The 69,893-nt window shown below is 48.2% G+C and overlaps 3 protein-coding genes across 6 annotated transcripts; 2 read left to right on the top strand and 1 right to left on the bottom strand.

Moving 5' to 3' along the window:
* Nucleotides 1-14,663: 14,663 nt before the first annotated feature.
* Nucleotides 14,664-27,879, bottom strand: LDB1 (LIM domain binding 1). Of its 3 annotated transcripts, none has more exons than XM_036265130.1 (11): nt 27,795-27,879; nt 19,508-19,610; nt 19,341-19,385; nt 19,154-19,229; nt 18,959-19,061; nt 18,613-18,785; nt 18,030-18,152; nt 17,726-17,809; nt 17,513-17,636; nt 17,166-17,308; nt 14,664-16,440 (listed from the first exon to the last, which is right to left on the bottom strand). In XM_036265130.1, exons 1-11 carry the CDS (start codon nt 27,817-27,819, stop codon nt 16,210-16,212), a joined length of 1,230 nt encoding a protein of 409 aa, XP_036121023.1. In that variant the 5' UTR covers nt 27,820-27,879; the 3' UTR covers nt 14,664-16,209. The 3 variants fall into 3 exon arrangements, with proteins under 3 accessions (XP_036121023.1, XP_036121022.1, XP_036121024.1); XM_036265129.1 differs by having other exon boundaries at nt 17,160-17,308; nt 27,795-27,877; XM_036265131.1 differs by lacking the exon at nt 27,795-27,879 and adding an exon at nt 22,365-22,436 and having other exon boundaries at nt 17,160-17,308.
* Nucleotides 27,880-50,365: 22,486 nt separating this feature from the next.
* Nucleotides 50,366-51,723, top strand: LOC118632375 (U5 small nuclear ribonucleoprotein 40 kDa protein). Its single transcript, XM_036265432.1, has one exon. It carries the CDS (start codon nt 50,375-50,377, stop codon nt 51,449-51,451), a length of 1,077 nt encoding a protein of 358 aa, XP_036121325.1. The 5' UTR covers nt 50,366-50,374; the 3' UTR covers nt 51,452-51,723.
* A 981-nt stretch (nt 51,724-52,704) lies between these two features.
* On the top strand, nt 52,705-69,175 carry PPRC1 (PPARG related coactivator 1). Of its 2 annotated transcripts, XM_036265486.1 has the most exons (14): nt 52,705-52,857; nt 57,813-58,001; nt 58,818-58,967; nt 59,088-59,189; nt 59,304-62,145; nt 62,440-62,493; nt 63,846-63,903; nt 64,638-64,708; nt 65,679-66,393; nt 67,192-67,338; nt 67,450-67,516; nt 67,635-67,756; nt 68,696-68,847; nt 69,072-69,175. In XM_036265486.1, the coding sequence occupies exons 1-14, from the start codon at nt 52,705-52,707 to the stop codon at nt 69,173-69,175; spliced, it is 4,926 nt and encodes a 1,641-aa protein (XP_036121379.1). The 2 variants fall into 2 exon arrangements, with proteins under 2 accessions (XP_036121379.1, XP_036121380.1); XM_036265487.1 differs by lacking the exon at nt 52,705-52,857 and having other exon boundaries at nt 57,919-58,001; nt 58,919-58,967; nt 67,456-67,516.
* The last annotated feature ends 718 nt before the right edge of the window (nt 69,176-69,893 follow it).

The following is a 69,893-nucleotide window of genomic DNA, read 5'->3' as shown; positions in this document are numbered from 1 at the left end:
GGACTGAGAGGTCCCAGTTTGATTCCCTGTCAGGGCACATCCCAGATTTCAGGCTTAATCCCCAGTATGGGGTGTTAGGAGGCAGCTGATTGATGTTTCTCTCTCTCTCTCCTTTCCTCTCTTTCTAAAAACTCAATAAAAACATATTAAACAAACAAACAAACAAACAAACAAAGATTATTTCAAGCAAGGTCACCTTCCTTTGGGGGAAGGTGGGTGTCTATCATGCAGATTACCTCACTAGTCCTGATTAGGTTATTGCAAACTGACTAATTAAAAGTCACATTCCTGCCCTGGCTGGTTTGGCTCAGTGGTTAGAGCATCGGCCCGTGGACTGGAGAGTCCCGGGTTCGGTTCTTGCTAAGGGCACGTACCTCAGTTGCAGTTTGTCCCCGGCTCCAGAAGAGGTTGAAACTGCAATTAAGTTTGCTGGTGTGGGACTTAGCACAAGTGACTCCATTTTGGGCCTGTTGTTTCTTTCTAACAGTATCCTTTAATAGCTTTTGTAATAAACTGGTAATCTAGTAAGTAAACTGGTTTCCTGAGTTTTGTGAGCTGTCCTAGCAAATTAATCAAATGATAGGGACATCTCTCCCTGTCATGGGAATGTCCAATTTACATCCAGTCAGTTAGAAGCACAGGTAACAACCTGGACCTATGATTCATGTCTGAAGTACAGGTCAGTCTTGCAGGATAGAACCCTTAACCTGTGGGATCTGACATTATTCTCCAGGTAGATAGTGTCAGAATTGAGTTGAATTGTAGGACACCCAGCTGGTGTCAGAGAATTGCTTGGTGGTGTGGAAAACAATGCAATGGAGATGGAGGGCAATACACATGTTGATTCCCAGCAAGAGCCTAAAGTCTGGGGGAAACAGGATAATAAACCGCCAGAGCTCCCCACCTCTCCCACTGCAGGCTGTTTCCACCTCATCCAGCAGTTTGGATTGGATTTTTCTCATGAGCTTCTATCCATAGATAGTGTTTATATCCATGTCCTGGGAAGTAGAGGATGCAGGATCAGGATACTAGGAGTGAGGGAAAGTTTGAGCGAAGGGGGCTTTTTGGCCCAGAAATGATCCATAGGGAGAAGGGACAGAGAAATGAGATTGGGTAGACTGGGGTCAATCGTCTGATATTGTGATGCCCTGGCTGTTTTGACTCAGTGGTTATTAGAGTGTTGGCCTGCAGACTGAAGGGTCACAGGTTTGATTCCCAGTCAAGAGCACTTTGTGTCTCTCTCACATCAACAGCAAAAAGAAAGAGATTATGATGCCTGGAATCTGACACTCCTGTGGGTCTGACCCAGGCTCTCTGGGAAGTTGGGATTCTGGAGTGGGAATGGGATCTGAGTCTGGCTCAGAGGGAAATTACCAGGGTGGAGGGAAAGTTAAGTTCTCTCGGTACCTGGAGGATGAACTTAAGGGAGGAGAGAAGGTTGTACTTGTTATTTCTTTTTTTTTTTATCCTCACCTGAGGACATTTTTCGATATTTTGTTCGATAGAGTGGGAGGGAGAGAGAGAAACATCAATGTGAAAGGGACACATCGAGTGGTCGCCACCCACACAACCCAACCAGGGCCGGGGACAAATTGCAACCGAGGTACGTGCCCTTAGCGGGAACCAAACCCAGGTCTCTCCAGACCACAGGCTGATGCTCTAACCGCTGAGCCAAACCGGCCAGGGCTGTACTTGTTATTTCTGAGGCAGTAGCTGCTGTAGCAAATGGCCTCATACAGCTGCTTATTTATGAAACTGTAGATGTTCCAGCTCCTGGGGAGACAAGGCAGGAGGGAAAAGGGTAGGGAATCAAGGCCAGGTCAGAATGTGGAGAGAGGTCAAGAGAGTCAGGAAAGGAGAATGGGGTAGAGAAGAGGTGGAGGTGTGGAAGTTAGGAGGGGATGGATGGAAGTGTGTGGGGAGTAGTCAGGAGTGAGAGAGGAAAATGGAAGAGCTGTCAGGGGCAGATGAGAGGAGCCAGGGCATGAACAGGGATTGGGTTTGGGAAATTATGGGTAATGAAAGGGGATGGTTCTTGGAGGCATGGGGCCCAGACAGTCAAAGTGGGGAGCAAGTTACACCAGGTGAGAGGGGGCACAGGTTAGGATGGGATCTTCCTGATGACACCAGAGATGGTTCCCAGCCTGAGGGACCAGCTTTCAGACATGAGGGGTGGGCACTGGGTAGAGGAAGGTCAACATACAGGAGGAGTATGGCCGTGGCTAGCAGGAAGCAGGTAGGCGGGTGCTGGGAACTGGGCTGATGGAACTAATAGCTTCTGAAGAACTCACACAGGCAGTTGTACAGGCTGAGGCCAGACAGGAAGAGCACCTGATAAAAAATGAGGCACACTAGGCACCATTTTGTAGCCTGCCTCATATTTCAAGACCTGGGAGTGGGGCAGGAGGCAATATGGTCTGAGGCTTCAGCCAAACATCAGTTAACTACTCACACGTCCTATCCCCTTATGTATGTAGGACAGGCAGGGGCAGTAATAGAGGTGGCTTCTGGAGGCCAGACCAGCAAACAGAATTTCCCTTATCTTCTTGCAGCTGTCCCACTAGCTGTCCTTATTTTTTATGCTCTCAGCAAGTTTAGATTAAGGTGGGGCAGGAGGCAGAGTGGTAAGGCAGAATAGACCCAATTCAGCACCTGCTGAGCAGAGGCAGTCTCCCACCCTACACCATCCAGAAAGCATCCTGATATACCTACATGGATAGGGTGCTCCAGAGCCTCTCTGCTTTGCTGCTAGACTACCCTATTTGTTTTGCAATTTCCTAGTTCCTAACCCTCCATTCCTCTACTCCAATTCTCCCACACATTCCACTTTAGGGTTCCATCCATTCCCACTCCTGTGGGCCTCGGGGAATCCCCTGGCGTGACCTCCTGGCAGTGAGCTGGTTGGAAGGGAAAGGTAGAGGGACTATTTCTGGACTTTCTAAACTCTATATTGTCAATTCATCCTCCTAACAACCCTGTAAGACAGGTGCTGTTATTATCCCATTTTAGAGATGAGAAACAAGCTCAAAGAGGTTAAATAAGTTGTTCAGGGTTACCCAACTGTGAAAGGTTGAGCCAGGATTCAAAACAAGGGTGTACCTAGCAACAGCCCATGCTCTGAACCATTGTGCTGTGATTACTCCAGGGATCCCCATTTTAGTTCACAGCACCAGTGCCCTCTCAGTTCCTCCAAATCTCAACATTGCCTTTTATCCTTCCCACCCACTCACTCTCCAGATTCAGTAAGCTGCCAAATTGTATCTATTCTCCTCCTTCTTTCCCCAGACCCACCACAAAGGCCTTGTTACTTTCCACCAGGATTCTCTAATTTTTATGCTTAGTGTTTGTTGTTATAAAGGTAGCATGAGTACATTAAAGAAAATTTGGAAAAGGGCAAAGAAAAATCTACCTAGAATTCAATCATCTTATTACCACCATTGTCCTTTCTTCCTATGTATTTTTTTCCTATGAATAGACTCCTTTACATAATTGCAGCCATTTCATATAACTTATCATACTTTTTCAGTTAACATATATCTTAAGTGTTTTTTCACATTCTTTTTTTTTTCTTTTAAATCCTCACCTGAGGACATTGTTTCTATTTTTTGTTCAGATAGAATGGGAAGGAGAGTGAGGAAGAGAGAGAGAGAAACATCGATGTGAAAGGGACACATCGAGTGGCTGCCACCCTCACGACCCAACCAGGGCCGGGGACAAACTGCAACCAAGGTATGTGCCCTTAGCGGGAACCGAACCCAGGTCTCTCTGGACCACAAACCGACGCTCTAACCGCTGAGCCAAACCAGCCAGGGCTTTTCACATTCTTTTAACCTCTTGGCAAACATCATGTTGATGGCTGCGTAGCATTCCATTGTTAGGATGCCCCATAGTTAACCAAGCCATTCTCCTATTCATCACATTCTGGAGTTTCCAAATTTTCTGTAGTATAAATAATGCTGTGATTCCCAGAAATGAAATTGGTGGGTCAATTAGTGTGCACATTAATACAAGTTGCTTTTCTGAGAGATTACCTTACTCAAAGTGTAAGAGATTCTAGTCACATTCTTCCCAGAATTGGGTAGGATCATTGACAATCCTTGCATCTTGGGAGGTGAGGAGAGGTAGAAGAAGGTATAGGGGGGTAAATGGTAATGGAAGGAAGCTTGACTTAGGAGTGGTGAACACACAATACAATATACAGATGATGTATTATAGAATTGTACACCTGAAAACTATATAGTTTTATTAACCAATGTCACCCAAAAAAATTCAAGAAAAAAGAAAAAAGAATCTTTGCCTCTTTAGTATGATTCTGTTTACATAAAAAACAGGCAAAACTAATTGTGGTATTAAAAATCTGGACCGTGGTACCCTGGCTGGGTAGCTCATTTGGTTAGAGTGTCATCTCGATACCCAAAGGTTGCAGGTTCTATCCCTGGGCAGGGCACATACAAGAATCAACCAGTGAAAGCATAAATAAGTAGAACAACAAATCTTTCTGTTTCTCTCTCAAATCAATCAATAAATTTGAAAAATAAAAATCAGGCCCTGGTGATGTGGTTCAGTTGGTTGGTGCATCCTCTCATACACTGAAAGGTCATGGGTTCAATTGCCAGTCAGGGCACATACCCAGGTTTTGGGTTTGATCCCTCGTTGGGCACGTGAGTGAGGCAACTGATTAATGTTTCACTCTTGCATTGATGTCTCTCTCTCTCTCTCTCTCTCTCTCTCTCTCTCTCCCCCTCCCACTCCCCCTCTCTGTCTCTCCCTCTCCCTTCCTCTCTCTCTAAAATCAATTTTTACAAAAGCATGTCCTCTGGTGAGAATTAAAAAGTAATACTAAAAAGTTAAAAATAAAATAAAAATCAGGACAGCGGTTACCCTGGGAGGAAAAAAAAATGAATGGGAAGGGTCATGAAGAAGACTTCTGGGGTGCTAGTAATGTTCTACTTCTTGATCTTAATATTGGTGTCAGAGTATGTTTAGTTTTAGAAAATTTGTCCAGCTGTACCCTGGTTGGGTGGCTCAGTTGGTTGGAGCATTGTCCCGTACACCAAAAGTTTTCGGGTTTGATTCGCCATCAGGGTGCATACCTAGGTTGCAGGTTCAATCCATGGTTGGGTGTGTGTAGGAGGCAACCAATCAGTATTTCTCTCTTGTATCAATGTTTCTTTCTCTCTTTCCCTTCTTCTCTCTCTCTAAAAAGCAATACAAAAGAAAACATATTCTTGCCCGGCTGGTGTGGCTCAGTGGTTGAGCATCGACCCACGCACCAAGAGGTCACCAGTTCGATTCCCAGTCAGGGCACATGCCCAGGTTGTAGGCCCAATACCCAGTGTGGGGCATGCAGGAGGCGGTCAATCGATGTTCTCTCTCATTGATGTTTCTCTCTCTCTCCCTCTCCCTTTCTCTCTCAAATCAATAAAGACATTTGAAAAAAAAAGAAAGAAACATATTCTTGGGTGAGGATTGAAAAAAAATTGTCAACTTGTACATTTATTATATGTCTACTTTTCTGTATGTTTTTAGAATTATTTATTGATTTTAGAGAGAGAGAAAAAAACATCAATTTGTTGTTCCACTTATTTCTGCATTTATTAGTTGATTCCTGTGTGTGCCCTGACAGGGCATAGAACCTGCAACATTGGCATACAGGGTTGATGCTCTAAACAACTGAGCTACCAGGCCAGGGCACTTTTCTGTATGTTATACTTCAATACAAAGTTTACTAAGCATACCAAAAGCACAAGTGACAAAAGAAAAACTAGATAATTTGGACTTCTTCAAAGTTTTAAACTTTTGTGTCCCAAAAGGCCCCCTCAAAAAAGTTAAAATACAACCCACAGAGTGAAAAAATACTTGCAAATCATATATCTGATAAAAGACTTACAAGAATCAACCATGGCCCTGGCTGGTTTTGCTCAGCGGTTAGAGCATCAGCCCAATGACTGAAGGGTTATGGGTTTGATTCTTGGCCAGGGGCACATACCTGGGTTGCAGGTTCAATCCCCAGCCCTGGTCCAGGTTGTGGGGAAGGCAACTGATCAACTTGTCTCTCTTGAGTCAATGTTTCTCTCTCTCTCTCTCTCTCTCTCTCTCTCTCTCTCCCTTCCTCTCTCAATTCAATAAATAAAATTTTTTAAAAAAATGTTCCAACTGGAGTGGCTCAGTTGGTTGAGCATTGTCTTGTACACTGAAAGGTTGCCAGTTGATTCCTGGTCAAGGCACATACCTTGGGTGTGGGTTCAATTCCCAATCAAGGCATGTCACCCTGGCTGGTTTGGCTCAGCGGTTGGAGCATCATCCTGCGGACCAGAGAGACCCGGATTTGGTTCCCGCTAGGGGCACGTACCAAAAATAATAAAATAAAATAAAATAAAATAAAATAAAATAAAAGGCACGTGGGGAGGGCAACCAATCTCACATTGATGTTTCTCTTTTTCTTTCTCTCTCCCCCACTCCCTTCCTCTCCTTCTCTGAAATCAATAAAAACATTTTATTTTATTTATTTTTTAAAAAATACATTTTTTATTTATTTTTTAGAGAGAAAAGAAGGGAGAGATTGAACCATCAATGGGCTGCCTCCTGCACACTCCCTACTGGGGATCAAGCCCAAAACCCTGGCATGTGCCCTGACCAAGAATCAAACCAGGACCTCTCAATCCCTGGGACAATGCTCAATTTACTGAACCATGCCAGCCGAGCAGCAATAAAAACATATTCAATAAAATAAAGTAAAAATGGACAAAGGACCTGAAACAGACATTTCTCCAAAGATATACAAATGGCTAATAAGGATATAAAAAGATACTCAACATTATTAGTCATCAGGGAAATGCAAATCAAAACCACAGTGAGATACCACTTTCAATACTCCAGGGTGGCTATAATAAAAAAGGCAGACAATAACAAGTGTTGGGGAGGATATAGAGAAATTAGTCTTCATACATTGCTGATGGGAATACGAAATTGTGCAGCCACTTTGGAAAACAGTCTGGCAGTTACTCAAAATGTTAAACATAGAATTACCATATGACCCAGTAATTCCACTCTTGGGTATATATTCATGAAAAATAAAAATATGTATCTAGCCTGGCTAATGTGGCTCAGTGGTTGAGCGTCGACCCATGCACCAAGAGGTCACCAGTTCAATTCTGGTCAGGACACATGCCCAGGTTGTGGGCCTGATCCCCAGTGGGGGACATGCAGGAGGTGGCCAATTGATGTTCTCTCTCATCAATGTTTCTATCTCTCTCTCTCACTTCCTCTCTCTCTAAAATCAATAAAGGAAAAGAAAAAAAAAATTTTAAATTGTTTTAGCCTAACTGGTGTGGCTCATTAGATTGAGCGTTGTTCCATGGACTGGGAGGTCCTGGTTCCATTCCTGTTTGGGGCACATGCCCAGGTTTCGGGCTCAATGCTCAATGGGGAGTGTGCAGGAGGCAGCTGATTTATGTTTCTCTCTCATATTGATGTTTCTGTCTCTCTCTCCCCCTTCCTCTATAAAAAACAATAAAAACAGCTCTGGCCAGTTTCACTCAGGGGTTGGAGCGTCAGCCCATGGACCCAAGAGTCCCAGCGGATCCCGCTAGGGGCACGTACCTCAATTACCCTGGTTGGGTCATGTGGGTGGCAATCACTAAGTGTGTCTCTCTAACGTAGATGTTTCTCTCTCTCTCTCTTCCTCCCTCTCTCCCTCCCACTCTGTCTGAACATGGATGCAAAAATGTCCTCAGGTGAGGATAAAATATACACACACACACACACACACACACACACATTGCTGATGGGAATACAAAATATATATATATGTGAGAGAGACACATTGAGTGGCTGCCACCCACACAGCCCAGAACAACCCCAACCTGGGCCGGGGACAAACCACAACCAAGGTATGTGCCCCCAGTGGGAACCGAACCCGGGACTCTCTGGTCCGTGGGCTGAAGCTCTAACCGCTAAGCCAAACTGACTAGGGCAAAACACTTTTTTAAAAATATGTTTTTCTCTGGCCAGTTTGGCTCAGCGGTTAGAGCGTTGGCCTGCTGACCAATGAGTCAAGGGTTTGATTCCGGCCAAGGGCATGTACCTCGGTTGTGGTTCATCTCAGCCTTCGTCCAGCTCGTGTGGGAGGCAGCCAGTTGATGTGTACCTCTCACATCAATGTTTTTCTCTCTCCCTCTCTCTCCCTTTTACTCCTTCCCTTCCATTCTATCTGAACATAAAATACAAAAATATCCTTGGGTGAGGATTTAAAAAAATTGTTTTAATTGATTTATGTAGAGAGTGGAAGGGGGAGAGAGAGAAATGTTGATTTTTTGTTCTACTTATTTATACATTAATTGATTGCTTCTTTTTTTTCTTTATTGATTTTAGAGAGAGAAGAAGGGAGAGGGAGAGATAGAAACATCAATTGGCCACCTCCTGCATGCCCCCCACTGGGGATTTGTCCCACAACCTGGCTTGTGCACTGACCAGGAATCGAACCAGCGACCTCTTGGTGCATGGGTCAATGCTCAAGCACTGAGCCACACCAACCAGGCTAATTGGTTGCTTCTTTTATGTGCCCTGACTGGAGATTGAACCTGCAACCTTGGCTTATCAGGACAATGCTCTAACCAACTGAGCTACTCAGCCAGGGCCTGTTTACTATATGTTTATGTTATTATTAGTACTTCCTCCTCTGAAATTGTCCTTTACCCATTTATCTATTGAAGAGCCTCCTTTTTCAAACCTATTTTGCATGAATTAGTTACATAAAAAGATTATAACTCATATTTCCTGCAAATGTATCTCCCAATGCACCTGCCTTTTTCAGGGGGAAAGTGGCAGTAGAAATCTTTTTTCTTTTTTTTTTTTGTGGTACGTGCCCCTAGCGGGAACCAAACCCAGGACTCTCTGGTCCTCAGGCCAAGGCTCCAACCGCTGAGCCAAACTGGCCAGGGCAACCAGGGCTATTTTTTATTCACACACACTCTTATCGAAGTTGTAAATTTAGTCTGTATGTAGTCAGATTAATCTTTTTTTTTTCTTCTTTTATTGAGGTGAAATTCACTTTTTTTTAAAAAGAATATGGTATTTAAACTTTCGAGTTTGTCTTTCCTACACATACTCCTAGAAAGTTGGTGAATAATATTTCATGTTATTTTCTTCTAATTTTATTTGCTTACACTTAATTCTTTTAAAAGTTTTATTTATTGATTTTTAGAGAGAGAAAAGAGAAATATCAGTTTGTTGTTCCACCTGTTTCTACATTCATTGGTTGATTCTTGTATGTGCCCTGACCAGGGATCAAACCAGGAACCTTAGAGTATCAGGACAATGCTCCAACCACTGAACTACCAGGCCAGGGCATACATTTAATTCTCTAATCTTGTACAATTTATTTTTTATTTATTTTTAAAGATAATTTTAAAACATTTTTTTCTTTATTTATTTTAGAGAGAGAGGAAGGGAGAGGGAGAGACATAGAAACATCTATGAGAGAGAACATCGACTGGCTGGTGCCTGCATGCCCCCCCACTGGGGATTTGGTCCACAACCTGGGCATGTGCCCTGACCAGGAATCGAACCAGTGACCTCTTGGTGCATGGGTCAACGCTCAACCACTGAGCCACACAGGCAGGGCTTGTACAATTTATTTTATGAACAGTTATGATCTTTTTGGTTTGATTTTCTAAGTTACTAGCTGCATGGACTTCATGGCCTCCTAAATGGTATTTCTTCTCTAATCCTGTACACCATGTGATGCACCAAGGTGATGAGTTCGATCCCCAGTCAGGGTATGTACAAGAAGCAACTAATAAACGCAATAATAGGTGGAACAACAAATTGATGTTTCTTTCTTTCCCTTCCTCTCTCTCTCCTAAATCAATGAATTAAAAACTTAAAAAACCCAGATCTAGACTGGCTGGTGTGGCTCAGTGGTTGAGCATCAACTCATGCACCAAGAGGTCTCCAGTTTGATTCCTGGGCAGGGGACATGCCCAGGTTGTGGGCCAAATCCCTGGTGGGGGCATACAGGAGGTGGCCAATCGATGATCTCTCTCATCGACATCCCCCCCCCCTCTTCCTTTCCCTTTCTCTCTCTAAAAATCAATAAAGAAAAAAAAAGACCCTGGCCGGTTTGGCTCAGTGGTTGAAGTGTCGGCCTGCAGCAGAGACTCCTGGGTTTGGTTCCCGCTAGGGGCATATAAAAAAAAAAAAATGTTCAGTGACAGGAGAATGAAGAACTATGGTATAGTCACACAAATAAATATTACACAGACCTCAAAATGAATGAATTGCTGCAATATGTAACAATATGAATCTTAATAATACAATATAAGTAAAAATAATAAGCCATCAAAAAGTACATATGGCATATTCCTTTATAAGGTAAAAAAATAACTAAAATTTAAAAAGTAAGTTTTTGCCCTGACCAGTTTGGCTTAGCGGTTAGAGCATCAGCCTGCGGTCCAGAGAGACCCGGGTTCAGTTCCCGCTAAGGGCATGTACCTCGGTTGCAGTTTGTCCCTGGCTCTGGTTGGTCGCGTGGGTGGCAGCCACTTGATGCATCCCTTTCATGTCGATGTTTCTCTCTCTCTCCTCTCTTCTTCTCTCTCCCTCCCACTCTATCTGAACAAAAAATGGAAAAAAATGTCCTCGGGTGAGGATAAAAAAAATAAATAAAAAGTAAGTTTTTAGGAGTACATGTAGCTAAAATAAATGCCAGGTAGCTCAGTTGGTTAGAGCATGATCCTGATACACTAAGGTTGTGGGTTCTGTACCCAGTTAGAGCACATTAAAAAAACTAAGAAAGAAGGAAAATAGCCCTGGCCGGTTTGGCTCAGCGGTTAGAGCGTCGGCCTGCGGTCCTGAGAGACCCGGGTTCGGTTCCCACTAAGGGCACGTACCTCGGTTGCAATTTGTCCCTGGCCCTGGTCGGTCGTGCGGGTGGCAGCCACTCGATGTGTCCCTTTCACATCGATGTTCCTCTCTCTCCCTCCCACTCTACCTGAACAAAAAATAAATAAAAGAAGAAGGAAAATAGAATGATGGATACCTTGGGAATGGATGGAATAGGGATGGACCACAGTTAGATTTTAGTTATTGCCTAATTCCTAGCTTTCAGGTTGAAGAGTTCTTATGATAGTAGTATAAGTAAATAAATGTGTCCTGTGCATGGAGCAATGAAAAGAATGTGTCATGAACCAAGGTTATGATTAATCTTATTCTGTGTACCCTGACATCCATTAAAGGAAAGAGAGAGAAACTATGCCTACCTCTTCCAGATAGCTTTATTTGTTTGGGAGCAATGGGAAAAGACTCTTCTCCCCCATCCCTCTCTGGGACTAATTGCAGGTTCTCCTTCTAGAGAGGTGACCTGGTGGCAGAGCAGGAAGAGGAGTAATCCAGGGTTTGGCTACTCCAGGAAAAGGATCCCAACATTGGTGGGGAAATGGCCCCTTCCCAAGGCTGAAGTAGGAACCTAGAAGTGTGGGTCAGCTTCCATTCCCATTTTGCTTTCCCCAGTCCTCAGGTTAAGAACTGCAGGGTGTGTAGTCTCCCACCCATTTCCTGTTCTGCTTCATTGAAGACCGCAGTGTGGGGGTGGGGAGGAGTTTCATATGTAGGTCCTGAGAGAATGAGACTGTGACCACATGGTAGATAGTAGTTGTAAGCACTCTAGAAGCTGGGACCAGCAGGGGCCAAAACAAACATCTTTGAAATTCAGCTTGGGAGTAGGGACCACTGACTCAAAACTTATTTTTATACATTCCTTTCCTTTCAGCCTTGCCTAGAACATGCCTGGGCCATCCTCAGTACCCTACCGTCCCTTCTTTATCCAGGTTGTAACCAGCAATCTCTTGATGCATGGGTCGATGCTCAAGCGTTGATGCTCAAGCACTGAGCCACACTGGCCAGGTGCTCTTTTTTTTAAACAGTATAGCATTTCATTAATTAATATCTGACACACCCACCTCTAACATACTTTTTACATGTTTTTGGCTACATAGTATTCAGGCTGTAGCTCTTTTTTTTTTTTTTTAAAGGGCACTCCTATTTATTTATTTATGCTCACCTGAGGACATTTTTCCACTTTTTGTTCAGATAGAGTGGGAGGGAGAGAGAGAAACATCGACGTGAAAGGGACACATTGAGTGGCTGCTACCCGCATGACCCAACCAGGGCCAGGGACAAACTGCAACTGAAGTACGTGCCCTTAGCGGAACCGAACCTGGGCCTCTCTGGACCACAGGCTGAAGCTCTAACCACTGAGCCAAACCAGCCAGGGCCAAGCTGTAGCTCTTAAATCCTATACTTTCACTTCTGCCAACCCCCAAAATAAGGCCCTACTTTGTGAAAAAAGGGACAGAGCGGGGCAGGAGTGAGGGGAACTTGGGAGGGTAGTTTAGAACTTTTCACTTTAGGGGATGGGTCTTGAGGTCATATTGAACTGGGCTAGGCTGGCTGGGCTAAGGATATTAAGAAGGGCTAGAGGGCCCTGGCCAGTTTGGCTCAGCAGTTAGAGTGTTGGCCTGCGGTCTGAAGAGACCCGGGTTCGGTTCCCACTAAGGGCACGTACCTCGGTTGCAGTTTGTCCCCGGCCCTGGATGGGTCGTGTGGGTGGCAACCACTCGATGTGTCCCTTTCACATCGATGTTTCTCTCTCTCTCTCTCCCTCCCTCTCTATCTGAACAAAATTTAAAAAATGTCCTCAGGTGAGGATAAAAAAAAAAAAGGGCTGGAGGTTGTGGAGTGCTAAAAAAGGGGGCTAGAGGCCAGGCTGAAATTGGCTGGAATAGGTACCATGGGGAAGGAACTGAGCCCAGGCTGAACTGGGAGCCTGGGGTTTCAGGGCCTGTGCCTCTGCAGTGGGGCTTGGCTGGGTTAAAACAAGGTTTTCAGTTATCATGTTGGGAATGGGGCAGGGCCCTCACTTGTACTTACTTGGAAATAGGGCCTTGAAGGGACTCTCCCTTCCCCTACCCCAGCAATTCCTTCTGACCCAGGGCCCTTCCCTGGGAGATTGCTAGGGCAAACAGGGAGGAGCCAGATCTCTGGCTCCAGAGGAAGTTGCTGGCCACTAAGTTTCCTGAGTTCAAAAAGTGGGTCCCCTGGTCTCTCTGACACACTCTCATCCCCCAAGCAGGGCAGAGTTCAAGCTTGGCAATTCACCTTTCTTTGACTCTCACCCCCTCCAACACACACACACACACACACACACACACACAGACACACACACACACGCACGCTGTGAGCCTTCATATGCCCAACCCAGTTACACAACTGCTGCCCCAGTGGCCCCCAAACCTAACACAATCATGCTACTAAGCCATGAATTCAACAACACATTCTCATTTCTGTATTTGTAGTCTCTCGCTCACACTCAGCAGTGCTGCCTTCTCCAGAACCTAATCCCTAGCATCTAGAGTTGGGCCTGGAACCTGAAAAGAGCTCAATGAATATTAATGAATGAATCCTCCAAGACACATACCATAAACAAATGCATCTACTATTCCACATTCATATTCACACATGCATGTGCTCCATTTACATTCACATATCTAAGCCCTCTCCCACCTCACCAGTCACATACATATCATGGCACACACTCAGGCAAAAAGGTCAGATATACAGCTAGTACCAAACTGCAAGTAGGTGTTACTTAGGTGTGTTGGTGGTAGCAACTGACTGGCAAATGTCCTTGTCAGGTCAGGCCTGCAGAGGAGGGCTATGTTTGTGTGTGTGCAAATGCAGGCTTGATCCTGTGGTACTGGGGCAATGAGAAGGAGCTGGGCTGGCAGCAAGGCAGGGGGCCAACGTCACTGATAAATTGGAGAGGGGGCAGGGTGGGCCATGAAGTGCTGTCCTCTGGTTTCTTCTGCCAGCTGGAAGGTGAGGGTAGAGGCACAGGTCCATGAGACCTTACTTCAGATCCAGAGAGATCTTAGTGAGGAAATAGTATGAGGCCTCAGGTTCCCCTGCCCAGGATGAAAATGAGGGAAACTGGGTAGGGGCTTTGTAGGTGCTAAGACCCCATTCCCAATCCAGTTAGGGTGTCCCTGTCTTGCCATTTTTTTTTTTTTTTTTTATCCTCACCCGAGGACATTCTTCCATTTTTTGTTCAGGTAGAGTGGGAGGGAGAGAGAGGAACAGAGAGAGAGAGAGAAACATCGATGTGAAAAGGAACACATCGAGTGGCTGCCACCCGCACAACCGACCAGGGCCGGGGACAAACTGCAACCGAGGTACGCGCCCTTAGCGGGAACCGAACCCGGGTCTCTCAGGACCACAGGCCGACGCTCTAACCACTGAACCAAACCGGCCAGGGCGCCATTTTTTTTTTAAAGAGCTTTATTAGACACGTGGTGACTGTCCCATCCTATGCAGAGAAGAGAGCAGCCTTGCCGATCTTCTGGTAATTGTGAGGGAGGAGGGGCATTCATTCACCAAAAGAATGAAGAGAAATGTGAGATGGAAATGAAAGGAAATCCACAAGTCCAATTCATACCTCCTCCCCAATGACTAGTCCTAGAACTGCAGGAAGGAGGGAAACACTATCTTGGGCTGAGTCATTATTGGGCATCAACAAACCAAGACACACTCAAACCGAAAAGTCTCTTTATTGATTGGTACCATACATGACTCAAATGGCCAAAAAAAAAAAAAAAAAAAAAAAAGATATTACAGTTGGGGTGGGACACCATCTTCCCCACCACTTCCCTTAGCTCCTGACACAATACCTTTCCAACAGTGGCAGCTAGAGTGAAGGACACAGGGTGTAAAGGGCCCCAGAATCCAGAAGGTAGAGTGGGAAGAGAGGTGGTACTAACACTTCTGGAACAGGCCTCAGGAAAAGGCAGCAAAGCCAGAGCTGGGCCCAGACTCATGGGACCCTGCTTTTGACCTCACCCTGGGCCCAGAGCCTCCACATGTCCAGATGAAATAGAACTAAGGATCCTGGCTGCCTTCCCCTTCCTTCTATGAGATCAGGGTCTAGAGGGGACATTGGGAGATGAAGACCCTCTACTTCAGCTTGACGACTGAGGCCGATTGCTCCCTGGTGAGCTTAGAGCTGGGATAGATATCCTCAGTGGCTCCTTCACCTCTAGGGCAGGGGAGGACTAGATATAAAATCTGAGGGATTGGAGGAAGAGTACTGGAGAGTGTGAATGCACCCCTCCCCCATCCCATGCCTGTCCAACTGATACAAAACAAAAAACACAGTGACAAACAAGGCTGCTCCTTTCCCTTAATACTCCCTAAGGGAGGGAGCCTCCCCCTCCTCCCATCCAAGACAGCTGCTCTAGTGGAGGATTTGTAAAGAATATAGACACCATGGGGGAGAGGAGGGCTGGGATTAAGGGAGTCACAAGCACTAGGAGGGCAGGCCAGAGTCCTGGAGGATGAGGAGACAGACAACAGCTGGGAACTGTTACAAAGGTAAGCCATCAATGGCCCCTACCCCATGGCGTGTCTTCCCCAACTCCAGTCACCCCCGAGGAAAAGGGGAGAGATGGCAAAGTGTCTCCTTGGTCTGAAGCTCTCAAACTATATAAAATGATAATGTATAACCCCCCTACCCTACCCACACACTCACCTCCACCTGGGCCCTAAGCCCCCCATCTGCCAGGTATAGGGAGGTAGCTGGATTTTTAATAAGGGGAAGAGGGGGAACATGAGTGATTTTTTTTAAAACTTACATTTTTAATATTATTTTTTTTAAAAAACTTGGAAGCTGGGATAGGTGGTGAAAGGGAGGAGCCCAGAGCTTTACCCCTCTACTACCAGCCACCTAGGGGGAGAGCCTAGGGTAGGGGCACTCAACCAAGCCCCATAACTTTAAGTCCCCAAGAGCTGTGGGTATAAACAACCCCAGGCTTAAAGGGGGTAGAGTCAGGAGGATGGGAAACCCAGAATCTGGGGTAAGGATGGAGGCAAATGCTCTGGAGGGGTGGTCAGAACATTTTTCAGAGGCCCAGGGTCCACATAGGCATCCACATGAGTACCCCCTTCTCCCAAAAGGCTCTGCAGAGGCCAGGCCCAGCCCAGGGCCACTGCGGGGCAAATCTTGGCACCTGCCCCCAGCGAGTCCAGTTCCTCCCTGAAGTGGTGGATGGAGGCTGCCCATTTTAGATGCTCAGTCTCTCATTCTGTCTTCTGTTCCCTGGGGCTTCAAGGATGTGGGGCAGGCAGGCAGAGCACTAGGTGGCCCTGGTGAGGCCTTTACTGGGAGGCCTGTGATGTGGGGTTCTCCGATTTGCTTTCTTGGCTGGATGGAGGCTTGCTGTTCCAGGGGCTGTTGGCGCCCAGGGCAGGGGAGTTGTTAAAGCTGTCCTCGTCGTCAATGCCGTTGGCCGCGTCAAACTGGGTATTCTCCAGCCGGGTGATGAGCCTCTCGTCCTCGTCCCCGAACTCCCCGCCCATCAGGGTGGGCTCCCCCACCACCATCACATCCTGAGAGTGGCGGAGGTCCCCAAACATAATCGGGGCAGGGGCTCGCCCGGCCCAGGGCGACAGAAACCCCCAGAGCCCCAATACCCACCCAAGAAACTCAACACCCCCACCCCCTTCTCATATCCCAATTTAAAACATCAACTGCTCTGACACCCTCAGCCCCTGGAATCCTTCCCACTGAAGGACTACAGAGCATCACACCCTTTAACCCACATCCACTAGATTCTGGGAAGTCGATTTACTCCTCTAGCTCTCTAGTCCATCTCCCCAAAATTTTAGGGGGCTCCTAAAGTGTCCACATGTAAGAGAGGGAGCAGATAAAAAACACCAATGTGGGGAGTATGTGCATGTGAATGTGCATGTCTATGTATTGTAGATTCACATTTTGAGGCTGTGTGTCCCTCTATCAGTGTGAATGTGTATGTCTCTGATGGTCTGTGTGCCCCCCAAGCTGTCTGTTCTGAACGTCCATATGTTCTCATGGTTAACTCTCCCCCTTTATACCTATATTGCTATGTCTGAGTCTGTGTGATCACAACCACGCATATGACTAACAGGGATTCTCATCAGTGATAGGAGTCAGCCCATATTGGCAGAGTACTCTGGGAAAAACTGTCTCTGCTTCTATGCCTGCTAGTGAGCTCATACTGGGACAGGGTCAAGGGTCAGGGATCAGCAGTAGGGCAGCCCAGAAGAGAGAAGAAAGCCGAGATGCTTACAGGTACCTGGCTGGAGAGGGCGAAGGTGCTGGCTGGGCTTTTCTTCTTGCTGTTGCTGTTATTGGTGTTGCCGCCCCCCGAACTCATGGTGCTGCCACCTGACATCTTCCGTTTCCGCCGTTTGCTGGGCTGCTGCCGGGCGGGTTCCGCTGTGCCAGTGAAAGGAAGACTCAGGTGGGGCAGGGTCCTGGGCCCATGGTTCCCCATTCTGGCTCCTAAGGAGCCTGAGCCTACCCTGATGCCAATCTTGCAGACCCAGGAGCAAGGAAGGGGCTTCATGAGGAGATAGAGATACAGCCTTGGGAGATGGCATCAAATCCTGGTAAGAGCAGGTGCAGGCAAAAGGCACTCACCGGGGGGTGCTACCATACGCTGCCACTTCTGAAAAAGGCAGGTCTTGAGGCAGTCACGAGGGCTGAGGCTGTAGGTCTTGTGGCGGGACATGAGCTCCTGCATGGGCTCAAGTATCACACAGAGCTGTGGGGAGAAAGGAGGGGGCTTTTCAGGGGAGAGACATGAAGCTGAGACCAAATGGGATGGGGCAAAGACTGGGTGATCAGACTCACTCGGAGGTAGTTTAAAGTGGAATTGGATAGCCCACACCGTGTGATATTTTTGGAGAGCTGATCCAACATCTGGGGGTCCTGGGCCTAGAGGGGGAGAAAGATAAGAACACTAGCACCTGGGTTGCATCTGCTCACCAGCCCTATCATCTGAGCCTGTGACACTCCTGAAAGAGAAAAGGGGCTATTATTAAATCCATTTTTCAGGTGGAGAAACTAATCCTTGAAGGTAACTGTCAGAAAATGGCAGAACTTATCCCACCCTTCCCACTGTCTCCCTTGCATCTTGGGTTCTGCCCACACTCACATGCATGGCAAGGATGCTGCGGGGGATGAGCTCCCGGTGCTGCCGGATGCTGAAGTGCCACGTCTTTATCCGCATCATGTCGTCAAACATGAACTCCAGGTACAACCGCCCCTCCACACACACCTGGAGACAAGATTGTCACAGCTCTGCCCCCTCCCCATACCTGAAAGTATACCTGTTCTCCTATTTGCTCACAACTCCCCCACTGCATATACTTCTGCCACCTGCACCTAAATCTGGGTGTATAAATGACATGGACCATCCCTTCCCATACCTGTCACACCCTTGACCCTTACACAGTAGAAATGCTTAAGTGATCCTCTACTCTCCCATGTAGCTAGTGATACGCTCATCTGCTATATGCTTTCTATGAGGGCAGGCTCTTGTTCACTGGTGTATGTACCCCTGTGGCCCAGAATACAGTCAAGTACAAGCTCGTAAATGTCTGCTGAATGCTGCCCTCCCTTCTTATCTGGCCACTCCCCATTATGCCTCCTCGGGGAATAGCTGAGTATGTTCTGGGAAAGAGGAAGGGAATTAAATTCAGGTGCTTCAGCATTTCACATCTAGCTGGATTGCTGACCTGGGTGAACATGGGTTTGCCGTGCTGGGTCACCATGCTGCCCTGGTCACAGTCAAGGGACACAAAGTTGCTGTGGAATGCCTCCTTGGGGTGCTTAAGCACATAGTACAGCTCTGTAGCACCCCCCTCAAAGATGCTGCGGAAGTAGCGTGGGATCAGGGTCCGGCCAATGGCTGTAAAGATGGGACAAACTCTTCAGAACAGAAGGACCTCAAAAAGGATCAGGTAGATGCCGCCCCTGCCAAAACAGATACCCTGGGACAAATACCCACTCCCAGACCTTAGAAGGACTCAGGAGGTATACACTCCCACAGCAGAACTGGCAGAACCCCCAGAGGCCACTCACTATATCTCTTTGGTCCATCCTCCAAACAGAAAGTGATGGTTAACATGGCATCATCTTCAAAGAACTCAGTTGTGAAAGCATCCCACCAGAGATTGTCACACTCCTAAGAGCACAGGGAGAGGTATTTGTGTGTGTATCAGAAGATATACCACAGGGGTACGCAGATGGCCCTCCCCTCCTCTTTCCCCTGGATACCTCTGTCCAGTTTTGAAGCCGTTTGTTAAGCTCAAATATTCTGTAGTCAGTTTGGTTGCCATATGGTGTGTGTCTCCTGGGATAAGTGAAGAAGGGAGGTTAATAGGGGCAGAGCCTCCCCACCCCCCAACTTCTGCCTTCACCCATGCAATGGAAAGTACCTCCCACCCCAGAAGACTCCACTTACCCAATCCCAGGCTCCAGGTATGTAGGCGGGTACATGGGAGTTGGGCTGTGTAAGGGAAGAGGCTATGAGAATGGGGGTGGAAGATAGGAATTATTGGGGGATGTCACTCCCTCCCCTTTTCAGGCAGGATCCATCTGGAAAAAGGTTGAGAAGTGAACAAGACTCACCCCACATCCCGATCTAGCATGGTGCCGGGATGGAAGGGAGGGAAGGCGTTGCCGTTCGGGGGCTCCTTCGGTGAGTACAGCTTGAATGACTTTGAGGAACAACCTAGAAGGGAAGGAAGGAATGCTCTGAGACCCGCTTGGGAGCTCTCCTGAAGTTTCTAGACTGTGTGGACAGGGACTGTCTTCTGGAGCCACCAAAGTGAACTAGGGAAGGGAGACTATTATCTCTTCCTTTTTGGTTGATCCTCACCAGAGAATAAGTTTCTATTGATTTTAAGATAGAGTAGAAGGTAGGGAGGGAGGGAGAGAGAGAAAGAGACAGAAACATCAATGTGAGAGACACATTGATTGGTTGCTTCCCAACCCCAATGAGGGCGGGAATTGAACATGCAACTCAGGTACATGCCCTTGACCAGGAATGAATCCTGCCGACAGAAAGATCAGGATCAGGATCAAGGTCAGGATCCTGATCCTAACCCTAACCCGATGCTCTAATCACTGAGTCAAACTGGCCAGGGTCCTATCTCTGCTTTTAAATCTGGCTCCAATCTTGTTTTATTAAGATACAAGTATCCAGCCCCAATACCCAAGGCCTAATTTCTTCATGTGGCTGAGGCCTGAATGATAGAACTGAAGCTGGGAAGAAATGTCAATACCACAAAATAAATAAACACCCAAACATTAGAATCTAATTTTGATAACCCCCCTTTTCAACTACATTATTTTGTTCAATCACAAGTACTGGGTGAGGTAGTAGGGTCAACTGTAACATTCCCATTTTACAGATAAGGCAACTGAAAGCTCAAGGGGACTTGCCAATATCATAGAGCTAGAACTTGAGCCCAGATTTTCTGATTCCCCCTATCCTGCAGTATTTCTACCCTTCTGTTGCCCTCTGGAGACCAAGTTGTGGAAGAAAGAAGGGTAATTTGGCTAACTCCCTACTCCTTCTCCACACCCAGGGTCTCAGGAGGACAGGGGATGAAAAGATAAGGGGGGGGGGTGCCACCCACCAGATAACCAGTTGGGCCTTCTGCCCCGCCCCCCCAACAGCCACTCCCTTATCAACCCAGCCCCCTCCCTCACACCTATCACTAGTCTAGAAACCCAAACCCAAACCAGAAACCCAAAGCCTCAACCCATTTTTTGTCGTCTGAGACTTAGTCAAAGAGGGAGGTAGAGGGGCCTCCACTGGCTCTCACTCTATTTACAAAAGGAAGAGGAGGTATAGAAAGGAGCCTAGGTTCAGGGGGCTCAGTCTAGGAGGAAAGTGGTAACTAGACAGGGATCTCTACTTGTACCTGTGCATGTGCACGTGTCCCCTCTCCACCTCACCCAGCAGCACTCAGTTCTTGGTACTATATTACTTGACTGGAAAAAGTGTTATATTCATACTTGGGTATGAGCCACCCATGCAATGCTATTTTCCCCTCCCTACAAGATGAGGGGAAACTGAGGCACTGTTCTAAAGGTCCTGACCCCAGTTATAGTTGGTTCCTCACATCCCTAAACTTGATGTATTTGGAAGGGTAGCTGTACTGGTTGTGTCTGAGCCTCCTCCACAATTTAAACACAAAATCTACTTTGCTCCTTGGGGGGAAGAGACAAAGAAAGACCCTGTGCCAATGTGTGTCATTTAATTCTCTCCCCAGGGAACCTTCCTCACAATATAGGCAAAAGATGGGTCCCAAGGGGGCCTACACTATACCGTCCCCGAAGAGGCCAAGAGTCAGAGCCAGTGTGTGCCTGCACCCACGTGTGCCTCATCCTGCCTAGCAGGCTTCTACCCTCAGCTCGCCCCAACATGCCTACCAAGGGCTGGAACCCAGCAGCCCCAGGCAGGATCAGTGTGCCCAAAATAGGCCCTCACCCCATGCATGAGCTCTCGCAGACCATGTCCATATGCTTCCAGCACAGCACACACAGCCTTCACATGCCTGCTGAACTTCATGAGGAGCCTGTGTTCTCAAAAATCAAGTCCCACCCAGCCCCAAGTCTCCTCACTCCACAGGCAGGTAAACCAAAGCCACATCGTAGGAAGCCAAAGCTCACACAGTTCACCATAGGCCAGGCCTGGGCTTAACTAGGCCATCCTTCCTCAAAAAACATCACTGCCCTTGCTCCTCAGTTTCAGGGCCACTTGGAGATATGTGTCAGCTCAAGACCCTAATAAGAAGGGAGGCAGGATACCTGGTTTCCTCTCTAATTCTGAAAAAAGTTTCAGAGATTCAATTTCTCTCACAAGTGAACTGACAGGCATTGTCTGGGCTGGGTAACAGTTCTGAAGAAGGAAAAGTAAAAGCTCTGTGGCCTCTATTTATACCTCCAGTGAATGGACACACAAAAAAACTCAGCATCTCTCCAGAGGCATAGCAACTACCAGTAGTCCCAGCACAACGGCTTGAGAGTGAGAAGAGAAGGGGAGGGAACATCACCCAGACCATCTGTCCCTGTTGCTGCCTGTCCCCAGCAGCAGGGGTAGAGGGAGCAAAGTGGGGGTGGGGGTGAAGGGGATGTGTCATCCAGTCTTGGAGTCAGACATAGCCCGCTTCCACCTCTAGCAATCTGGGAACCCTTAGCAAGGAGAAGAGAGGAAGAGCCCAGAACTAGTCAAGTTTTCTCAGGATGGAAGCTGAATCCTAGGGCTAGGGGGGGCACTTCCAGCTGAGCATTTCCATAGTAACCAGCCTGACCTAGGGCAGGCTCCCTCCCTTTGGGGCTGACCAGAGGTCAGCAGGCCTGGAAGCCCTGGCCCCTGTGAGCTGAAGCACCTCTCCCCCAGCCAACATACCAGGCCAGGGCCAGACCCAGGACCTTCTACCCACCCCCTACAGGCTTGCAAGGTGCCCAGACTTACCTGGGAGAACTGAGGGGGCCAGGAGAGGTGCGGGGAGCGACTGGAAGCCCACCAGGGCCCTGGCAGGGGTGAGGACTGAAGGGGGACCAACTTCAGCCGCTCATGTCCCAAGTGGGACGGGCAGGCCTGGCCGGGAGCTCCACTCCTTGGGCCGCACAAAGACTCGCACGCACAGCCTTGGCCTGCCCCGCGGCGGCCACAGCCCCGGGGGAAAGTTACAATGGCCACTGGGCCGGGGGTCGGGGGGCCAGGGGGCCGGCCTGGGGGGCGGGGGGCCGCGGGGAGTCCGGAGCCTTCTTTGTTTGCAAGGTTTCCCTCAACAATGGCTGCTCCGCTCTTTCCTCTCGCCTCCTCCTCCTCCTCGGCTCTACCCGCTACCGCCTCTCGCTGCCTCTGCCTCCGAGCAGCCCACCCGCCCTCCCCAGGCCACCAGGCCCCTCTGCCCGGGCACCAGGCGAAGCAGGGCCCGGCACTCACACTCACTCACAATTGTACAAGCACAGACACACGCAGCGCCCACCAGCTCCCAGCCTTTTCTCCCTTTCTTTCCCTCCCTCCCTGCTCGTTCTCGGAGCCTCGCTCAGAATGAGGCCCCAGGGCGGGCAGAGGGTGGAGCTGCCCCCACCGGCCCCGCCCCCTCCCAGCCAGGGAAGAGGAAGAGGGAGAGGGAGAGAGGGAGGGAGAAGGGACGCAGGCAGGCAGGCAGGCAGGCAGGCAGGCAGGCAGGGAGACTGCTGAGAAAAACAAAAGAGAGACAGAGACTGAGAGAGACTGGGATGAAGAGATGGAAACAAAACAGTATGGGCCTGAAGATACCTGGATGGAGGGAAGGTCTGAGGGCCCGGAACTGAAATGCTCCACCCCATCCCCCAGCCCCAGGAGTGGTGCTCAGGGGTAAGCAGGGGAGCAAAAGCCACAAGCAGGGATGGAGGAAGGTGCCCTCCTCTCTGGAGACTCCCAGTTATCTTCAAACCTTTAGGGCCTTCCAAAAGTGCCTCAAATCTCTCTTCCTCTCCTCTGTGATCTCTAGGGTTGAAGGTGGTCTGGGTTGCCACCCTGGGCTCCAGCCCCTAGTGAAATCCCAGAGCAGCTAGCCGGAGGGAGACTCCAGGGGAGTATTTTTGACAGAGATACACTCTGACTTCAGCCTATAAACACCGATTGGAGGGAGGGGGACATTCCAGGCTCCTAGGCCCCCAACCCAGCTAAGTTCCAAGCCCTGCTTAGATCTGCCTTAGCAGAAAGCCCTTCCCCCACACCACCACCACTGGAGACACGTGGGTGCAGGGGAAGAGATGGTGTTAGAGCCAGGGAAGCCTTGCCCAACCAAGGATCCACAGAAGGGGCCTAGTCTGCTGCTGAATTCTCCCACCACCCCAGTAAAAGAGGTATATGGTTACTGGAGTAGAGCCTGTTCTCCAATGCTGAGGGTAATCCCAAGAGAGGGGATGTTTCTAAAACTTGGGTAGTGGTCCAGACCTTACTCCCTGGACAGATAGAAAAAAAGAAACACACACACACACACACACACACACACACACACACATGCTGGGAGGGGGCAAAGTTTGACCTCCTACTTCACTGCAGGTTGAGTCGCTGCTCCCTATTCCCTACCCCCCCACCACCATATTCACACATAGCCTCACAATAGGATTTCTCATGACATACACACCAGTTGATTGTGCAGTAGTAATATTGCACCTGACTCTGTGAACATACTCCACACATAAATAATATATCTCACTTTCACATAAATCAGTACCTGACACAGATCAACCAGTGATACACCTCAAACCCTAAATAAACCCAAACCCAAGATGCACACAGTCTATTAAAGACACTGACTTCCATACACACTGAGACTAGTGACATGCATTCCCCCAACCCCAATATACACACCAAAAATGTATTATATACCTCCTAAACCTGCAACAGACTATTCTATATACATATCCTGACCATTTGTTGTCCAGGGATGAAACTCATAAACCACATTTCCTGAAACCTATACTGCATTCTCCATCATGGCCTGGCCATGATACACCTCAGCTTTCACAAACATATCAAAATCTATGACATTCAACCAGATTCTGCAAAATACTACCTACACCAGAATTTGAGACATTTCCACTGACTCCCATATTTAGAGCTCAACTCTGGGATAACCACACTCCTCCCTACTGACAATTCCTGTAATTTGTTTGATGACTTTAAACTTTCCAAACTGCATTCATAGATAGTACCTCAATAGCACACAGGGCCAAATATTACCCTAACTAGAACAGATTATAATGAGACAGAAGAGTCTGAGGCTGGAATCCTGGATTTCTAACCCCACTCACCCAAGCCCAGCTCTGGGGCTTACAGCCCTTCCTATTCTCTTCCCACACCAAGGAACGACCACTCCAAGCCCCAAATGACTGTCTACATGATATAGGTGTGTGCTCTGGTTCCAACAGTTCAGAGCTCAGAACCCCCACCCAGTCTGTCTCCTCAAATTTTAGGGAGAAGAGCCCCTAAATACCAAGATGTACCGACTTCTGGCTTATAATTCAAAATGGGCCCCCTCTTAGTTCCTTCTCTAACCAAGTCTACTCTTCTCTATGTTATGACTTAATTCCCCTACTTGCAAAGGGGCAGAAGAGGTCCAGCTAAAGAGAGTAAGTCTGAATTAGAAGGCCCTAAAATTTGGGGTGGGGATGAACAAGGAGCAGCAAAGAATGACAAAGGTGATGAGGGAAGAGTAGAGGGAGAGCACCTCTACTGGAGGTAAGGACTCTGAAGGGCAGCAGCCTACCTCAGCCCACAGGATAGGCACCAGCACTGCCCCCTGCCTGGGCCCCTGGGGCTCCCTGACCCAGGCCTCCAGTGTGCCTGCCCCCCTTCCTTTGTCTGTGCCCGGCCTCCCCTTGGCCTGGCGCTCTGCCATCCTCCTCTCCTGGCTCCCAGCCGCCACCACTGCTGCCTCCTCCCCTCCCCCTATTCCTCCCTGCCTTAACCCTTCTGAGCCACATGCTGCCCCAGACAGGCCCTGGCTCCTTCAGCAACCTGCCCTGCCCAGGGTGATGCCCCTTAGCAGTGGTTCTACCTGCTCCTGACCAAAGCCCCAGGAGCTATTCACCACCCTAGGAGCACTATGGGAGCTGGGTGTGTGTGTATGTGTGTATCTTGTGGTGTTTCCTTCTGCGTGTGCATGTGTGTGGGTCTGCGTGTGCTCTGGCTTCCCTCAGTCACATGTGTGGGGCATGTGCTGTCTCTGCTGGGCTGGGGGAGGAGGAGGAGCTGGGAGACAGCAGAGCACAAAGGAGAGACTCAGACAGGCAGGCAGGCAGCAGGCAGGCGGCCTGCCAAGGCGCCTCAGCCCCCACCCTGGGGCTGCTCAGGTTGGGTGGTGGCAGTGGGGGTCTCTGAATCTGAATTGTACATGTTGCAGCAATGCTCTTGTGTTCAACCATGTGCTCCCACCCACCCATACAAGCCTGGTCCCCTCTCTTACCCCAACTCCTACCATTCCCCACCTCCAGGCCACTCTCAAACCCCTGTGTATGTGGTTCTCATTTAAGTCTAACCTCCCTCCACCCTCTGTGGCATCAATCCATAAGACTTCTTCACATTCCATAAAAAGACTCCACAATCTTAGGAATCTTTTGCCCCTTCTCCACCCCCCAACCAGGCCACCACCAGATACACAAAAGGAACAGACATTCTGGGGCACTGACTGAAGATGCCCCCCCAACACACACACACACACACACACCCCTGTGCATGAGTCCTCTTCCTGTCCCCATAATGCTACAAGACAGGTTGAGGATGAAAGTTTCTCCCTTCTCTACTGGACCCAGGCACCCTGCCCCAACTTCAGGGCCAACCTCCCATCTACCTCCAGCCTGACAACCTCTCTATACCCAACTCTTACCCACTATTTGTAGGAACTAAGAATCAAAAGCCCTCTAGCTTGTCCAGAGCCTTAGTTTCTGCTCTGCTCATGCGCAGCAATGGAGGATCAAGGCCATGGGGTGGACTCAGAGCATGAATGGATCCAAACAAGGTATCCAGCATGGGGCAATTATAAAGAAGAAAATACACACACAAATATGCACACCAAGCTGATAGGAGGAGGAATGACAGAACCAGGCAGGATTCCAGCTTAGTAAGCTCTTTCCTCTCCACTCCTTCACCCTTTAGAGGCAGCAGGAGCCAGGGGTTTCTACACCTGGATATTCCAGGATTCTGAGACACTACTAGTCCTCCCTCTGGGCCCTGGACCCCTTAAAAGTAAGCCTCAGCAGGCACTTTAAGTGTGTGCCCAGCCCAGCTTGGCCTGGGTCACATGATTTTCAAGGAAGCTTCCTCACTGGCAGTTTCCTTTGGGGACTGGAGGGGGAGTAATTGTGGGGCATGGGCCTCCCAGAAAACGGGGCATCTAGAGGAGCAAAGGACCCAAACCAGACTAGATTCAGGGACACCTGACTTTCATAAGAAAGCTAACTCCAGCCTGGGACAGGAGGGGGTCTTGCAAATAATTCAAGAACATGGGGTTCTGGGGAGTCCTGGGGATGTGGACAAGACAGTGTACTGAGGCTCTCTGAAGACAACCTCTCCAGTCACATGCCTCTCTTTCCACCTGGCAGTGAGGGAGAGCCTTCCCTTCCCCAAGAAAGAACTCAGATCCAGGCTGTCACTGGCAAGAGCCTTGTTTTGGGGAGGCAGGGACCTGAGCCTAACTTCTTCTCAAGTTCTCATTTTGGAGTTAAGCATTGCTCCCCTCAATTCAATTCTCACAAATCACTCTAGTTCCTAGCCTGCCTGGGGTTGCCACATTCCCCCTCCCACGAGGACCAGACCCCAGGGCCCAATTATCTGACCACCCCGCCAGGAGTACCTCCTGTCCCTCAGGACAGCCAGCCTTCCCTGGCAACAGGCAGGGAAATTTGGAGGGGGGCAAGATGGGCCTCAATTAATCCCTCCACCCAAACAAGGTCTTCAGAAACAGCTTGGAGAGGGGGTGTCACAGTATATTAAGAAGGAATAGGCAGCAGGGAATGGGGGGGGCAACCCAAACCAGCCAATCACAACTCTATGATGACCTGAGGGGGGGGTCAAAAGTCCAGACTCACTTCTGATTGGCTAATACCCTGGAATTCTGGGAATTTCAGCCCCCCCAACCTCTCCCCAAGCAGCCTCTTCCCCCACCCTCAAAAAACCCCTACACACAAGCTACCCCCAGCATGCCCTCCCCGCGCCTGCCCGCTGCTGCGCATTTACACAGTTGAGAAAAACCCTCCTTCGGACTGAGGATCTGCATACCCCTCACAGCCCACTACCTCCGCCATGCCATCGACGCCCCCCACACAAGTTCTCGCCAAACAAGGGGTGAGGGATCCGCGGAGAGGGGGAGGAAGGGGCCGGGTGGCTGTGCGCCCCACTCACCAGGACAGGCACAGCCCACTGACATCTTCACATCGCCCGCCGCTGGGGGCCCAGCCGAGTCACGGTGCCCGCCCCGCGCGGGGACAGGCCGGGCATGAGCCGCCGCCGCCGCCGCCGCCCGCAGCCCCCGCTGCCCTCGCTGCCCTCGCCGCCGGCCCGGCCAGGCCCGGCCTCGGCCCGGTGCGGGCGGGCCCTGGTTGCAACGAGGAGCCTGTCAGGCGCGGAGCAGACAGGAAGGAAGCCAGGCAGGAAAGCGAGCTGCCTCTGCGTGTGTGTGCGCGAGTGTGCGTCCCCCGAGTGTGTGTCCGTGTGTGCGCGTGTGCGTGTCTGTGCGCTCCCGCCGCCCTCCCCGCCGCCCACGCCGCCGCCGCCGCTCGCCCCCCTCTCCCTCTCCTCCTCTCTCCAGCTAGCGTTGGCGCCCGCTCTCCGGCCCTAGCTGGGCTGGGCCGGGCTTTATTAATATGCTAATTGCCTGCTAGTGGGAGGAGAGAGCTGTGTCAAAGTGACCCGGACGGGCGCGCAGCGAGCGACGACGTGCGTGCGCCGCGCGGCGGGCGGGCGGCGAGGGGACGGGAGCGTTCAGGGAAGGCAAGCATGTGACGCAGCTTTTAAAAAAGGAGACGGAGGCAGAGACCCGGGAGAGGGAGGACGAAGGGGAGGGATAAGAGGCGAAGCATCACACTCTGTATCGGTCGTCCTGGCGCCGGGGAGTTGGGAGCCGTAGACCAGCCGGAGCGGGAGCCGGGACTGGAGGAGGCGGAGCCAGGGTGGGCTGTGAGGTGTAGCTTTTTCTCCACCCCGGCCGCGAACTGGGAGTGAAAAGGGACTGCTGACCCGGACCCCACCCCCACCCAAGCTCCTTGTCGAGACCCCAGTCTTACTCTGGAGGCCCCTTGGTACGCGCCCCCCATCTCAACCTAGGTGAAGAAAGGAAGCACTATCCTAATTCTAGTAGCAATTCTTCAACTCACCTCCTCCCTAAATTAACCACCCCTCCCTTGCCTGCTAAACCAGTTGGGACTAGAGCTAAAAGGGTTAAGTGGGGTCCCCGCCCTCACCTGCCTAAGGGCCTGGGATCAGCGTTTAGCTAGGGGGAGGGGGGACAGCGGAATGACCGCTTGGTTGGACTGGGAAGGTGGGAATCCGCACGTTGTCCTTCCCCCTTGCAGGCTCTCTGACTCATCAGTCAAGACACTCTCTTCCCTTCCCCCTTTCTGCATCCAGTCCCGGCCTCCCCCACCTCCTGTCCCCCGCCCCTCGCCTGAAAGCTGCTCTCCTTTGAGGGCCTGGAGACTGGGGAGAACTGGAAGCAGACCCTTCCAGTGTCCCCCTACCCGTAGGGGCTTTGGCCACGGTGGGAGTGGGGTGGGAGGGAGGATGATCTGGATGGTCAATGTAAGGAACACTCCTTCCCCAGGGAGGAGCCTCCCAACCTTCAGGCACTTCTCAAGGACTCCCCAGCCCAGCCGTAGGAGGGAGGGGGGCTCCATCTCCTCCATCTCCATCCCTTCCCAAAAGCCTAGCCTTAGCTGCCTCATAAACAGGAAATACCTATTAGCAGGAGGGAGGGGAGCCGTCTGGAAAAGAGAGTTGGTCCCCTCCCTTCTGGGGGGTCCCCAGCTGCTAGCTTCTCTTCCTTAAGCTTCAGGGTGGGCTCCAGGAGTAGATAGATGCTGGGGACCTGGGCTAGTGCCCCCCTCCCTAGGGCATCTGGCTCTGACTGCGTAGGGGGTCCTCTTCCCCTTTGTTACTTAGCGGGGGATTGATTGTGAAGATTCCCTCCTACCCAGAGTCTGCACAGCTGGTTTGACTGGGTGGGGGAGGGTTACAGATGTGGAGGCTTAAGTGTTTATGAGACCCCTTCTCTCCACTTTAGCTTTTGCTGAGGGAACATGAAATGATGGGAGGATGAGGATCTGGGGGTTGAGAAGAGGGCCTTCTTAGGAATGGAGACCTCCTCCCATGTGCTAGGAGAATGCTGGGGAGGGGAGCTGTGAGCAGTCACATACACCAGCATTCTCATCTACATTATGGATTCCTCCACCCCCAGCTTTCCCTATCACCACCTTCAAGGGACAGGAAACGGGGGAGGGGCAGGGACTGAAGTCATCCACACTTATACAGGTATCCTTGACACCATCTCCTGCCTGTGTCTACCTCCTCCCCACATTCCCCCAGGCAGAGGTCAGCACTAGAGAGAGGAAAGGGAACCTCAAGCAACAGAACCCTCACCTGGAATTTTGGATACCTAGGGCTGAATTCTCTTTGCCCCTCACTAGCAAATGACCTGGGACAACTGACTTCCCCACTCTAAGCTTTACCCTTTAGCTTTAATCCTCTGTAATTGATGAGAATGAAACTAGGCAATGTATGCCCAATCACCTAGCCCAGTGCTAGCCATGTAGTCAGTACTCAATATACATTAGCCCCTTTCTGCTTTCTTTGAGGTTATCTGTTATTTCAAAAATGTCAAGAGTGCCCTGGATTGGCAGGAGGATTATAGATAGAGTGGAGGAGAGGGACTACCTGCCTTGACCACTTTCACTCTCTACTGTTCATAAATTTGCATTCCCCCAATCCTGTGACCACTTTACCCCTAAGGCCACTCATTCCAAACAACTAGCTTGACCAGATTCCATAGTAATCACCAATTACCTGGTTGGACAAAGAGATATACAACCCATCCTGTAGGGGACTTTGCTTCTCTGAATTTGAGGTTCCCTTCTCCTAGGTACACAGGTGGAAGGCAAAGAAGAAAAAACAACATATTTTGAGCATATACTATGTTCCAGGCGCTGTGCTAGGTTTTACACTGACATCTCATTTACTGTTCATGACAACCGTTGGAAGAAGGTGCTATATCTCCATTGAACAAGAAAATTGAGGTTTAGAGAGATTACTATATATGACTTGTCTGTAAAACATTCTTATTCCTCTTTGTGTACTAACTGGTTAAAGCCTCATTTAAACTTCAGTTCCAGCTTCATCTCTAGGAATATGCCCTTTCCATTCCCATTCCAGCTGAAATATCATCTCAGCCCTGGAAGGGGTAGCTCAGTTGGTTAGAGCATTGTTCCGGTTTGGCTCAGTAGTGGATTCTCAGCCCTCAGCCCTCAGAGTTTTGGATTTGACTTTGGTGGAGAGCACGTACCTCAGTTGCAGTTGCAGTTGCAGTTGCAGTTTGGGCCCCCTCAGTTTTGTTTCAGTCCCCAGCCCTGATCGTGGCAACCAATCGATGTTTCTCTCTCTTTTTCCCCCTCCCACTCTATCTGAAGATAAATGGAAAAAATATCCTTGAGTGAGGATTTATTTTTTATTTTATTTTTCTTTATTGATTTTTAGAGAGAGAGAAAGGGAGAGGAAGAGAGAGATACATCAATGAGAGAGAACATCAATTGGCCACCTCCTGCATGCCCTCTACTGGGGGTTTGGCCCACAACGTGGACATGTGCCCTGGCTGGAAATCAAACTGGCGACCTCTTTGTGCATGGGTCGATGCTCCACTAAGCCACACCTGCTGGGCGAGGATTTATTTTTTTATTTTATTAAAAATTTTTTTTTGCCCTGGCCAGTTTGGCTCAGAGTTTAGAGCATTGGCTCGCGGTCCAGAGAGACCCGGGTTCGGTTCCCGCTAAGGGCACATACCTCAGTTGCAGTTTGTCCCCAGCCCTGGCTGGGTTGTGCGGGTGGCAGCCACTCGATGTGTCAGGTCAGTGTTTCTCTCTCGCGCGCTCTTCCTCACTCTCCCTCCCACTCTATCTGAACAAAAAATGGATAAATGTCCTCAGGTGAGGATTAAAAAAAATTTTTTTTTCCTTTATTGATTTTAGAGAGAGAAAGAGAGAAGGAGAGTGAAACATCCATGAGAGAGAACATCGATTGGCTACCTCCTGCATGCCCTCCACTGGGGGTTTGGCCCACAACCTGGGCATGTGCTGACTGGGAATCAACCGGTGACCTCTTAGTGCATGGGTCGATGCTAAACCACTGAGCCACACTGGCCGGGCTCGAGTGAAGATTTTAAAAAAATTAAAAATAGCCCTGGCCGGTTTGGCTCGGCGGTTAGAACATCGGCCTGCGGTCCAGAGAGACCCGGGTTTGGTTCCCGCTAAGGGCACGTACTTCGGTTGCGGTTAGTCCCCAGCCCTGGTTGGGTCGTGTGGGTGGCAGCCACTCAATGTGTCCCTTTCACATCAGTGTTTCTCTCTCCCTCCCTCCCTCCCACTCTATCTGAACAAAATATCAAAAAAAATGTCCTCGGGTAAGGATAAAACAAACAAACAAAAAAAGTGGAGAAATGTCCTCGAGTGAGGATAAAAAAAATAAAATAAATGAAAAATAAATAAAATTTATAAAAATGAAGGTTAAGTAACTTGCCTAAGGTCACACAGCTAAGTACTAAGCTCTTCTTCCTGCCTAAATTTTAGTTTGGACTAGACCCTTGGAAGGAGAGAACATCTTTGGGGCAGCTCAAGGAATTTTGGTGCAGTCAAAAATGGAAAAAGAAATAATGGATGCCTGGCAGATAGGCCTGGGGTGTGGTAGGGAAGTGATGAGCCTATGTAGAGAGTCTATAATTTAATTACCATGTCCTAGAGGATGGCAGGCTTAGTTGATTTGGGTAGATGGATATAAGCACCCAGTTTGGGGGTTTCTTTTTTTTTTTTTGAGGTGAAATCACATAACCATGTTGTTGTTAATCATCATTCAAGGATATTTTTTCATTGATTTTTTTTTTAGATAGGGACGGAGCGGGAGAGAGACATCAATGTGAGAGAGACACATTAATTGATTGCCTCCTGCACTACCCCAACAGGGACCAGGGATCTAACTCACAACGGAGGCGAGAACCCTTAACTGGTAATCAAATTCAAGACTCTTTGGTCTGGAGGCCGACTGCTCTAACTGCTGAGCCAAACCAGTATTTTTTTTTTTTCATTATTTCTTTTTTAAGTCAGTCATTAGTGTAAGGTAGACTGTAGACACAGGATGAAGCAAAGTGAGAAGTACTGAGAAGAGATGAGGTGAGGTGAGAAAAATGGGAAGAGAAGAGGAGCCCCACAGAGAGGCAGACAGCAGAAGCAACTGGCTAGGCTCTAGTTCCAGGAGAGGTGGGCTTCCTGCTTCTTCCAGCCCCTAGCACCTGTTCTATCCAACTCCTCCTGACCTTGACCTTGGCCTTCTCCATTTTCTCTTATCCTTGAAACTTTCTCAAATACTTATTGGCATTGCTTTTTCAAGGGTGCATATTATTTTTCCATCAAAGTAGTAGATGATATTTGCCTTATTGATGATGGCTGTGTCCCTAGCACCTAACAGGGTTCCTAGAACATAGTATGTGTCCTATAATATTTGTTAAATGATAAGAATTATATGACAGGATTTAATCTTCTCCTGCCTCAACACATGACTCCTCCTCTTGTCCACTGACCATCATCATCACCATCACCATTTACCACCACCATTCCTTCCTTTCTTTGCCAAAAGAGTTTCTCAAAGTGTGTAAGAAACACCCAGGAAACCTGTTAAGTATGTAGAAGGGCCCATCCTCAGATGGAAGAAATCTTTCTGTTTTTAATCCTCATCCAAGGACATACTTATAAAGAGGAAGGAAGAGAGAGAGAAACATCATTGTGAAAGAATAACATGCCCTGACCTGGAATCAAACCAGCAATCTTTTTGTGCACAGGACAAAGCTCAGAAGCTTAACCAACTGAGTCACTCAGACCAGTGGAAGAAATCTTATCTCTTGAGACAGAAAAGGATCTAGGAATCTGCAGTTTAAAGTTCTTCAGATTATTCTTGTGCATGAAGATATTTAGGAATAGTTCTTACTTCTAAAAGGGTTTCTATCCTTCAGGACATTCCCACCAACTGGACAAAACCTATTAGCCTCTCCTTCCATAAACAACTGCTTCGTACAGTGGAGGATACACCCTGTAGGAACCTAAGAGCCAAAGAAAACAATACTCACTGTGTGCCCCTGGGCAAATGACTTAACCCTTTCTTAGTCCCAATTTCTTCAGAATAATGAGAATAGGAACCCCTGCTTTTCTAATTTCTCCAGGGATAGTGCAAGGATTCCATGATGTGTGACAACAAGCTGAGGACTGTAAACCATACCTCCAATGTGGTTTGTTTGAACCTAAAAGCAAAGCACTAAGAGGACATTGCTGTAAGGTTGAAGCTACCTGTTAGAATAACTGCATTCTAGGTATATTAGTTATCTTTTGCTGGATAACAACTTACCCTCAAAAGTACCATCTTAAGACAATAAACTTATTATCTCATTCAGTTTCTCAGGATCAGGAATTCAGGAGTGACTGAGCGAGTGGTCCTGGCTCAGGGTCTCTCACAAGGTTGTAGTCAAGCAGTTGTCCAGGTCTATAGTCTCAAGGTATGACGAGCTGCTTCCAAGTTCACTCTCATGGTTGTTGGTAGGCCTCAGTTCTTCAAAGGCTGTTGGATAGAGGCTCCCATTTTTTGTGTGTTTATTTTTGAGGCTTCATTTTTTTTTGCTACATGGGATTCTCTATTGGGTTGCTCATAACATGGCACATTGCTTTCAGTAGAGTAGTAGAGTAAGAGATGAGAGCGAGGAAGAGAGTTGGGGTGGGGGTGGGAGGGAATGAGTACAAGCACTAAGCTGAAAGCCTCAGTTGTTTTTTTTATCCTCACCTGAGGACATTTTTCCATTTTTTGTTCAGATAGAGTGGGAGGGAGAGAGAGGAAGGGAAAGAGAGAGAAACATTGACATGAAAGGGACACATCGAGTGGCTGCCACCCGCACGACCAATGAGGACTGGGGACAAACTGCAACCGAGTTATGCGCCCTTAGCGGGAACCGAACCCGGGTCTCTCTGGACCACAGGCTGACGCTCTAACCGCTGAGCCAAACTGACCAGGGCTGTTTTTGTTTTTGTTTTCTAATTAATTATTTTAAAAATCCTCACCTAAGGACATTTTTCCATTCATCTTTAGAAAGAGTGGGAGGGAGAGAGAAGGAGAGAAAGGGAGAGAAAAAGAAACATTGACGCCAGAGGGACACATCAACTGGTTGCCTCCCACATGACCCCAACCAGGGCAGGGACGAACCACAACCTAAGTATATGCCCTTGGCCGGAATCGAACCCATGACTCATTGGTCCAAGGCCTGATGCTGTAAGGCTGAGCCAAACCAGCCAGGGCCAGTTTTTTGTTCTTTTTTAATTTATATTTTAGAGCAAGAAACATCGATGCATCCTGACTGGGGATTGAACCTACAACCTAGGTATATGCCCTGAATGGGAATCAAACCCTCAAACCTGCAACCTTGGTATATGGGAATGATGCTCTAACCAACTAAGCTACCTGGCCAGGGCCTAAAGCCTCAGTCTTTTTATAACCTCAACTTTGAAGTGATATAACATCACTTCTGCCTTCTCTTATTGGTCACACAGACCAACCGTGGTATATAATATGGGAGGACTATCATAAGAGTGTAAATAAGCCCTGGTCAGTGGGACTCAGTTGTTAGGGCATTATCCTGTACACTGGAAGGTTGCTGGTTCAATTCTGGGTCAGGGCACATGCCCTGTTTGGGGGCTGGATGCTCCCTCTCCCTGTAGGGGTTATGCAGGAAGCCCATGGGTGTTCCGCAGTTGCCTCTACCTCTCTCAAAAAAAAAAAAGAAAAAAGAAAAAAAAGAGTGTGAAGCCCTGGCCCGTTTGGCTCATCAGTTAGAGTGTGGGCCCTCGGACCAATGAGTTGCAAAATTGATTCTGGTCAAGGGCACATACCTGGGTTGCGGTTTGTCCCCGGCCCTTGTTGGGGTCGTGCAGGAGGCAAGCAGTCAATGTGTCTCTTTCACATTAATGTTTCTCTCTCTCTTCCTCTCTCCCTCTCTTTTTCCACTCTATCTGAACAAAAATGGAAAAAATAAATGTGAGGATAAAAAAAAATGAGTGGGACTAACAGGAAGCAGAGATTATTTGGGGCCATCTTGGGGTTTCCAACCACACCAGGGCTGGTCCTCAGTGTTGCAGGTCTAGAGATTCAGTTTAGGCAGTGAATCAGAGTTCATCACATTCAGGAGACTGACACACACAAATTAAATACAAATTAAGCAATATACATGAAACATTATCTTGGTACTACTCTCCCTCTCCCTGTTTTCTAGAACTCTTTAGTTAAACTGGTGTTTTTTTTTTACCACGAGAGATGTGTTCCTATTTCAGAGCCTATGCATTGGCTGTTCTTATCACAGAATGTCCTTTGAATGGTAGGTCTGCCTTGTGATTTAGTTCTTCAAATACCTCCCCATCAGAGGCCTTACTTGATCACACCATATAAAGTTGTTCCCTCTTACCTTTTACATTCTCCATCCTATTTGAGAGAGACATCGATTTGTTGTTTATTTATGCATTCATTGGTTGATTCTTATTTGTGCTCTGACTGGGAATCAAACCTGCAGTCTTAGCATATGGGGATAATACTCTAAACAACTGAGCTACTCAGCTAGGAGGGCCTCTCCATCCTATTTATTTTCTGATAGTACTTATATAAATAAGGCTCTCTGAAATTATTTTGTTTACTTGGAGATTGTCTCCCATCTAGAATGTGAGCTTCAGTAGGGTGCGTTTCTTTCTTTAATATGTCTTTCTTTCTTTCCTTCTTTCTTTCCTTCTTTCTTTCCTTCTTTCTTTCTTTCTTTCTTTCTTTCTTTCTTTCTTTCTTTTTTCCTTTCTTTCTTTTTTCTTTTTCCTTTCTTTCTTTCTTTCTTTCTTTCTTTCTTTTCTTTCTTTCTTTCTTTTTAGAGAGAGGAGGGGAAAGAGAGAGAAACATCTATGTGAGGGAGAAACATTGATTGGCTGCCTCCTGCATGCCTCCTACTGGGATTGAGCCCACAACCCAGGTATGTGCCTTGACTGGGAATGAAACTGGGACCTCTCAGTCCATGGGTCAACACTCAATCCACTGAGCCACACCGGCCAGGCAGGTGGGGTTTTTTTTTAGTATATATATATATTTTTTTATCCTCACCTGAGGACATTTTTCCATTTTTTGTTCAGATAGAGGGGGAGGGAGAGAGAGGAAAAGAAAGAGAGAGAGAGACATCAACGTGAAAGGGGCACATCGAGTAGCTGCCACCCGCACAACCCAACTAGGGCCGGGGACAAACTGCAACCGAGGTATGCGCCCTTAGCGGGAACCGAACCCGGGTCTCTCCGGACCGCAGGCCAACGCTATAAATCGCTGAGCCAAACTGGCCAGGGCGGCAGTTGGGTTTTTAACTTTTGTTTTTTGGTCTGTTTTGCCATTGCTGTATCTGCAGTGCCTAAAACAGAGCCTAGCAAAATAGTAGACACTCAGTAAATAAACCAGAATGCTGATTTGTTAATTCATACTGACAAATATAGATTATGTGAACTGGGCATTTTGTCTTATTTGACCAACACTCTTTCTCCCCATAGAAAATGACATGGGCCCTGGCTGGGTAGCTCACTTGGTTAGAGCATCATTCCAAAACATCAAGGTTGCAGGTTTGATCCTGGTCAGAACACATACAAGAATCAACCAATCAATGCATAAATAGGTGAAACAACAAACCAGTGTTTCTCTTCTCTCTTTCTTTTCTTTTCTTTTGTTTTATCCTCACCCGAGGACATTTTTCCATTTTTTTGTTCAGATAGAGTGAGAGGGAGAGAGAGAGAAACATCGATGTGAAAGGGACACATCCAGTGGCTGCCACCCGCACTACCCAACCAGGGCCGGGACAAACTGCAACCAAGGTACGTGCCCTTAGTGGGAACTGAACCCGGGTCTCTCTGGACCGCAAGCCATCACTCTAACCGCTGAGCCAAACTGGCCAGAGCTCTTCTCTCTTTCTTTAATAAATAAAGAAAAAGAGAGTCTAACCAGTGTAGCTAAGTGGATTGAGTGTTGTCCCATGGACTGAGAGGTCCCAGTTCGATTCCAGTCAGGGCACATGCCCAGGTTGCATGCTCAATCCCCAGTAGGGAGTGCGCAGGAGGTGGCCAATCGATGTTTCTCTCTCACATCCATGTTGCTTTTTCTTCCTTCCTCTCTTTCAATAAAATATATATTTTTTCAATTTTTATTAATTTATTTTTATTATAGATGTTTCTCCTTTTTCTCCCCAGACACCGTCCTTCCCATCCCGCCCCCCCCAATAAAATATATTTTAAAAATAAAATAATAAAGAGCCCTGGCCGGTTTGGCTCAGCAGTTGGAATATTGTCCTGTGGACCAGAGAGTCCCGAGTTCAGTTCCTGCTAGGGGCACATACCAAAAAAAATAAAGAAATAAAATAATAAAGAAAAAAGAGATATGGGAAGTTAGCTATTATAATCAGATGAATTTTTGGTGAGCATAGAATCAGGCAAGGACATGTGATTGGAGGTTCCAGCATTTGGTGGCCTATGTCTCTGAGGTTTTCCTTCATGGCCCTTAGGAATGCATCAGTGGAGACTGGTAGCCGTGACACCACCTCTGTCTCGGGGGCACTGAAGATGCAGAGATATATTCTTATATTTTTTAGTAGATTCCATTCAGACACCATATTACTTGAATAAATTATTTTGTCAGATGCTGAACAAAGCAAAAATGGCACAATTTTCTGCTTTCTTTAATAATAATCTTTTTCCCAAAGCCTAATCACCATAATAATGATTATAATTTGTGCCCAAATCACCTACATTTACAAGGCATTCCTTAGAGTATGTTTCTTCCACAGAGGAAGAATTGTGTTGTCCTGTATTGGTTCTTACTGATTTCTCTTAGGCAAATTATTTCTAAGTTTAATGGAAATAAACTTTATTGTTACACTCATAGGACTATTATATTTTATTTTAAAATTTTTTCTTTATTGATTTTAGAGAGAGAGGAAGGGAGAGGGAAAGAGGGATAGAAACATCGATGAGAGAGAACATCGATTGGCTGTCTCCTGCACACTCCCCACTGGGAATTTGGCCCACAACCTGGGCATGTGCCGTGACTGGGAATCCAACAAGCAACCTCTTGGTGCATGAGTCGATGCTCAACCACTGAGCCACACCAGTCAAGCTAAATTTTTTTTTTCTTATCCTTATTTAAGGACATTTTTGCATTTATCTTGAGATAGAGGGGGAGGGAGAGAGGGAGGGAGAGAGAGAAACATCGACTTGAGAGAGACACGTCTACTGGCTGTCACCCACACCGCCCCAACTGGGGCCAGGTATGCAGGTATGAACCTCAACTGAGGTATGCGCCCCTAGTGGGAACCAAACCCAGGACTCTCTGGTCCAAGGGCTGACGCTCTAACCGCTGAGCCAAACTAGCCAGGGCTAAATTTTTATTTTATTTTGTTTTAGAGTTGTTCTACTTATTTATGTACTCATTGGTTCCTTCTGTTTTAAAAACATTTTTAAAATCCTCACCCAAGGATATATTTATTGACTTGAGAGAGAGAAAGAGAAGCATCGATCAGTGGTCCCCTCTTCCCAGGTGTCCGGAGACCAATGGGAATCAAACTGGAAACCTTTTGATGAAGGGGATGACTCCAACAAACTGAGCCAGCTGGCTGGGGCCATTGATTGCTTCTTGTATGTGCCCTGACCAGGGATCAAATCCGAAACCTTGGCGTATTGGGATGCTCTAACCAACTGAGCTACTTGGCCAGGGCTGAATTTGTGGCTTTTAAATTTTTTATTTTGAGGAAGAGAGGAAGAGAGGGGGACGGAAACATCGATGTGAGAGCAAACTATCCATCAGCTGCCTCCCATGTTCCCTGACTGGGAATTAAACCAGCAACCTTTCCATGCATGAGACAATGCCCAACCAACAGAGTCATGCCATCCAGGGCTGAATTGGTGGCTTTTTTTTCTTTATTCATTTTAGAGAGATGAAGGGAGAGGGAGAGAGATAGAAACATTGATGAGAGCCCTGGCCAGTTTGGCTCAACCGTTGAGCGTTGGTCTGTGGACCAGAGAGTCCCAGGTTCGGTTCCCGCTAGGGGCACGTACCACAAAAAAAACATCGATGAGAGAGAACATCGATTGGCCACCTCCTGCATGTCCCCCACTGGAGATTGGGCCCACAACCTCGGCATGTGCCCAGGCTGCCATAACAGAATACCAAAGATTAAATGGTTTAAACAACAGAAATTTATTTTCTTGTAGTTCTGGAGGGTGGAAATGCAAGATCAAGGTGCTGGCAGGGCTGGTGTCTGGTGAGACCTCTTTCCCTGTGTTGCAGGTATTTCATCTTCTGACACCAGTCTTATTGGATTAGGCCCCCAATTTTATGATGTCATTTAACTTCACCTCCTTAAATTCTCTGTGTCCAAATACAGTCATATTGGGGGTAGAGTTTGCCTGGTGCAGCGGTGAGAGCGGGTACAATTCAGTCCATAACAGAGGTCCTATTCACTCATGAACTGTTTGTGGGGGAAAAAAGATAGATAGAGATAGAGATATTTGTTGTTAACCCTCCCCTGAGGATATTTTTTCTGTTGATTTTTAGAAAGAGTGAAATGGAGGGAGGGATGGAAAGAGAGAGAGAGAAACATCTATGTGAGAGAGACACATCAATTGGTTGTCCCCTGCATGCACCTGAATGGGGTGGGGATGGAACCTGCAACTCAGGTACATGTCCTTGACTGGAAATCAAACCCCCTACCTTCAATGTGCGCAGGCCAACACTCTAACCACTGAGCTCACTGGCCAGGGCTGGAATGGTCCTATTTAAAAAAAATTTTTAATATGTTATTTTAAAACTTATATTTATTGTTTTCTGGGTTTTTTTTTTTTATTCTCACCTGAGGACATTTTTGCATTTATCTTCAGATACAGCAGGAGAGACAAAGGGAGGAAGAGAGAGAGAGAGAAACATTGATGTGAGAGAGACACATCAACTGGTTGCCACCCACACAACTCCAACTGGGACCAGGAACAAGCTGCAACTGAGGTTCTCTATGTGCCCTTAGTGGGAACCGAACCTGGGTCTCTCTGGTTCGTGGGCTGATGCTCTAACTGCTAAGCCAAACCAGCCAGGGCGGGGCTTATCTTTATTGTTGAATGTGTTACAGATGTCCCCTTTTTTCCCCCCTTGACCTTCTCCCCCCCAATTTTACCCCCACTCCTGTCTTCCCCACACTATTGTCTGTGTCCATTGGTTATACATATATTCATAGAAGTTCTTTGGTTTCTCTCTTACCGCCCCACCTTCCCACTTCCCTTTCAGATTCATCAGTCTAACAACCAATTTGTACTTCCTAAGTCCTTCATCTTTTTCACCCAACTCCCCTTCCATCTGGCAACCAACAAAAAGTTTTCTGTATCTATGAGTCTGTTTCTGTCTCGCTTGCTCATTTTGTTTGCAGATTCAATTGTTGATAGATATATATTTATTGCCATTTATTGTTCATATTTTTTTATCTTCTTCTTCAAGAAGACCCGTCAACATTTCATATAATACTGGTTTGGTGGTGATGAACTCCGTAACTTTTTCTTGTCTGGGAAACTCTTTATATGGCCATCGATTCCAAATGATAGCTTTGTGGGATAGAGTAATCTTGGTTGTAAGTCCTTGCTTTACATCACTTTAAATATTTCTTGCCACTCCCGCCTGGCCTGAAAAGTTTTTTTATTTTTATTTATTTATTTATTTTTTTTTATCCTCACCCGAGGACATTTTTCCATTTTTTGTTCAGGTAGAGTGGGAGGGAGAGAGAGGAACAGAGAGAGAGAAACATCGATGTGAAGGGACACATCGAGTGGTTGCCACCCGCACAACCGACCAGGGCCGGGGACAAACTGCAACCGAGGTACGTGCCCTTAGCGGGAACCGAACCCGGGTCTCTCAGGACCGCAGGCCGACGCTCTAACCGCTGAGCCAAACCGGCCAGGGCATGAAAAGTTTTTTATTTTTATTTTATTTATTTATTTTTTTTATCCTCACCCGAGGACATTTTTCCACTTTTTATTCAGATAGAGCAGGAGGGAGAGAGAGGAAGAGAGAGAGAGAAACATCGATGTGAAAGGGACACCTCGAGTGGCCGCCACCCTCACGACCCAACCAGGGCCGGGGACAAACTGCAGCCAAGGTATGTGGGAACCGAACCTGGGTCTCTCCAGACCACAGGCCGACGCTCTAACTGCTGAGCCAAACCGGCCAGGGCTTGAAAAGTTTTTTTTGAGAAATTGGCTGACAGTCTTATGGGAGCTCCCTTGTAGGTAACTAACTGCTTTTCTCTTGCTGCTTTTAAGATTCTCTCTTTGTCTTTAACCTGTTGCATTTTGATGATGATGTGTCTTGGTGTGGACCTCTTTGGGTTCATCTTGTTTGGGACTCTGTGCTACCTGGACTCTTTTTTCATTTCTTTTTTATCCTTACCCGAGACATTTTTGCATTTATCTTCAGATAGAGTGGGAGGAGAGAGAGAGGGAGAAAGAGAGAGACACATCAGTGTGAGAGAGACACATCAACTGGCTGCCACCCACAGGACCTCAACTGGGGCGGGGACAAACTGCAACCGACGTTCGTTGCCCCTTAACAGGAACCAAACCCGGGACTCTCTGATCCGCAGGCTGACGCTCTAACCGCTGAGCCAAACTGGCCAGGGCTACCTGGACTTGTATGTCCTGTTTCCTTCACCAAATTAGGGAAGTTTTCTGTCATTATTTTTTCAAATAGGTTTTCAATTTCTTGCCCTCTTCTTCTGGCACTCCCATGATGCAAATGTTGGTACCCTTGAAGTTGTCCCACAGGCTCCTTATACTATACTAATATTTTTTTGGATTCATTTTTCTTTTTGCTGTTCTAATTGTGTGTTTTTTATTCCTTATATTCCAAATCAATGGTTTGTTCCTTGGCTTCACCTATTCTACCATTGATTTCCTGTACATTATTCTTTTTAAAAAAATTTTTTTTCTTTATTGATTTTAGAGAGAGAGGAAGGGAGAGGGAGAGAGATAGAAACAGCAATGAGAGAGAACATCAATTGGCCACCTCCTGCATGCCCCCACTGGGGACTGGGCCCACAACCTGGGCAGGTGCCCTAACCGGGAATTGAACCGGCAACCTCTTGGTGCATGGGTCAACCCTCGACCACTGAGACACACCAGCTGGGCCTGTAAATTCTTCTTCTTCTTTTTTTTTTATCCTCACCCAAGGACACTTTTTGATATTTTGTTCAGATAGAGTGGGAGGGGGAGAGAGAGAAAAAGAGAGAAACATCGACGTGAAAGGGACACATTGAGTGGTTGCCACCCGCACGACCCAACCAGGGCTGGGGACAAACTGCAACTGAGGTACGCACCCCTAGTGGGAACCAAACCTGGGTCTCTCCGGACCACAGGCTGACGCTCCAATCGCTGAGCCAAACCAGCCAGGGCTGTAAATTATTCTTTTTTTTTTAATCCTCACCCGAGGATATTTTTCCTTTTTTTTTTTTTTTTTGTACAGATAGAGTGGGAGGGAGAGAGAGAGAGAAACATCGACGTGAAGGGACACATCGAGTGGCTGCCACCCGCACGACCAACCAGGGCCGGGGACAAACTGCAACCGAAGTACGTGCCCTTAGCGGGAACCGAACCCGGGTCTCTCCGGACCGCAGGCTGACGCTCTAACCGCTGAGCCAAACTGGCCAGGGCTGTAAATTATTCTTTATTTCAGTTAGTGCATCCTTCATTTCTGACTGGTCCTTTATTATGCTCTTGAGGCCCTCACTAAGTTCATTGAGCATCCTGATAAGCAGCGTTTTAAACTCTGCATCTGTTAGATTGCTTATCTTCTTTTTCTGGGTTTTGTTCTATTCTTTCATTTGGGATATGTTTCTTTGTCTCCTCATTTTGGCTGCCTCCTTGTGTTTGTTTCTAGGTATTAGGTAGAGTTGCTATGTCTCCTAGGCCTCCTAGGGGTGGCCTGTTGTAGTAGGTGTCCTGTAGGGTCCAATGACACAGCCTCCCTGATCACCCAGCTGGGCCCTTGAGGTGCACCTTTCGTGTGGACTTTTTACCCTTCTGTTATAGAGTCTTGATTGCTATTGGCACATCAACGGGAGGATTTTACTCAGGCTGATCAGCTGCAAGGACTGGCTGTGCCCACTAATCACCGACCTCTGATTACCTTGGAGGAACAGCTGTGTAGTGGTCCACCACACATAGCAAGACTTACTTCAGCAGTGCTGTGGTACCCCTGAGTCCATTTCTTGAGTATGTCACTCATGGAGGAGGATGGGTGGTAGTGCTTCGACATCGTCTGAAGCTGTCCACTGAGTGTGCTGGCTCTGGGGTAAGATCAGCCACTGCCTGTGTTCTACCCAGGGCCACCAGGCATAAGCTACAGAGTGATCTGCCAATGGCTGCTTCTTGTGCTGGACTTGGAGGTGCCCAGGTGAAGCCAAGCTGTGACCTGGGGCCACTTAGTGAGAGGTATGGAGCTCGCTGTGGCCAGATGCTACTTGTTTGAAAGAATTTAGGAAAATCTGAAGCAGGAGTCAAGGCAGGCCAATCCTATGTTAAAGCCACAGGAAACAGCTTTCAGGGTGGGCCTGAAAGTTGGATGGGGCAGGGCCTCAGGGAATCGCCAGGGCAGGGCAAACAGTATGAGCCAGGTTGCTAGAGTCCCAGATATGGCAGCCCTCTGCCTGCCCTGCAGGGAAAGGGCTCACCAAAGGAGCAAGGACCTTCACCATCAGGTCTATTCAGGAAGAAGTTGCCTCTCTAGCCGTTGCCTCGATGCCAAACTTCTCAGTTCTTCCTCATATGTCTCTGGTGCCTTTCAAGCTGCCTCCCCTGTGCTGGAGCTCAGAGGGAGCAGGTCCAAGTAAGTCTGTGCATGGGCCCTTCAAGAGGAGCTGCCTGGGCCTCCAGCAACCTCAGCCTTCCTCAGGCTCAGTTCGTGCTAGTTTTACAGATAGAAATTATGGGTACTTGTCTTCTTGGCATTGGAACCCTGAGCTGAGGGACCTGGTGTGGGAGGGGGACCCCTCACTCCTCAGGGAGGACCTTCTTCTTCTTCTTCTTTGTTTTCATCCTCACCCGAGGACATTTTTTCCATTTTATTCAGATAGAGCAGGAGGGAGAGAGAGAGAGAGAGAACATCAACGTGAAAGGGACACATCGAGTGGCTGCCACCGGCATGACCGAACCAGGGCCAGGGACTAACCGCAACCGAGGTACATGCCCTTAGTGGGAACCAAACCTGGGTCTCTCTGGACTGCAGGCCAACACTCTAACCGCTGATCTAAACCGGCCAAGGCTCAGGGAGGACCTTCACAGCCAAGGTATCCCTCCTGATTTTTATCCACCCCATGTGGGGGTGGGACCAGCCCGTCTGTGCCTCCGCCCCTCCTGCCAGTCTCCATGTGGCTTCTTTTTTAATTTTGTAGTTGTAGGACTTCCATTCAGCTCGATTTCAGGCGGTTCTGAAGGATGGCTGTTCTGTAGTTTAGTTGTAATTTTGATGTGGTTGTGGGAGGAGGTGAGAACCATGTTTACCTACGACGCCATCTTGATCGGAAGTCTTTTAAATATGTTTTAATTGATTTTTTTTTTTTTTACAGAGAGAGGGAGGGAGAGAGAGATGGAAACATCTATGTGAGAGAAACGTCAATTGGCTGCCTCCTGCACGCCCCTTTCTGGGGACCACGCCTGAAACCCAGGCACCAGCCCTGACCGGGAATCAAATCTGGACCTCTCAATCCATGGAATGATGCTCAGTCCATTGAGACACACTGGCTGTGTGGAATGGTCCTATTTTTGAATAACCAAAAAAAAAAGAACAATATGCAATCCTATAGATTTTTAATTTTTATTAAAAAAAATTTTTATTTATTCATTTTAGAGAGAGAAGGGAGAGGGAGAGAGATAGAAACATTGATGAGAAAGAACATTGATTGGCCACCTCCTGCATGCCCCACACTGGGGATCTGGCCCACAACCTGGGCATGTGCCCTGACTGGGAATTGAACTGGCTACCTCCTGGTGCATGGGTTGATGCTCAACCACTGAGGTACACTGGCCAGGCAACCCTATTGATTTAAAAATATATATGTTTTTACTGTATTTAGAGAGAGGAAGGGAGAGAGGAAGAGCCAGAGCGAGACATCGATCCAGCTGCCTCCTGCATGCCCCACTACTGGGGATTGTGCTGGAAACTGAGGCATGTGCCCTGACCAGTAATCAAACTGGATGCACAGAATGATGCCCAACTGACTGAGCCACACTGCTCAGGGCTAGAATTTTATATTCATAGAAAAAGTGTGGATGGCCCTGGCCGGTTTGGCTCAGCGGTTAGAGCGTCGGCCTGCGGTCCAGAGAGACCGGGGTTCAGTTCCCTCTAAGGGCACGTACCTGGTTGGAGTTTGTCTCCGCCCTGGTTGGGTCGTGTGGGTGGCAACCACTCGATGTGTCCCTTCACGTCGATGTTTCTCTCTCTCTCTCCCCCTCCCTCTCTATCTGAACAACAACAACAAAAATGTCCTCGGGTGAGGATAAAAAAATAAAATAAAGAAAAAGAAAAAGTGTGGATGAATACACATGGAAGGTTACAAAGGTTAAATCTGGGAGAAGTGGAATTTGCAGGCCAAGTATACATATATTTTTTTATCTTCACCTGAGGACATTTTTCCATTTTTTGTTCAGACAGAGTGGGAAGGAGAGAGAGGAAGAGAGAGAGAAACATTGACGTGAAAGGGACACATCAAGTGGGTGCCACCCGCATGACCAACCAGGGCCAGGGACAAACTGCAATCGAGGTACGTGCCCTTAGCGGGAACCGAACCCGGGTCTCTCTGGACCGCAGCCCAGCGCTCTAACTGCTGAGCCAAACTGGTCAGGGCCCTAGTATATTTTTTACTTTATATAGTTTTGTACTCATTGAAATGTTAACTTTGTAATAAAAAACTTTAAAAAAATATGTCTTTTTGTTTTTTATCCTCACCCGAAACATTTTGGCATTTATCTTCAGATAGAGTGGGAGGGAGAGAGAGAAAGAAACATTGATGTGAGAGAGACACACTGACTGGCTACCACCCACACGACCCAACCAGGGCTGGGGACAAATTGCAACCAAGTTACGTGCCCTTAGTAGGAACCGAACCTGGGACTCTCTGGTCCATGGGCCGATGCTCTAATAGCTGAACCAGACTGGCCAGGGCCAAAAAATATATGTCTTTTTTTTTGGTACGTGCCCCTAGTGGGAACTGAACCCAAGACTCTCTGGTTCACAGGCCGACGCTCCAACTGCTAAGCCAAACCGGCCAGGGCAAAATATATGTCTTTATTGAAACCTACAGCCAACATCACACTCAATGGGCTAAAACTAAAAGCATTCCCTTAAGAACAGGAATGAGACAGGGATGCCTACTTTCACCACTCTTATTTAACATAGTACTGGAAGTCTTAACCACAACAATTAGACAAGAAGAAAAAATAAAAAAAAAATCCAAATCAGAAAGGAGGAAGTGAAACTGTCACTATTCGCTGATGACATGATATTGTACATGGAAAACCCTAAAGACTCAATAAAAAAATCTTCTAGATATTTTTTTAAGTAAATTATTTGTATCTATTTTATTTCCTTTATTGATTTTAGAGAGAGAGGAAGTGAGAGGGAGAGAGAGATAGAAACATTGATGAGAGAGAACATTGATTGGCTGTCTCCTGCATGCCCCCTACTAGGGATCAGGCCCACAACCTGGGCATATGCCCTGACTGGGAATCGAACCAGGGACCTCTTGGTGCATGGGTTGATGCTCAACCACTGGGCTACACTGATCGGACAAAAATCTACTAGATTTAATGAATGAATTTGGCAAAGTAGCAGGATACAAAATTAACATCCAGAAATCCTCAGCATTCTTATACACCAATAATGAACACTCAGAAAGGGAAACAAACAAACAAAAAAAAATCCCACCTACCATTGCAACAACAACAAAAGAAGCCACCAAGGAATAAACTTAACCAAGGAGGTAAAAGACCTATTCTCAGAAAACCACAGAACATTGAAAAAGAAATAGAAGAAGATACAAATAAGTGGAAACATATACTATGTTCATGGATTGAAAAAAATCAACATCATTAAAATGTCCATACTCGCCCTGGCCGGTTTGGCTCAGCAGTTGGAGCGACGGCCTGTGGACTAGAGAGTCCCAGGTTCGGTTCCCGCCAGGGGCATGTACCAAAAAAAAAAAAAGTCCATACTGCCCAAAGCAATCTACAGATTCAATACAATCCCTATTAAAATACCAACTGCATATTTCAAAGATCTAGAACAAACACTTTAAAAGTTTATATGGAGTTCTGCCAGTGTGGCTTACTGGTTGAGCATCAGCCCATGCACCAAGAGGTCACCAGTTCAATTCTTGGTCAGTGCACATGCCCAGGTTGTGAGCCTGGTTTCCAGTGGAGGGCACGCAGGAGACAGCTAGTCAATGTTCTCTCTCATCCATGTTTCTATCTCTTTTTCTCTTTCCTCTCTAAAATCAATAAGGAAAAAAAATATTTAAAAAAAGTTGATACCCTGGCTGGTTTGGCTCAGCGGTTAGAGCGTCGGCCTGCGGACCCGAGAGTCCTGGGTTCAGTTCCCACTAAGGGCATGTACCTCAGTTGCAGTTTGTCCCCGGCCCCGGTTGGGGTTGTGTGGGTGGCAGCCACTCAATGTGTTTCTCTCACATTGATGTTTCTCTCTCTCTTCCTTCCTCTCTCCCTCCCGCTCTATCTGAAGTGTCCTCAGGTGAGGATAAAAAAATATAAAAAATGGGCGGAGGACCCGAATAGACACTTCTCTAAACAGGACATACAAAAGGCCAGGAGACATATGAAAAAATGCTCATCATCTCTAATCATCAGAGAGATGCAAATTAAAATTAAAACTACTATGAAATATCACCTCACACCTGCCAGAATGGCAGTCATCAACAAATCCTCAAACAACAAATGCTGGTGAGGATGTGGAGAAAAGGGTACCCTAGCACACTGCTGGTGGGAATGCAGACTGATGAAGCCACTATGGAAACAACATGGTGTTTCCTCATAAAATAAAAAATGGAACTGCCATTTGATCTAGTGATCCCACTTCTTGGAATATATCCTAAGAAGCCTGAAACACCAATCAGGAAGAATATATGCACCCTATGTTCATAGCAGTGCTATTTACAATAGCTAAGATCTGGAAACAGCCCAAGTGCCCATCAGTAGATGAATGGATAAAAAAACTGTGGTAGCCCTGGCCGGTTTGGCTCAGTGGTTAGAGTGTCCACCTGTGGTCTAGAGAGACCCGGGTTCGGTTCCTGCTAAGGGCATGTACCTCGGCTGCAGTTTGTCCCCGGCCCTGCTTTGGGCCTTGCGGGAGGCAGCCACTCAATGTGTACAATGTCAATATTCCTCTCTCTCTCTCTCCCCCTCCCACTCTAGCTGAACAATAAATGGAAAACTCTCCTGGGGTGAAGATAAAAACAAACAAACAAAAAAATGTGGTAGCCCTGGCCAGTTTGGCTCAGCAGTTGAGTGTCGACCTGCGGACCAGAGATTCCTGGATTCGGTTCCCGCTAGGGGCACGTGCCACAAAACAGAAAAAAAAAACAAAACAAAACTGTGGTATATTTACACAATGGAATACTATGTGGCTGTAAGAAAGAGAAATCTCTTACCCTTTGAGATGACATGGAAAGACCTGGAGAGTATTATGCTAAGTGAAATAAGCCAGTCAGAGAAAGATAAGTACCATATGATCTCACTTTGTGGAACATAATGAATAAAATAAGCTGTCAACCAAAGGAGATTCAGAATCATGGATGTAGGGAACAGACTGACACACCTCAGAGGGCTGGGGGGAGGGAGGGTAGGGAAGAGATAAACCAAGGAACTTATATGCATATATGCACAACCAAAGGACACAAAAACTAGGCTGGGGAAGGCAGGAGGCAGGTGGGAGCCGGAAGGAGGGGGTCAATGGGGAAAAAAGAGGGACATCTGTAATACTTTCAACAATAAAAAATAAAATATGTCTTTATTGATTTTTTAGAGAGGAAGGGAGAGAGACAGAAACATCTATGTGAGAGGGAAACATTATTCATCTTCCTCCTGCACACCCCCTACTGGGGATGGAGCCCACAACCTGGGCATGTGTGGGAATCCAGCACCTCTCAGTCAAGGGGACAAAACTCAATCCACTGAACCACACCACCGGGCTGTAATAAAAAAATGTATTTAAAATTAGGAAAACATGCCCTGGCCAGTTTTGCTCAGCAGCTGGAGTGTCAGCCTGCGAAACAGTAGTCCCGGGTTCGGTTCCGCTAGGAGCACGTTCCAAATAAATAAATAAATAAATAAATAAATAAATAAATAAATATTAGATAAATAAAAATAGAGAAACAGAAGGGCGGGGGATGAGGTGGGAAGAGAAGAGATAAACCAAAGAACTTATATGCATATTTGCATTAGCAGTGGACATAGACAACAATGCTGGTGGGGGGCGGGGGAGCGTGAGTGGGATCGGGAGGAGGGTATCTATGGGGGGAAAGGAGAAACATCTCTAACAACAAATTAATCAATTTAAAAAAGTTGGAAAACAGGAGGAGAGCGGCTACCGCCATGATAGAACAGCAGAAGCGTAAGGGTCCAGAGTTGCCACTGGTTCCAGTCAAGAGGCAGCGGCATGAGTTGCTGTTGGGAGCGGCGGGGTCGGGCCCCGGAGCCGGACAGCAGCAGGCGGCGCCGGGAGCTTTGCTGCAAGCGGGGCCTCCAAGGTGTTCCTCCCTGCAAGCCCCAATCATGCTGCTCTCAGGACATGAAGGGGAAGTATACTGCTGCAAGTTTCACCCTAATGGATCCACCTTAGCATCTGCAGGATTTGACCGTCTTATATTGTTGTGGAATGTCTATGGTGACTGTGATAACTATGCAACGTTGAAGGGACACAGTGGAGCAGTGATGGAACTGCATTATAACACAGATGGCAGTATGCTCTTCTCAGCATCCACTGATAAAACTGTGGCAGTGTGGGATAGTGAAACAGGCGAGAGGGTTAAAAGGCTGAAGGGACATACTTCCTTTGTGAATTCCTGTTATCCAGCCAGGAGGGGCCCCCAGCTTGTCTGCACCGGCAGTGATGATGGTACAGTTAAGCTTTGGGACATCCGGAAGAAAGCAGCCATCCAGACTTTTCAAAATACCTATCAGGTGTTAGCTGTGACCTTCAATGACACAAGTGACCAGATTATTTCTGGTGGGATAGACAATGATATCAAGGTCTGGGACCTGCGCCAAAACAAGCTGACCTACACGATGAGAGGCCATGCAGATTCAGTGACTGGCCTGAGTTTAAGCTCTGAAGGCTCTTATCTCCTGTCCAATGCAATGGACAATACAGTGCGAGTCTGGGATGTCCGGCCATTTGCTCCCAAAGAGAGATGTGTAAAGATATTTCAAGGAAATGTGCACAACTTTGAAAAGAATCTTCTGAGATGCTCTTGGTCACCTGATGGAAGCAAGATAGCAGCTGGCTCAGCCGACAGGTTTGTGTATGTGTGGGATACCACAAGCAGGAGAATTTTGTATAAGCTGCCCGGCCACGCTGGCTCCATCAATGAAGTGGCTTTCCACCCTGACGAGCCCATCATTCTCTCAGCATCCAGTGACAAGAGACTGTATATGGGGGAGATTCAGTGAAGACGAGGAATGGAAGACTCCAAGGCTGCTTGACCTCAGATTGCACCAGTGGCATCAAGTGGTGCCCAGGCCAGCATCCTCCCTTCAGATGAAGATCAAGAAGCTAGTAGGAGGCGGCCATACTCCAACCATATGTATCTCATTTCACCGAGATGATTAAGGAAAGCTTACAGTGGCCTCCAAAAACCACCTGCCAGATTTCAGGGACTGTTTGTTTGGTATTTTTTTCTTTACTTTTTTTTTTTCCTTCAAAGGGACAGACATTGGTTGGTTTGTAGCTTCCTGTTTTCTAATCCAGACTGAAGACAAGGGATATGACTGAAATGTGTTTGTGGGACTTTTTTGTTTTAATTCAGTAACTAGCTTGTATATTTTCTTTGTGTTTCTGTGAGTCATTTTGTATTAAAAGCCAAATAGATGCCTTTTTACAAGAAAAAATAAATAAATAAATAAATAAAATAAAAATAAAAAAGTTGGAAAACAATATGAAGTAGAGGTAGTGATGGATCGCTGGGACGATCAAAAAGGCTTCCCTGGATAAAATGAGGTATGAAAGATGTTTCGAGGTTCGAGTATTCCAGAGAGAAAAACCAAGGCAGGCAAACACCTCTTGTCTTTGGAGGACAGTAAGGTGATCTGTCCGCATTAGCAGGACATCTGGCAATGAGACGCCAACCTGGGTTTTCTCAGCGTCCGAGATAGACGCCGATAATGCAGTGTTTTAGGATTAAACAAACTCCCTGTAGTGCTGCATTATAAATAAGATTAGGTGAGGGTTAAAGCCTGGAGGGCGCGTCCCCACTAGGGGGTGCTGTTCCGAAACATGGGCCCACTTGGATTTAGGTGAAAGCACTGTACGGTATAGCAGGTAAACAACAAAGAGGGTGTTCTGGCAGTTGGACAAATTAGGGGGAAAAGAGTGCACAAATGTTAATTCTTTCCTTATTTCCTCTTGCTCCCCACCTGTGTCTCGCACACAACAAAAAACTAAACATTACAGCATGCCTATAGCATTTACCACAGGAGCTCTGATTGCAGCGACTACTATCCCCAGGCTCCCTTGCGAGGCCAGTGCCCTCTTTCCGGGTGCAAGTTGGGAAGGGGGGTGGGGGCGTTCGCGTGCTCTTCTGGGATTCGTAGTCTTGCGGTGTTTTCCGGGAGTTGTAGTTCCCTTCCCACAATCGGCTGGGCGAGGCAGGCGACTCGCAGGCGGTGCTGGCTATCAGAGCTGCGCTGGGCGTTTAGGGGCCAAGATGGCGGCGCGCCGGGGACGGAGAGACCGAGTCGTGCCGCCTCCGAGTGGGAGCCCGGGCCCCGACCCTGGCGGTGGAGTCCGCGGCAGCAGCAGGGGGTGTTGGAACCAAGCGCCGTATGGGACTGTGGGCGCTGTGAGCGGCGGGGAGCAGGTGAGAGGCTGGCGGGCGGCCCGCGGCTGGCAGCAAAGCGGCGTGTGCCGGGCGGTGACACGTGGACGCCACAGGAAAGGGAGGAAGCGCTCCGGAGTCGATGCCGGGTGGCTGTGGGAGACACTTTGGGCCGAGTGGACCTGAGCCATTTGCTGGTGGGACGCGGGCAGAGGCGGGGACCCTATGGCCAATCTCCGGAACGCTGGAGAGGCACAGCCCTGTGTCGGAAACGCGGCCCGTGATTGGGGGGAAGGGAGATTCGGACTTGGAGTCGAGGGCTAAGACCTCCCTGTAAGGATGCCGAGTGGGGGGGTGCCTCTATCCCCGCGCTGCAGTGTCTTTTCCGAGCCGCGTGGAGCGGGGGGAGCGATTTTCCCCAGAGAACTTGTCTGCTTCCCCTCCCCCTCTAGACCGCTCGGGCACCCACGTGGATTGGGCTCAGGGTTAGGGGGGGCCGCGGGTCCACGTGGGGGCGGGGAGGGGATGTCCACGTGGCTCCCGCCTCAGGCTGCCCGGGGCATCTCGTATCCGAGCTGGAGCCCGGGAACTGGGTGTGTCGCGGCGGGTCCCGCCATCTCCAACCGGGTTGGGGGCCCCTGGCCGGGAAGGATGGTAAGGGCCGCAAGAGTCGACTTTGCTCAGAGCTTTGGGAGTTTTTCCTCCTGCTTTGGTCGGCGGCGCCTCTAGACAGCGATTGGTGAAGGACTTTCCAGATGTGCGGGAAGTCTGTTCCCTGCAGATGGCCGAGTGTGCTGGGGAGGGTAGAGGGCTGAGGTTGAAGGGCTGTGGAGTGAGCTTGTGGCGGCTTCTGCCTGACCGGCTTGGGGTGGGTTGTGAGTCATGGGCACTGGTATTTTGGTTGCCTGCAGCCCTGCCTCATTCTTGATTCAAGGGGAATGGGGAGTGTCAACATGTACATGGGACAGGCTTAAGGAAGGGAAAGAGATTCCTCTCACCTCTCATTTTTTCCTCCAGCACCACTTTTGAGGAGGCAGCTGGGGTCTGCTCCTGTGAAGTGACAAATTGAGGTGGTCTGTGTTTAAGGCTATCAGGAATTTTTGCGGGGGACGGGAAAAATTGGAGGCAAGTTGAGAACACCAAGTGAACCTTTATTGGATGGGGCAGATTCTTTCTGTCATTATTTTTTCTTGGCCTTCAGTTCCCCATACTTTAAAAGTGTTCTCTTCTTATTCCTCAGTACAGGACTTCTTATAAGTTCCCACCCAGAGTGGAGGTTGGCAGGACTTGGTTTGAACTCTCTCTTTAGTAATTAAACTGAGTCCTTGAAAGCTTTTTTGTTGTTTTCTCCAGGTGGGAGTTGGACTGCAGGCTAGGAGAGGTAATGTCAGTTACCCGCAGACTAATCCAGGCCCTTGCCCAGGGGAGGATGGCTTCTGGGTTCCTAACTTGGGAGCTGCCATCCCCTCTTCCCTCATTTTCTCAGAGGTCACATCTTGTGGGAGTGGTGCTGCCAACCCTTTGGGGGAGAGTCAGGAAGGATTCATGATCCAGCTGTATGTAATCTAAGTTGTGTGGTCATTTGGGGTTGAAGAGGGTCTCATGGAGGAGATTGTCCTGTTCATCCCTCCTCTCAAGAATGGTATGTGGAAGCTAGTCAACCAGCTACTTATTGAGATAGTATTATGTTCAGACACAGGGAATACTGTGATAAACCACTCATGGCCCCTGTCCTATAGGATCTTATGTTTTTATCAGGCTAGACAGACAATAAAGAAAATGCATATTTGAGATTATATAATAACCGTAGTAATCTACTTTGCAGGGTCTGGGAAAGGACATTTTAAGCTGAGACTGAGAGACCTGTATGGCTGGTGTGTAAAGAGATAGGCAGGGTGGTGAGAGGGACACACTGGAGTAGAAGAGTCTGGTGGGGAAGACCTGGACCACTCCTGTAAACCATATTAAGGAGTTTAAACCTAATTCCAAGAGCAGTAAGATACCATTGGAAGGATTTAGGGAGGATCTCTGGAAGTGATTGGACTTATTTTTAATCTTTTTTTTTTAATCCTCACCCAAGGATATTTTTAAATTTATTTTCAGACAGTGGGAGAGGGAAGGAGGGAGGGAGGGGGAGAGAGAGAGAGAGAGAGAGAGAAAGAAACATTGATATGAGAGAGACACATGGATTGGATGCCTCTTGCATGACCCCGACCATGGCTGGAGACTGAATAACAACCGAAGTACCTGCCCTTTACAGGAATTGAACCCACGAGTCTTTGGTCCGTGGGCTGATGCTCTAACCGCTGAGCCAAACCGGCCAGGGCGATCAGACTTATTTTAAAAAGTTTGTAGTTGGTTTTGAACCATGCAGGGACAAAACTGGATGTGGGCTCACTTTTAGCCTGGGCTTAACCCCTAGATGACATTGGTACTCTGGGAGCTGTCCTATTTGAGGATTGAGTGATGGGTGAAGTAAAGTGAAGAGTGGGTTGTCTCTGACTGGGGCTCCAGTACTTGTCTGTTGGAGGTGGTGATGAGAGGTCTGTAGAGCTGGGCATTATCTTGAGACTCTGGCCCAGTGGCTGGCCCAGGTAGGTGGCAGGGCAAGTTGAGATGCAGCCTCCTTGCTCACCTAGGAGTGTTTGCTGAGCCAGGTGCTATTCAGCTGCTGGTTGTAATTACAGGATTGTGAAGGCCTGGGAGGAGTTAGTGCCTAAAACCTGCCACCTTTCACTTTATCTCTGGACCTGGCTTCCTGAAATATTCCTATCTAGTCTTTCCTTTTCCAGGGTATCCTCAACTTGGTAGGAGGGTGGATATGGGGTGTGGTTACACCTGTTGCTTTTTTTTTTTTCTCTTGGATGAGGTGCAAAGTTTCCCTTTGCAGAAGGAGAAGGGGGACTGGCTTATCCATATTTGTTCCTTTTCTCAGGCCTTTGCATCATATGTTTCCTATAGTGGAGATACCTGTGGCACTGGCCTCTGGCCTTGCCAGCCCCATTCCAGCCACTTCTGTCTCTGCCCACACCCACATGCTTGACAGGCCTGGACGGGTGGCTCCCTGCCCAACAAGGCTGAAGACATTGCTAGTTCTCAGGAAAGAGGTAGGGTGGGGCTTTTCCATCTTCAGAATCAAACTCTCTCATCATTTGCTCTCACTTGGTAGGGGTAGGGAAGATACTTTTTTTTTTTTTTTATCCTCACCCGAGGACATTTTTCCATTTTTTGTTCAGGTAGAGTGGGAGGGAGAGAGAGGAAGAGAGAGAGAGAAACATCGACGTGAAAGGAACACATCGAGTGGCTGCCACCCGCACAACCAACCAGGGCCGGGGACAAACTGCAACCGAGGTACGCGCCCTTAGCGGGAACCGAACCGGGGTCTCTCTGGACCGCAGGCCAACGCTCTTAACCGCTGAGCAAAACCACCCAGGGCGGGAAGATACTTTTTTTCTCTTGAGACTACCATTGAGAAGTTGGGTGGCACACTGTAGGGCCTTCAAAATAAAAGTGTGAAGTAAGTGTGACTATTAACTGTGTATAAGACACTGTGCTAGGCACCTTGGATGATCAGGAAGTATATGTATAGTTTAAACCCTTGTATGAGCCAGGAAGATAATAGGATACAAAGGGTTATTTACCCCAAAGGAACTTGGAATGTAGTTTTAGTATTGATGTAAAGAATGTTTTGGGCTGGGGAGGGGGCATGATGTGATTGCTAGAAAAGTCAGTGGTACAGAAACCTGTGAATTCAGGGGAGATATTATCTTTAAGGTATCTTGAAGAAGGTGGGATTTGAGCTAAGCAGGGAAGAGAGGCCTAAGAGGGATTGAGGGAGGTGAGGTGATGGTAGCTGAAATTGCCTGCTTGCTGATCTCTTCTTTGGTGTGCCCTACAGATCGCCTGCCATCACACTGCCAGCAACATCTCTTCTGGACACTCTAGATATTTTGACTCCCCAGTTTATTTATTTATTTATTTAAAATGTTTTTATTGTGTGGCTCAGTGGTTGAACATTGACCCATTCACCAAGAGGTCGCCGGTTCAATTCTGAGCCAGGACACATGCCTGGGTTGTGGGCCAGATCCCCAGTGGGAAGCATGCAGGAGGCGGTCAATTGATGTTCTCTCTCATCGATGTTGCTATCTCCCTCTCCCTCTCACTTCCTCTCTCTCTCAAATCAATAAAGGAAATAAAATAAAGAGGATAAAAAAATATATATGTTTTTATTGATTTTTTTTTTTTTTAGAGAGAGAAGAAGGGAAAGAGATAGAAACATCCATATAAAAGAGAAACATCAGTCGGCTGCTTCCTGCACACCCCCTACTGGGGATCAAGCCTGAAAACTGGGCATGTGCCCTGACCGGGAATCAAACTGGGACCTCTCGGTCCATGGGATGACGCTCAGTTCACCAAGCCACACCAGCTGGGCGTTGACTCCCCGGTTTAATAGTATCTTGTGGTTCTGTGGTTACAGCTTTGGTCTGCACACCAAAGGGTTGAGGGTTCATTTCCCAGTCAAGGGCATGTATATGAGTTGAAGGTTCGATCCCAGCCACAACGTGTGTGGGAGGCAACCACTTGATATGTGTGTGTCTCTCTCTCCCCCTTCCTTCCTGCCTTCCACTCTCTTACAAAAAAGGAAAAAAAAGAAGAAAAATACCCTCAGGTGAAGATTAAAAAAATAATAATAAAGCTTACTTAAAAAAAAAAAAAAACTGTTGTGGTTCCAACTGTTTCTGTATGGAGTCCAAACTTTTTTTTGCCTAGAAGGTCCTTGAACACTGCCATCTTGTTTGAGGCTTTGGCTCATGGGTTGTGCTTCTCTCTGCCCAGCAAGTCTGAAGGTTTGGCTGTGATGGGGTTCCTGCTGAGTCTGGGGCTCTTGGTGGAGGGCTGGGCACCTGGTTTGCAGAGTATATGAACTGGCTGCCCCAGAGGGTCTGTGTCCTGCAGCCTTCACCATGCCCTTCTGACCTTCCTCCCTTTTGCCCTAGGTGCTGCTGCATGAAGAGGTAGATGATTCTGGCTTTGTCAGTCTTTCTCGGCTGGGCCCCTGTCTGAAAGACAAGGACCTGGAAATGGAGGAGCTGATGCTGCAGGATGAAACACTGCTGGGGACCATGCAGAGCTACATGGATGCCTCCCTCATCTCCCTCATCGAGGATTTTGGAAGTCTTGGAGAGGTGAGCTAGAGCTGGGCTTGGAGGTCTTCAGACAGGAGCTTTGCATCGGAGGTTATGGCTCAGTGGCTCTGTTCTTCCAGAACTTGACTCCTGAATACCAACCTGAGTTTTTTGTCTCTAGTAAGAGTTGGGCTGTAGGATGCCAGATTATGTCCCATTGAAGGATGACCTAGCAGGCTTAGACTATAGTCCAAGGCCTTTTCTCCTGCCTGGGCCCCTGACTTACATTTCCAAAGGGTTCTCATCCCTGTTTTGAGCCCAGTTTCAGCCTAGCCAAGGGTTGTTTGCTGAGCATTCCTCTTCTTTTTCTTCTTTTTTGTTTATCCTTACCTGAGGCTATTTTTTTCATTAATTTTTGATAGAGTGGAAGGGAGGAGGGAGAGAGAAACAAACATGAATGTGAGAGAGACACATTAATTGGTTGCCTCCTGCATGACCCCGACCAGGGCTAGGGATTGAACTTGCAACCCAGGGACATTCCCTTGATCAGAATTGAACGCTCAACCCTTTGGTCCGCAAGCCTACTCTCTAATCTCTGAGCCAAACCAGCCAGGGTGCATTCCACTTCTTGAGGGTGAAGGGACTGTTTGAAACATAAGTTTAAGACTCAATTTTGACAGCTCTTTTGACATTAGAGAGGTGGTGGATGGTAGTGAATTGAGATTGGAACTTATGACTTCTGATACTCAACTTTGTCTCTGGCAAATTGAGCTGAACTGAGAGCCTGGAAGACTGATTCTCTTGACATCCAGTTCTTAGTGGCTCAGCAGGTCATTTGGGGTGATGGTGTGGGACCTTCTTGTCTTTCTGGAGCAGAGCAGGTTGTCTCTGGAGGATCAGAATGAAGTGTCACTGCTCACAGCTCTGACAGAGATATTGGACAATGCTGATTCCGAGAACCTGTCTCCATTTGACAGCATTCCTGACTCCGAGCTGCTTGTGTCACCTCGGGAGGGCTCCTCCTCTGTGAGTGTGGGACCAGGTGAAGGGGCTGTATGGTTGGTGCAAAGGTTAGAACCATATAGATGGGCCTACTCACATACTTCTGAAGCACAAACTCATCTCAGGTCCTTTTCTTTCCCTTAGCTGCACAAGCTGCTCACCCTCACTCGGACACCCTCAGAACGTGACCTCATCACCTCAGTTGATCCGCTGGGGCCCAGTACAGGCAGTAGTAGAGTTACTGGGGTAAGGCTGACCTAAGGAGCCTTAGGGAATCCCAGATGGGAGGAGTGTGTGGGGACAGTTCTAGAAAAATACATTCCTGGAGAAAATTCCTGTGGTTTTTTTTCTCTCCTGTAGGTTGAGATGTCTCTCACAGATTCTGCTTGGGACTTCTCCCCACCCTCCTTCTTGGAGACCTCCTCCCCTAAACTTCCTAGCTGGAGACCCCCAAGATCCAGACCCCGCAGGAGCCAGTCTCCTTCTTCCCAGCAGCGTAGTGATGGGGAAGAAGAGGAGGAGGTGGCCAGTTTCAGTGGCCAGATGCTTGCTGGGGAGCATAACTCCCTGAGCAGCATCCCAGACTTTCCTATGCATCTGGCCTGCCCTGAAGAGGAACATAAAACAGCAGCAGCAGAGATGGCAGTGCAGGCAGCTGGTGATGAGAGCATCTCTTCCCTGAGTGAGCTGGTGCGGGCCATGCACCCATACTGCCTGCCCAATTTCACCCACCTGACAGCACTCGAGAATGAACTTCAGGAGCAGCCAGATGATTTGACACTGCCTGAGGATTGTGTGGTGCTGGAGATTGTGGGCCAGGCAGCCACAGCTGGCAGTGACCTGGAGATCCCAGTTGTGGTTCGGCAGATCCCTACTGGACCCCAGCCTGTGCTCCTGGATGACTCGATAGAGGCTAATCCGGCCTTGCAACTGCTCCTGCCTACACTTGAGTCAGAGACAGAGGCTGCTGTGCCCAAGGAAGCCCCCTGCCCTAAGAGGCAGGAATTGTCACTAGACTCAGAGGAAAAGCTGGAGTCCCCCTTGTTGGAGCCCAAGGAGGTCATGGAGCCATTGGTACCCAAGGGGTCTCAGAACCCACCAGCCAGTACAGTGCTGAGTTCCCAGAAAGCTCGAAAGGGTAGGAGGAAGAAGAACAAGGAACAACCCGCAGCCTGTCCAGAGGGCTATGCCAGGAGGCTGAGGTCATCCTCTTGTGGCCAGCCTGCCATGGTTACAGAGGTGATCTCTCAGGCAAGCATGTTGCCTCAGGAGGAACTTCAAAGAGAGGTTGGGCCTCCCCATGGTAAAGGGAAGCCCCGGGCTTGGGCTCGGGCCTGGGCAGGTGCCTTGGAGAAGCCTCGTTCTGGGAACTTGGAGAGTAGTGCTGGACAAGCTAGTCCTGCTAAAGAGGGTCCTCTCGACCTCTACCCCAACCTGGGTGACACCATCAAAGTTAACCCTGTTTCAACCCATCTCTCATTGGTTGATTCTGCTCATGCTGACACCGTGCCGTTCGATTCTGTTGAAGCTGATCCCTCTGCAGTTGACCCTATTCTACCTGACCCTGCATTGGTTGACCTTACTTCAGCAAACTCAGAGCTGGTTGACCCTCTCCCAGCTGACCCAGTGTTGATTGATCCAGTCCTGGCGGACTCAGCAGCAATTGACCCTGCAGTGGTTGTTCCTATCTCAGATGACTTGCCACCAGTTGACCCTGTCTTGGCCAACCTAGCACCAGTTGACTCTGTTCCTGATGACCTGGCTCCAGTTAATCCTGTGCTAGTTAAGTCTAGGCCAACTGATCCCAGACGTGGTGCAGTGTCATCAGCCCTGGGGAGTCCAGCCTCCCAGCTCCTTATGGAGTCAGAGTCCTTGGAACCCTCAAAGGCCATCATTCCTGAAGTCAAGGAGGTTGTGGATCCTCTGAAGATGGAAGGTGGTACCAATGCCACATCCCAGGAAACCAGACCTCGACCTCTTAGCCTATCTGAGTACCGGCGACGAAGGCAGCAGCGCCAAGCAGAGGCAGAAGAAAGGAGTTCCCAGCCCCCATCTGGGAAGTGGCCCAGCCTCCCAGAGACCCCCACAAGGCTGGCAGACATCCCTTGTCTTGTCATCCCACCAGTCTTAGCCAAGAAGACAGCTCTGCAGAGAAGCTCTGAGACTTGCTTTGTGCCTGTGGGTCCCAGCCCTGCTTCTCCTAGTCCTGAGCCAGCCGAAAGCAAATCTGTGGCTTCAGCTCCCACTGAGCAGGTGGCATCCAAAGAGACGCCACTGCCGGCAAGACCTCCACTTCCTTCTGTGCAGTCCATACCCCCAACAATTCCCACTGCTCTGCCTTTTCCACTGGGTGGGCTGGGCATGACCCCCGTTCTGCCCCCACCACCCTTACAGTCTCCTAGTCTTCCAATGTCTGTGGGGCCAGTGCCACCTGATTCTTATACTCACTATGCCTCCATGCCACCCTGGCCTTGTTATCCCCCAGTGTCTCCTTCTGGCTATCCTTGTTTGCCCCCCCCACCAACAGTGCCCCTAGTGTCTGGTACCCCTGGCGCCTATGCTGTTTCCCCTACTTGCAATGTGCCTTGGGTACCCCCTCCTGCCCCAGTCCCACCTTACAACTCTAGCTGTACTTATGGGCCCTTGGGATGGGGTGCAGGGCTGCAGCACCCTCTATTCTGGCCTACTGTGCCCCCACCACCTTTGCCTCTAGCCTCTGGTGGGAGAGCTGTTCCCCCACCCAAGGTGGAGCCCAGTGGCATCTCAGCTGGCCCTCCTGAAAATGTACTTTCTGTGCCGATGGCTCCTTCCCTCAGTCTTGGGTCAGCTGGTCAGGGAGCTCCACAGACAGAGCCCACCAAGGTGGAGGTCAAGCCAGTCCCTGCATCTCCCCATCTGAAACACAAGGTGAGCCCCCCAATGGAAAGCCCACAGAATAAGGCGGCACCATATCTGTCTGCTGAGAGTGTGCCTGTTGAGGAACCTGCATCAGAGAGGTTAAAGTTTGAGACCCAGGAGACCAGGTCCAGGGAGAAGACCCCCCCTCCTATTGCCAAGGCTGTTCCCACATCCCCACCAAGGCAGAGCACTGTCACCAAGTCGCCTGCTGTCCACCCAGCCCGTTTAAGGAAACTGTCCTTCATGCCTACCCCACGTATCCAGGGTCCTGAGGATGTGGTACAGGCTTTCATCAGTGAGATTGGTGAGTGCCACACTGTTGAGCTGGTGTGAAGAAGGGAATGGGGATTGGGTGGGGAATGTCCTCCATAGATCAGGATAAAGCACCTGAATGGGGGGCTGGCCTTTGGATTTCTTTGGAGGGTTCTTGAGAGGTGGGTTTGTTTAATTCTTTACTACTTTGTGTTGCTGTCTTGGTTTATTTAGTATAGTGAGCAAGGGGAGCATAAAGGGAGAAGTAAGGTGATTTAGGACTTTTTGGGGCCTGTGTACTCAGTTGATAGGAGCTGGTTTCCAATCCTGTGTTGTATGTCCACAGGAATTGAGGCATCGGACCTGTCCAGTCTATTGGAGCAGTTTGAGAAATCAGAAGGTGAGGGAACCTGGGTCGCTTTGCTCCAACCTCTTTTTGTTGATATTTCTTTTGGGTACAGTTTATAGTTAGTTATACTGGGGGATGAGCAGTCTCAGCCACTAGAGCAGCCCCCTAATTGGAATGGGAGACAAGATCCAACTGTGATGCAGTCTAAGCCAGGGAAAGGGTACAGCATGGTAAAGAGTATACTAATGGGGAGATCCATATGGACTGAGTTGTTTGTGGACATTTTTCTATAGGGAGGTAGCTCTTTAGCTAGGTCTTGAAAGATAGGATTTCATAGAAAGTGTGTGGTGAATAAAGACAGAGGTATAGGAATGACTGAGTGTAGTGTCTTTATTTTTATTTATTTATTTTTTTTATCCTCACCCGAGGATATTTTTCCTTATTTCTTTTTTTTTTTGTACAGATAGAGTGGGAGGGAGAGAGAGGAAGGGAGAGAGAGAGAGAAACATCGACGTGAAGGGACACATCGAGTGGCTGCCACCCGCACGACCAACCAGGGCTGGGGATAAATTGCAACCGAAGTACGTGCCCTTAGCGGGAACCGAACCTGGGTCTCTCAGGACCGCAGGCTGACGCTCTAATCGCTGAGCCAAACTGGCCAGGGTGAGTGTAGTGTCTTTAGAAGGCAGTGGATAACTTAGCTTTTTTATTGCAAGGCATAGTTCTCGGTGCTGTGGAGGATACTATATCCTGTTCTCAAGGAGCTTATGGTCTAATTGGGAGGAAAATATGAAATTAGTAATGGGTATATACAGTTCAAGGCAAAATATAAAATATACGTATAGAATGAGTAGACTATAAGACTAGGAGGTTAGGCAGGTCATGTAAAACCTTGAACGTTAGGCTAAGAAGTTTTTTGTTTTTATCACCTGAGGACATTTTTTTTTTTTGCATTTATCTTCAGATAGGGAGGGGGAGAGAGCGGGAAGAGAGAGAGAGAGAAACATCGACGTGAGAGAGACACATCGAGTGGTTGCCTCCCCAACTGGGGCCAGGGACAAACCGCAACTGAGGTACGTGCCCTTAGCGGGAACTGAACCCGGGACTCTCTGGTCTGCAGGCCGATGCTCTAACTACTGAGCCATACCAGCCAGGGCTAGGCTAAGAAGTCTGGACTCATCTCAGATTCAACAGGGAGTGTGGGTGTTTCCGAGCAGAGAAGAGACATGATTAAAAATAGTACTCGGATACCCACTGGAGGAGAATGGATCTTTCTGGGGAGAGACCAGTGGAATATGTAGGCAAAGTGAATTTTCTTCCTATGGGTCTTGAAGCCAGCCCTTCTACACCATCTCAGTTTGGAACATCTGATTAGGCTTTTAACTAGTACCGTTTCTCTGCAGCCAAAAAGGAGTGCCCTCCCCCGGCTTCTACTGACAACTTGACTGTAGGAAACTCAGGGTAAGTATGGAGACACGTGAGTTATCCTACAGCTGTTGGTCAGCAGCTGGCTGGTGCTCCAGGACCATCCATTGAATGCCTCTGTTGCAGGGACATTTAGTCAGCTCGAGAGTCTTTTCCTGTGTCCCCATCCCCATGCTCAGCCCATTACTATTGGACATTGTCTTGGTTGGTGAGGTAGGAAGATGTGTACCAGACTTTGGCTGATTCCATTCTGGGGTTCCAAGTGTCCTGGAGATGCTTTTGTCTTCTGGAAAGTCAGGCTTTTGGGGGTTTTTCATTTAACAAGTTTTAAACTTATTTCAACACTGGTGATAGTTTAAGATAAGTGGGGGAAGATGTTCATGGCTAGGGCTTCCCTGACTCCTTGAAGAACACAGGTATCCTGGACCTCCTTGTTCCCCAGACTTACAGCACTGAGAGGCGTTTTTTCATTTTTTACACGGTACCCCATGCAGTTCTGGCAAGTATATTCCTCTCCACATTGATTTTGGGTTAGTTTGAGCTGGGCAGGTAAGGCTCCTGTCTTGAAGGAGGTGGGAGGTTTTCAAGACCATAGTCAGCTTGTCAGCTTGCCTGCTGGCATTGGGCAGAGCTGAAGTGAGACCTAACCTCCAGTTCAGTCACCAAGACCCCTTTTGTGCACACCCCTCTCCCATTGCTTTGTGAGGAAAGCAGATGTACAAGCTGTTGAGGAGGCAATGAACCAGGCTTTCCCTTTTCCCCCCCGCCAGCAGCGTTGACCCTCCCCAGGAGAAGAGGCCCCTAGACCGGTTACAAGCCCCAGAACTGGCCAACGTGGCAGGTGGGTTCAGAGTGGGGAACTCTGCCTTTGTTTAGTTTATGCAGCAAGTGTTTGTAGAGCCCATTCTGCCAAGATCTGATCCTCATCTTTGAGGTTCTCACAGTCCAGGGGCAGTGTGTAAAATGAGTTTGTTGAGTATTAGAGGTTGTATGTTAAAGAAGCCTGTGTAGGTTATAGTGGGGTCTGAAGGGGGACAGTCAGGGAAGGGTTGTATGGAAGGTAAACCCCCAAGCAGAGGCTTGAGAAAATTACTGACACCAGTCAGGTAGGTTTAGGGGATGGAGCATTCTAGGTAGATGAACATCTTGAGTGAACTGAAGAAATAAAATTGGCCTAGTATGTTTTGGGGAATTGCAAGTGGTTCAGTCTGGCTGTGGTATAGTCACTCATCAGGGCAGTGGGCAGAGCTAAAGCAAGAAATAAAGCTGGAGTGGTAAGTAGGAGGTCAGATTATGGGAACTTTGAATGTAATGGTAAGCTATTTGGACTTTATCTTATGTATTGAAGAAGTAATTTAAAAAGCTAATTTACCACATTGGTTTTTGGGTGCTTCCTGCAGCAGGAATGTAGAAGACAGGTGAACAAGTGTGAAGTCCAAGGTAGGGGATCATCAGAGGAGATGATTTTAAGTCTAGGCATGATGCAGTCAGAAATCAGGCAGTGTTGGAGTAATGTGGAAGGGTCTAGGAATGGAGAGGTAGACCAGGCAGGACCTGGTCACCAGTTAGGTTTAGGCAGCAAATGGTTGAGAGATTCAGGAAGACCTTGGCTGATGGGATTTCTATTGTTGGTTTCCAAACTGGGGATCTAGGGGGAAGGAGTAGTTGCAACAGTGGGAGAAGTTGGGCTGTGGACCATTGTTGGTGTACTTTGTGAGATGAAGTGGGGGTCTCTGGAGCCTGTTTACACAGTGTTTGGAAGTGTAGAATCGGATCTCATCCTGCTATCTCCATCCTCCCTCCCCTCACAGGGCTCACCCCTCCAGCCACCCCTCCCCACCAGTTATGGAAGCCTTTGGCTGCTGTTTCCCTGCTGGCCAAAGTCAAATCTCCTAAGTCCACCACCCAGGAGGGAACCCTGAAGTCTGAAGGAGTTACAGAGGCCAAACATCCAGCTGCAACTCGCCTCCAAGAAGGGATCCATGGCCCTAGTCCTGTCCATGTGGGCTCTGGGGATCATGACTATTGTGTCCGGAGCAGGACCCCCCCAAAAAAGACTCCTGCCCTAGTCTTTCCAGAGGCAGGTTCCCGATGGAATGTCAAACGCCATCAGGATATCACCATCAAACCTGTCTTGTCCCTGGGCCCAGCTGTCCCACTGCCCCCAGGCACAGCTGCCACCCAAAAGCCACTTGATCATAGGACTAGCAAAGAGCAGGCAGATCCCCCAACCCCTTGCCTTGCTCCATCTGCCTTGCTGTCCCCTGAGGCCTCACCGTGCCGGAATGACATGAACACTAGGACTCCTTCTGAGCCCTCAGCCAAGCGGTCAATGCGCTGTTATCGAAAAGCCTGCAGGTCAGCCAGCCCCCCAAGCCGTGGTTGGCAGGGCTGCCGTGGCCGCAGCAGTTCTGTCAGCTCTGGGTCTAACCGGACCAGTGAAGCATCTTCTTTCTCATCCTCATCGTCGTCTTCATCCCGGTCCCGGTCCAGGCCCCTCTCCCCCCCACACAAGAGGTGGCGAAGGTGAGCTCTGATGGTCTGTCTATTAGGTCCTGTCCATTTAGGAAGTTCTGGTTTATTTTGAAAACTTTTTTGCACGTTGAATTTGATTCTGTCAGGCACTAAGGCTTCTATTTCTGTCTTTGGCTTTTGTCTTCTCCCCCTTCCCTGGATTGTTGGAGGCAAGCTGAGAAGATAGCTTCTGTCCTCTGTTTGGAGTTTAGGGTATCCCTGAGGTCTCTGCTTCCTTGAGACCTACCTTGGGGAGACCATTAGGGTTTGATCTTGACCATGATGACTCCTTCAAATACTGTATCAGTTCTCATTTCTGATATTTTCCTGGTGGTATGTGGGAAGGTGGGATTGTGGGTTGTTAATGGTAGACAGTCCTTTTAATCTGTTGAGGAAAGAGTCTGGACAGTTCCATTGGGTATCCCTGTGGCCTTATCTATTTCCTGGCAGTACTTTTTTTTCATTATCAGATCTAAATTTTCCATTTAGATAAGGAGGCCTTCATCTCTTTGGTTCTTTCGTTTTTCTTTTCTGATCTGTTAAATGTTTGAAAAAATTTGAAAAATTTTAATTGCCTAATTGAAAAATAAATATGACCTATGCCAAAACACTCTAAAACATTCCCGGTACATTTAAAATTCATCAAGGCTTCTGTTTGGTCATCTGTGAAGAGTTTTCTAGACTTCTTCAGGTTTCCTTTGCCTTTGGTCCTGAGTTTCCTGACAGGGAGGCAGGGCTACAGCCAAGGTGAAGTAAGTGGAATATACCCGGACCATTTCCAGCATTCTTACCTGCCCCTTTATCCTCTAGGTCCAGTTGCAGTTCCTCTGGACGTTCCCGAAGATGCTCTTCCTCTTCCTCATCTTCCTCCTCATCTTCCTCCTCATCCTCATCATCTAGTTCCCGAAGCCGGTCCCGCTCCCCATCCCCACGCCGGAGAAGTGACAGGAGGCGGCGGTGAGCATGTATTCAGGGAGTCAGTGCATCTGGGGTGCAAGTGCCTGAGAGTTCTGAGACTTGAGCTGTTTAATGCCTGGGTTGGGCTGATGGCATCTTTTTTTTTGTCAGGTACAGCTCTTATCGATCACATGACCATTACCAAAGGCAGAGAGTGCTGCAGAAGGAGCGTGCAATAGTGAGTAGAGGAACAAGTCATGGGAACTGGGAGTTTGCCCCTGAGTCGTGAACTTATAGAGTCATCTGCAGCTCTGGCCCTGGCTCATGGTATGTAAATTTTCCTTGACTCAATATAGGAAGAGAGAAGAGTGGTCTTCATTGGGAAGATACCTGGCCGCATGACTCGTTCAGAGCTGAAACAGAGGTTCTCTGTTTTCGGAGAGATTGAGGAGTGCACCATCCACTTCCGTGTCCAAGGGTAAGCTTGGGCTCTAAGGTCAGGATGTCCTTTCTGACTCATTCATGTACCTTGATGCTTCTTTGTTTTTTCCCCTTGCTCTGGTGTGATGGTCAATATAAAACAACTTTTTTTTTATCCTCACCTGAGGACATTTTTCGATATTTTGTTCAGATAGAGTGAGAGGGAGAGAGAGAGAGAGAGAGAGAGAAACATTGACGCAAAAGGGACTCATCGAGTGGTTGCCACCTGCACGACCCAACCAGGGCTGGGGACAAACTGCAGCCGAGGTACTCTCTCTTAGCGGGAACCGAACCCGAGTCTCTCTGGACCGCAGGCTGGCGCTCTAACCGCTGAGGCAAACTGGCCAGGGCCTTTTTTTTTTTTTTTTGATATGTGCCCCTAGTGAGAACCGAACCTGGGACTCTCTGGTCTGGAGGCCGACACTCCATCTCTGAGCCAGACTGGCCAGGGCTAGAACAACTTCTTTTTTTTTCTTTATTGATATATTAGAGACAGAGGAAGGGAAAGGGAGAAAGAGATAGAAACATTGATGAGCCCTGGCTGGTTTGGCTCAGCAGTTTGAAGCATTGGCCTGTGGACCAGAGAGTCCTGGGTTTGGTTCCTGCTAGGGACACATACCAAAAAAAAAAAAAGAAACATTGATAAGAGAGGACATCAGTTGGCCGCCTCCTGCATGCCCCGCACTGGGGATCGGGTCCACAACCTGGGCATGTGCCCTGACTGGGAATCGAACCTGCGACCTCTTAGTGTATGGGTCGACACTCAACCACTGAGCCACACTGGCTAGGCATAGAACAACTTCTTTTTTTCACTCAGAGGGTTGGCCATTTGGGGAATGAGAAGAATCACTCTAGTCCCTCTCTGTACCCTGGGGGGCTGTTTCTTCTCCATGGCATGTGCCCATGTAGCCAGCTTCTGCCTCATCCTTCCCACCAGTGACAACTATGGCTTCGTTACGTACCGCTATGCTGAGGAAGCATTTGCAGCCATTGAGAGTGGCCACAAGCTGAGGCAGGCAGATGAGCAACCCTTTGATCTCTGCTTTGGGGGCCGTAGGCAGTTCTGCAAGAGAAGCTATTCTGATCTTGGTGAGTGGAGGGAGGCCATGATGTACTTGATTTCCCCAGAAGTGTTCCCAGCCTTTTGAGAGTGGGCTCAGCAGACTTGTCTTCATTTGACACTCGAAAAGGAACCTAAGGGGAGGGATGACTTAAAGTCATTATTGGGATGGGAGGTGGCTGGCCATTTGAGGACTCGGTGGTTGGGAAGTGTGGTCAGAAAACTTGATGTTTGTCTCTCTCTACCTTTGTAGATTCCAACCGAGAGGATTTTGACCCTGCTCCTGTAAAGAGCAAATTTGATTCTCTTGACTTTGACACATTGTTGAAACAGGCCCAGAAGAACCTCAGGAGGTAACCCTGGGCCCTTCTCCCCTTCATCCTTTTCTCTGGAGGTGTCCAACCATCTCCACCCCCCTCCCCCACTCTAGGGGAGAAAGCTGCTAGTGAAGACATGACTGTTTTATAAAGAAATGGAAAAAGTAAAATAAAAAATGTGTTAAATCAGATTTTTAAAAAGGGTATTTGTTTTTATAACAGGCATTGAAACAAGTTATTTGCATTCCTATGTGAGATGGATGAAGTTGAGGGGTTCCCCCAGTGTTTGGATGACCTAAGTCACTATGCAGAGTAATAATAAACATAAACTAGAGAGAACTTCCATGTGCTGTTGTGCTTCTTTCTTTCTATGGTTTTAGTGCCAGACATACTTTTCCTCTCTGAACACAATGAGTGTCATGTCTACCTCAGTACATTGAGTTCCTACGACTCTTCTTTGGTCAGGTGTAAAATCCTATTGGTTTTAAAACTTGTCTCCTCAAGTGTTGTCAGTGAAATCACTCATCTAGGGCAGTGCTTCTCAAATTTTAAAAGGGCATTTGAACCGTGTGGCTCAGTCATCTTGTGCACCAGAGGGTCACCAGTTCAGTTCCCAGTCGGGGCACATGCCTGGGTTTTGGGAGCGTCCAGGAGGCAACTGAGCGATGTTTCTCTCCCACCTCAATGTTTCACCCTTCCTCTCTCTCTCGATCAATGAAAAAATAAAATAAAAGGGAATTTGAATCATTTGGAGATCT

This window comes from Molossus molossus, unplaced genomic scaffold (assembly GCF_014108415.1).
Source record: "Molossus molossus isolate mMolMol1 unplaced genomic scaffold, mMolMol1.p scaffold_m16_p_17, whole genome shotgun sequence".
Lineage (NCBI taxonomy): Eukaryota > Metazoa > Chordata > Mammalia > Chiroptera > Molossidae > Molossus > Molossus molossus.
Note: the sequence above shows the minus strand (reverse complement) of the source record. Positions and strands in the feature narration are given on the sequence as shown.

Excerpts from the sequence above, each read along its gene's own strand:
- LDB1 (XM_036265129.1), bottom strand. The coding sequence starts at position 27,819 with ATGTCAGTGGGCTGTGCCTGTCCTG. Across the intron at positions 18,786-18,958 it reads GGATGGACCAAAGAGATATA|CCATTGGCCGGACCCTGATC; the intron begins GTGAGTGGCCTC and ends CCATCTTTACAG. Across the intron at positions 17,637-17,725 it reads CCACTTTAAACTACCTCCGA|CTCTGTGTGATACTTGAGCC; the intron begins GTGAGTCTGATC and ends TTCTCCCCACAG.
- LOC118632375 (XM_036265432.1), top strand. The coding sequence starts at position 50,375 with ATGATAGAACAGCAGAAGCGTAAGGGTCCAGAGTTGCCACTGGTTCCA.
- PPRC1 (XM_036265486.1), top strand. The coding sequence starts at position 52,705 with ATGGCGGCGCGCCGGGGACGGAGAGACCGAGTCGTGCCGCCTCCGAGT. Across the intron at positions 64,709-65,678 it reads AGAACTGGCCAACGTGGCAG|GGCTCACCCCTCCAGCCACC; the intron begins GTGGGTTCAGAG and ends CTCCCCTCACAG. Across the intron at positions 67,517-67,634 it reads TGCAGAAGGAGCGTGCAATA|GAAGAGAGAAGAGTGGTCTT; the intron begins GTGAGTAGAGGA and ends GACTCAATATAG.